This window comes from Protopterus annectens, chromosome 6.part0 (assembly GCF_019279795.1).
Source record: "Protopterus annectens isolate FY-2018-M chromosome 6.part0, PAN1.0, whole genome shotgun sequence".
In the NCBI taxonomy this organism is placed as follows: Eukaryota; Metazoa; Chordata; order Ceratodontiformes; family Protopteridae; genus Protopterus; species Protopterus annectens.
In genome coordinates this window covers 1,195,618,263-1,195,690,351 of record NC_056737.1, presented here as the reverse complement: position 1 = coordinate 1,195,690,351, position 72,089 = coordinate 1,195,618,263, and positions in this window count along the sequence as shown.

Below are 72,089 nucleotides of genomic sequence, written 5' to 3'. Positions count from 1 at the left end.
TTGAGCAAGACATTTACAATTCAAACAGCAAACATTACAAATAATACACACTAGTGATGAGGATGAAGTTAAAACTAACTTGCAGTGGAACATTGCATATACACAGAGAGGCATTACTTTTTTGGAATATACAGTTCATAGTTACAGTCTGCTTCATTGTTTACAAATTGCACATAAGCAGTGACAGTCTGATGCATTTTTTACTACTAACATATAAGTACTGGAATATAAGCATATGGAGAGATGATAGAAGGAGAAGGTTTTTGATGAGTAATAGATTGAAAGAGAAGAGAGAGAGAGAGAGATGGAATCCAAGGTGAAGGAATGAAGTGAAAAAGGAGTTTGTTATCCTTGGAATGAGGGGAACAGGAGTTTGATATCATATGTTATGTAGGGAGAGAGCAGGAGCATTCCCATTGGGATATTAGGTGTGAGTGAAGGGATTTTTTGAAAGAGTAATGGTTGGAAGTGGTACGAATGGAAGGTGGTAGGGAGTTCCAGAGACGTGCTAAGCCATAAGATAGAAGATTTTTATTTAATAAATTGCTCTCTTGCTTAGGGTTCTTAGCTATAAACCTTAGTTCATTCTGAAGTTAGCTACTTTACTCCCCCTCCAAACCTTTCTGAATGCATTATTATATAATAACTGCCTGTTGTTGCCTTCATGCTTACCCTAGAATCTCTGCTTTTCTCTTTTCTTAGTTGAACTCTACAGTTCCCTACAAAACGGTGTCTAGAGGACTGTAATCAGTTTCTCTCAACATTTAAACAGAGTAGATTGCACACAAAAAAAGCATTTTTTAATCTTTCACTTACAGTTGTTTGTAATTAAGCAGGTCGCCATATTGGTCAGCCATAGGGCTCTTTGTTTCCGCGTGAGTGGTTGCCTCCTTCCCCTGTAACTGGAGTAAACTGACTCTTACATTAAGAGCTGTAATACTTACCTTATAGCTATAGGACACCTTAGGAAACCTTGTAAACTGCACTAGCCTGACATTTGAACAAGTATCCCTTGTAAAAATTCCCAAAATTGTGTACTGTTGGTCTGTCTTTTTTGCTAAACATAAGTGAACTTACAGTGCTTAGTGCAAGTAACATTAACATTAAAGTACTGAGTGCAAATAACACAGTGCTGAGTGCAGATTTTAGGCCCTTACATTTAACTTATTTCTGGTGTGGTGTCTTGAGCCAGGAAACAGGTTAAACTGCTACAATTCAGTACAGGCATTATTTTCAAATCTAGGTGCTTAGGACCCCCCCCCCCCTTGGCTGACCTGGTGTGACTTAGTGTAAGTTTCTTCATTGTATGGATATTTTACTGTTTTTTGTATAACTGAATGACCTGCTGCTAAATTCTGATTCTGCACAGGCTGCTCTATTTTTTTCACAGGCTGTTAAGTAGCTTTTGACTTTACTGTATTTCTGTGGTAATATTTGTGTTTAAACTGAACCTTTACCTAGAGAAAGTGTATATTCAGAGCTCCTCCTTGCTGCATGTGTTTTTTAATGTTTAATTTGTACACACACTTTGAAGAAGTGCTTTTATAACTTCAATAACTTGGGCTAACTATACCTGAAGTGCTTTTACTGGCAATTTTACAGTTGTACAATAGTGAATAATTGATTTAGTTTTTCTGGTATATCTTTAAAATCTGGCAAGTGTTTATTTACTGTATTGGTCTCTTCCTTAGGTTTCATAACTATAAATCTTAGTTCATTCTGAAGTATGCTGCTTTACTCCCCCACCAAACCTTTCTTTTTTTTTTTTTTTCAAAACAGGTTTATTGTTTTAACATATAAGAGAAATATCATAACAATTTTGTACAAGTAATTAAAAATAGGTATTATTATACTATTCAACAAAACAACTAAAGTATTTACAAAGACATCCACTACAATCAGATCAATTAATTAAACTAAAATGCCATGTTATTGAAATTAAAATTTTTTTAACAAATTTTGTAAATTATCCCATACAATATAATAAGATGTTTTTCTATTTGTTCTTGTCCTAATTATGTTTATTTCCATATGGCACACTATATTCATAACATTTTTAAATTCATTGAATGAAGGAGGTGTATCTGAAATCCAATTTCTAGTTATTATTTTCCTAGCCACTGCTAGAATAGACCATAACAAGGGAAGCTTAACCTTTTTAACACTTTGAGGTACAGGTGTGTTGAATAATATAAGAGATTTAGAAATAATGAAATTATGTGTAAAAAGAGCCTGCAAAAATTCATTAATTGACTTCCAGTATTCTTTCAATTTTATACAGTCATAAAACATATGAGCCCAGTCAGCATTAATTTCTACATTACATCTCTTACATAAATTATCTCTATTATTTATTTTATTCATCATCAAAGGTGTATAAAAAGATCTATGTAAAAATGTCCATGTATAAAGTCTCCAGACAATGGAAGACATAGTTCTATAAGCAGATTCCAATATATATTGTTTATCTTGTTGATTTGGTGGGTCCCCATTAATAGAAGTGAAATAATTCCAGTATGAATCTACACTGTAAAAAGTTTCTTGTCTGATAATTGTATGTATGTATGAAAGTTTGCCTTTATCAGAAAATTTATGTTGTAAATTTAATATCAAGTAATCAATCAGTGTTGGAATAGATTCTTTAACTGTTATAGACATTAGATCTATTTTATTAATGAGATGTTGTCTAAAGGTGTGAACCTCTAACCAGCAAGTTTCTCTTAGATCAAATTCTTGTTTTAAGAAATCTAGATTTTTAACTTTATTATCAGATATCAACTGATACCAGTACTTTAGATCATTATCTATAGTTAAATGAGTTCCTTCAGAAGTAGATGACAAAAGCATACCCTGAGTATACATTATAGGGAATACAATAAAATTCCATTCCCTATACTTAGGGTGCATGAATATAAAGTTACGATAACTAATAATAATATTTAATGGGTAACAAACCATATGTTTAGGTGTAATAGGTGAAGTACAAAATTCCTTTAGTAACCATAACATGGAGTTATTTACAATCATATTTTTATGTGTTAAGGAGATTTTCATGAAGTGCATACTAATTAGCTCCCAATAATCTTTCCATTTTGTGACATATGACTGATCTATTAATAAAGTAATAACTTTTACAATAGAAGAGATAGTATATAAATTAAAGTCTGGAAAAGAAATACCCCTTGAGACCAGCTATTAGTATGTTTCTTTAATGCAATCCTAGGTCTATTAGGTGCCCATAGGAAATTTAACATTAGTGTATTCAGTTTCTTGATAATTATTTTTGTAGGTGGAAGTATTATTGATTGTATTAAGTATAAAATCTTGGGGAATATTATCATTTTAATAATTGTAAGTCTCTCCTCCATAGTAAAAACATATTATTCCAGGTATTAAAAGATTTTGTATATTAAGAAAACAGGTATTATAATTATTATATATAATAGATTTAATATCTTTAGATAGTATTATACCTAAATAAGTTATCTGACCTGAATTGGGTACATATTTAGTAAAATCACTAATGAGAATATTTTTTCGTGTATATATATAGGTAGTATTTTAGTTTTTCTTCATTGAATATTAAACCAGAAATACTTTTAAAATTCATAATTTTATCAAATAGAGACTGCATAGAAGAATTAGATCCTGCTGATGTAATTAGAACATCATCTGCAAAAAGTTGAATTTTGGATGTTGTATTTTCATCTATTTCAAAACCGTCTATGTCAGTACTGTTTCTGATCAAATTAGCCCAAGGCTCCATTACTAAATTGAATAATAGTGGAGAAAGTGGACATCCTTGTTTTGTACCTTTAAGAATGGGTATTTTTTGTGAAACATATGTTCCTACCTTAATATAAGCCAACGTTCCTTTGTATAAATGCTCAATTAGATTTACAAATGCATCTGAGAAGTTTGTGCACTTCATTAAGGTAAACAGATAGTCCCAACTTACTGAATCAAATGCTGAACTTATATCAAGACTAATAAGTGTTAAGTCTTTCTTTTTCCTATTTGCAAAATCTATTAATGTTAAGGTTCTTCTTATATTATCAAAATTATTTCTATTTACAACGAAGCCTGACTGATCTATATCTATAATGCCGGGAATGATTGTCTTCAATCTATCAGCAAAGATACTCATAAAGATTTTATAATCAACATTAAGTAATGAGATGGGCCGATATGAAGAACTTCTAGTTGGATCTTTATTAGGTTTCAAAATTGGCGAAATAAATGTATATTGCCAAGATGGGGGGGTTATTAACTCAGATTGGGCCAAAATAAAAACCTTATGTATTAATGAATATGTACTTTTAGAAAGGATTTTATATATCTCTGGTATAATACCATCATTACCCGGTGCTTTGTTTGATTTAAGCTTATTTATTTGTGTAATAACTTCTGTATATGAAATACTCTTGTCCAATAGTTTAATCTGTTGTTTATTAAGCTTTTTATTCATGTTTGAGGTTATAAACTCCTTTATTTTATCTTTAGGTTCCATGTTAATGTTATTATGGTTAATTTTGTGAAAGTGATTTCTAAATTCATCTAGTATTTCTGGTATACTAGAAACATTCTTCTTTTTCCTTAGAGAAAAGATTTCTTTGATATGGTTTTGTTTATTCAACCTGTTTGTTTTATTTTTAAGTCTATGTAAGTATTTGAGGCTTATTGAATAAGACAAAAACTTGTATTTCTCTAAAGTTATTTTAACTTTATGAGTTAAAATTTCTTTGTATTTCTCATTTGGTTTGTTTATTTCTTCAATATTGTCCATAATATTTTCTTTATTATTATGTTTATAATAGTCTAATTTACTTTGAATATCTAACAATTCCTTATCCCAAGATTTCCTTTTATTATTATACCATCTGATACTTTGTCCATATAGATATGATTTTAAGGCATCCCAAACATAAACAATGGAGACTTCAGGAGTATTATTTATGTCTAAAAAATGTTTTACTTCTGAAAGTATATATTCTTTATAGTCTTTTAGTTGAGTTAAGTATGCTGGTATCCTTTTGATCTGAACATTATGAGTATTTTTTATCATGAATTCAAAAACAATTGAATTATGATCAGATATAGGACATGAAATGATTTTGGAATTAATTAAATCTGTTACCATCTGGTTAGAAATAAAGACCCTATCTATTTTTGAATAAGTTTTGTATCTGTTAGAAAAAAAGGTAATGACTTTGAATCTATCTGATTATTAATATCATTCAAATGATAAGAATTAGCAAAATCATTTAAATGCTTTGCATTAGATGTAATTCTTCTTTTCCCTATAGTGGTAGTATCACTTTCATGTAGTATACAATTAAAGTCACCAGCTAAAATAATATCTCCTATAGAGAATGATATGATCTTATCAAGATGATGTTTCACTGTATTAATACCAATTCCAGGTATCCAATATACATTAATTAAAGTGTAAGTCTTCCCATTAATTTGTATTGTAACCATACAAAACATTCCTTTGTCATCCTGATAAGACTTAATGGTTTTGGGAATGGGCATACTTTTATTCCATAAAATAGCCACTCCTCTTTTTTCTGAGTGTGCTCTGAACTAACCAATACTGTATATTTGTTTGTGGCTAGTTTATCAATATCTTTTTCAAGAGATGGGTTTCTTGCAGGAAGACTAAGTTGGCCTTATGTAAATTAATGTATCTTATTAGGCTTGCCCTTTTACATGGATTATTCAATCCATTAATGTTTAAAGAAATTCCTTTTAAAGATGTCATTTGGCATTTTTAAAACTTAAGAATCTTATGATCAAAATAACAAATAACAAGATAAGTAATGTTACATCTCCTCCTTTAGGTGTACCTTTAAATATAGCTGTATTTATTGAATCTCTTATGGGATTTCGTATAGGATTCAATTTTGTTTGTAGTGACAATGAATGTACAAAATATATTGTGTATGTCAAAACTATATACAAATAACAATGAACAAGTGAAAATAATGTAAGGATTAAATCTTGCATCCAGCCTGGAGTTATAAACTCCAACTTAGAGTAGTATTTACCACTCAAGTTAACCCCCTACCCTAAGCAGCAGTACCTCAGCTACCCCCTTATCAATTTAATACTAATTATATTTAACTGAGGTTAACAGTTTTCAGTTCAATTATCTAGCAAGACAAGACTACACATTTGGTAAAACAGCATCATATACACTAAAATAAACCTTTTTTTAAAAATAAACTGTTCATACTACTATATACATCCATGTAATATAAAACACTTGTATTCAAATAGCATTCAAATAATCTTGATGTTAGAAATCAAGAGGAGAGAAAACATAGGTTCTAACATTCATTTAAATCAAAAACTTTGGCTAATATGATTCAGACATTACATATATTAAGATGCATCTATTTTCTGTCATGTAAATGCAATTAACAGCTTCCAAAAAAAAAACCTTGAATTGCTTGTATATGAGCATTTACTCAAACTCATTATTGTCAATAGAATAAAGTATTATATTCATAGAAATTGTTATAAATCATACTGTATAGTTATGCAGATTCTCAGAAACACTTATATATATATATATCTATATATATATATATATATATATATATATATATATATATATATATATATATACATACACACACACACACACACACACACACACACACACACACATATATATATATATATATATATATATATATATACACACACACACACACACACACACACACACACACACACATATATATATATATATATATATATATATATACACACATACACACACACACACATACACACACACACACACACATATATATATATATATATATATATATATATATATATATATATATATACATATATAAATATATATATATATATATATATATATATATATATATATACATACACACACACACACACACACACACACACATATACATATATATATATATATATATATATATATATATATATATATATATATATATATATACACACATGTATACACACACAGACACACACACACACACACACACACACACACACACACACACACACATATATATATATATATATCTAATCTCACTGAGTTATGTCCTTATTGAGCACCATCTTACTTGCTGTCCCTACAATAAATCTGTCTGCTTTATACAAAATAATGCACAGCAAACACATTTTAGTAACCAGATTTTACAACCGTGCTATACTACTGCTTTAAAATATATCACATGACAATTTCTTCCAGTATAGAGTTATAAAATTATTTATGCTTGTCAATCAGATGAATTAAATGAGTTATAGTAATGTATATGTTTGGAACATAAGTTTTTAACACAGATTATTAAGCTGCTGTTAAGTAGATTTTCAAAAACACTTGAATAAATGTTTCATTTTCTATGCCTTCTAAAATAAGACATTTACTTACTACAAGAAACTGTATCATTTAAACTCATTATAACTGACATATTTTATGAATTATAACATAGATATTTAAGTAATTATATAAAATAACTCACATTTAGATGTTAAAGAGTTAATTTTCCTTCACATAGTCGCATTTGTATCATTTCTATTTCCTGGTAGAGTGTCATTGCTGAATCTGTGATGTGTCAGTGTGATATCTAGGTCAAAGGTGAGACTAGCTGCTTTCAGCTTCTCTGTGAGAATTCTGAGAGTTGAAGCTTTTGAAGTAGATCATGGACACTGTGCATGAGACAGCCCACATCCCAGATTGTCTCTCTTAACATTTTGGCGGGAAACTTATTAAAAACTAGTGACAAACATTCATTTAGCAGTGTAAATGCATCTAAACATGACAAAACCTTTCACAATGTATTTTACAGGTTATTACAGCCTCTATGTAAGTGAAATTAAGCCCAAAATTATTAATAAGTAATAAAACTCAATAGTTTTGTCCCAACTCAATTTTTATGCAAATCTTATTATTTACTGTGTCTATATGATCAAAAGCATTTCTATATATTAATAAAGAAAAGAAAAAGAGAGTAGAAAGTAAAAGGGTGTAAGGCAGAAATAAAAAAATGTAAGAGAAAGCTATAAGAAGTATATACAATGAAATATTACTTACTGTTTATATTAATAGAGTTAAAAATAAAACATATTATTTACTATTATTTAGTTCTAATTATTATTAGTTAAAGCATGACAGATTATTTACAAACAAGCATAAGCAGTGTAATCAAGAAAGTATAATTAGGAATAGCATTTGAAGAACATATAAACTTTTTACAAGGAATAAATATGTTATTATTCTATTAATCATATTTTCATTACTCTTCTCTCTCTGCCTTCCCCCACCCTTCACCCACTACATAATCTAAATAGAATGTCATTGTTTAAACAAAGAAAAGAAGAAAAGGAGAAGAAAAAATAGAAAGATAAAGAAAAAAAATGTATCAAATTACTAACATTACTTCTCCTTTTCAGAAAGAGAAACAACTTGAATCACAACTTGCCATTAAATCTCCAGATATTTTGACTAGTTATGAAACAAAACATTTCTTTGCACACAGAGAATAACTTTGATTAAATCTTTTTCAAAATATTTGTTGCTTCTTGGAAATGCAGGAACTATATTTAAAAAGATTAATAATGAAATAAAATGATGAGAGAAAAAAAAAACCTAGAACAAATCATTTGTTTTTTAGTCTCTTCTTCTTCTCTGAAGTCTTCCACGAAGTTTCAGTTGCCAGTCTCTTTAATGAAGGACTAGCCCATTCCATTTCTTCTATTTTATCCAAAATCTTATTTTTTTTGATAAACAGTAAAGCAGAGTCTAAGTCATCAAAAATTTTAGGACCATCAGGAAGGAAGATTTTAAGCTTGGCAGGAAACAGAAGGTATGTTTTAAACTGTGCTTTTTTAAGCTCCCTTATTAGTGGCAGAAAAACTTTTCTTTTAGCTATTACCATGGAAGAATAGTCATTGTCAAAACGCACAGTTGTCTCATTAATCTTAACAGGAGCTTTAGCCCAAGCAGATTTAAGAACCATCTCTTTATCAAAAGATGATAAAAATCTAACTATAACTGATCTAGGATAGTTTTTGTTAGAGTTAGTATTAGCTATAGATCTATGTGCTCTTTCGATACCAAAAGAGAATGCTTCTGGCAAGTCTAAAGTTTTAGGGAGACATGTTGTTAAAAAAGAAGTAATATTGTTACCTTCAATATTTTCTGGCAGTCCAAAAATCATAATGTTATTGCACCTAGATCTATTTTCCAGGTCATCCAGCTTTGTTTGTAAATGTGTATTTTGTTTCAGCAGAAACTCAATGTTGATTTCCTCTTCTTGTATTCTATTTTCCATGTCATTCACAGCTTCTTCTATGCCTGTCATCTGGATCTTCTGTTGTTGCAGGTCTATATGTAACAAGTCTATTTGTTTTGTAGTTTTTTTCTATGAAGGTGTCTATTTTAGTATCCACTTTATCCATCTTAGCAGTAAGTTGCTGGATTATAACTATCAGAGACTGAAGTTCTTTCTTGATGCTGGAGTCTTGAGAATTTGTCTTACTGGAACTCATTTCAGACTGATAAACTGACAGGAAAATTTCCAAAGTGATTTCTGACAGGAATATTGTTAAGATTTCCTTTCTTTTTTAGATATAGTTCAAGAACTATATAAAACAAACATATTTAGAAAGAAAATTACTTCAAAAATTATTTTTTTAAGTAATTAATTCCTGTCAGTGTAATGAAATTGGTGGAGCTGAAGAAATCTGCTGCTATCCTGTGTTCATCCTTGGCCACCTCCCACCAAACCTTTCTGAATGCATTATTATATAATAACTGCCTGTTGCTGCCTTCATGCTTACCCAAGAATCTCTGCTTTTCTGTTTTCCTAGTTGAACTCTACAGTTCCCTACAAAACAGTGTCTACAGGACTGCAATCAGTTTCTCTCAACATTTAAACAGAGTAGGTTGCACACACAAAAAGCATTTGTTATGCTTTCACTTACAGTGCTTTATAATTACGCAGGTCACCATATTGGTCAGCCATAGGGCTCTTTGTTTCTACTTGAGTGGTTGCCTCCTTCCCCTGTAACTGAAGTAAATTGACTGTTACATTAAGAGCTGTAATCTTACCTTATAGCTTTAGGACACCTTAGGAAACCTAGTAAACTACAATAGCCTGACATTTGAACAAGTAACCCTTGTAAAAATTCCCAAAATTGTATACTGTTGGTCTGTCTTTCCTGCTAAACATAAGTGAAATTACAGTGCTGAGTGCAAGTAACATTAAAATGAAAGTACTGAGTGCAAATAACACAGTGCTGAGTGCAGGTTTTAGGCCCTTACGTTCACCTTATCTCTGGTGTGGTGTCTTGAGTCAATCAGGTATTCCCTGTAACCACTCCCACTGCATTCTCTTTTCCCCCAACCCCCCTCTTTCCTTCAACAGGTTAAACTGCTACAATTCAGTACAGGCATCATTTTCAAATCTAGGTGCTTAGGATCCACCCCCCCTCCCCTTGGCTGACCTGGTGTGACTTAGTGTAAGTTTCTTCATTGTATAGATCTTTTACTGTTTTTTGTGTAACTGAATGACCTGCTGCTAAATTCTGATTCTGCACAGGCTGCCCTATTTTTATTCAGAGGCTCTATAAGTAGCTAGTGACTTTACTGAATCTCTGTGGTAATATCTGTGTTTAAACTGAACCTGTACCTAGAGAAAGTGTTTAATCAGAGCTCCTCTTGCTGCATGTGTTTTTAATGTTTAAATTGCACACACACATTGAAAAAGTGCTTTTATAACTTGAATACCTTGGGCTAGCTATACCTGAAATTCTTTTACTGGCAATTTTCCAGTTGTACAATTATGAATAATTGATTTAGTTTTTCTGGTATATCTTTAAAATCTGGCAAGTGTTTATTTACTGCATTGCTCTGTTGCTTAGGTTTCTTAGCTATAAATCTTAGTTCGTTCTGAAGTATGCTACTTTACCCCCCAACAAACCTTTCTGAATGCATTATTATATAATAACTGCCTGTTGTTGCCTTCATGCTTACCCTAGAATCTCTGCTTTTCTCTTTTCCTAGTTGAACTCTAAAGTTCTCTACAAAACGGTGTCTACAGGACTGCAATCAGTTTCTCTCAACATTTAAAAAGAGTAGGTTGCACACACAAAAAGCATTTGTTAAGCTTTCACTTACAGTGCTTTGTAATTAAGCAGGTCACCATATTGGTCAGCCATAGGGCTCTTTGTTTCTACTTGAGTGGCTGCCTCCTTCCCCTGTAACTGAAGTAAATTGACTCTCACATTAAGAGCTGTAATACCTACCTTATAGCTTTAGAACACCTTAGGAAACCTTGTAAACTGCAATAGCCTGACATTTGAACAAGTAACTTTTGTAAAAAATTTCCAAAAGTTTATACTGTTGGTCTGTCTTTCTTGCTAAACATAAGTAAAATTACAGTGGTGAGTGGAAGTAACATTAAAATTAAAGTACTGCGTGCAAATAACACAGTGCCGAGTGCAGATTTTTAGGCCCTTACATTCAACTTATCTCTGGTCTGGTGTCTTGAGTCAATCAGGGTATTCCCTGTTACCACTCCCACTGCCTTCTCTTTTGCGCCACCCTCCTCTTTCCTCAAACAGTTTAAACTGCTACAATTCAGTACAGGCATCATTTTCAAATCTAGGTGCTTAGGATTTCCCTCTCTCTTTCCCCCTTGGCTGACCTGGTGTGACAGTGTAAGTTTCTTCATTGTATGGATCTTTTTCTGTTTTTTGTGTAACTGAATGACCTGCTGCTAAATTCTGATTCTGCACAGGCTGCTCTATTTTTTTGTCTGAGGCTTTATAAGTAGTTAGTGACTTTACTGAATTTCTGTGGTAATATTTGTGTTTAAACTGAACCTGTACTTAGAGAAAGTGTATAATCAGAGCTCCTCCTTGCTGCATGTCTTTTTTAATGTTTAAATTGCACACACACACATTGAAGAAGTGCTTTTATGACTTGAATAACTTGGGCTAGCTATACCTGAAGTGCTTTTACTGGCAATTCTCCAGTTGTACAATTGTGAATAATTGATTTAGTTTTTCTGGTATATCTTTAAATTCGGGCAAGTATTTATTTACTGCATTGCTCTCTTGCTTAGGTTTCTTAGCCATTAATCTTAGTTCATTCTGAAGTATGCTATTTTACCCTCCACCAAACCTTTCTGAAAGCATTATTATATAATAACTGCTTGTTGTTGCCTTCATGCTTACCCTAGAATCTCTGCTTTTCTCTTTTCCTAGTTGAACTCTACAGTTCCCTATAAAACAATGTCTACAGGACTGCAATCAGTTTCTCTCAACATTTAAACAGAGTACGTTGCACACACAAAAAGCATTTGTTAAGCTTTCACTTACAGTTCTTTGTAATTAAGCAGGCCACCAAATTGGTCAGCCATAGGGCTCTTTACTTCTACATGAGTGGTTGCCTCCTTCCCCTGTAACTGAAGTAAATTGACTCTTACATTAAGAGCTGTAATACTTATCTTATAACTTTAGGACACCTTAGGAAACCTTGAAAACTGCAATAGCCTGACATTTGAACAAGTAACCCTTGTAAAAATTCCCAAATTTGTATACTGTTGGTCTGTCTTTCTTGCTAAACATAAGTAAAATTACAGTGCTGAGTGCAAGTAACATTTAAAGTACTGAGTGCAAATAACACAGTGCTGAGTGCAGATTTTAGGCCCTTACATTCAACTTATCTCTGGTGTGGTGTCTTGAGTCCTACAGGTATTCCCTGTAACCACTCCCACTGCCTTCTCTTTTGCCCCACCCTCCTCTTTCCTTAAACAGGTTAAACTGCTACAATTCAGTACAGGCATCATTTTCAAATCTAGGTGCTTAGGAGTTCCCTCTCTCTTCCCCCCTTGGCTGACCTGGTGTGACTTAGTGTAAGTTTCTTCATTGTATGGATCTTTTACTGTTTTTTGTGTAGCTGAATGACTTTGCTGCTAAATTCTGATTCTGCACAGGCTGCTCTATTTTTTTCAGAGGCTCTATAAGTAGCTAGTGACTTTACTGAATTTCTGTGGTAATATTTGTGTTTAAACTGAACCTTTACCTATATAAAGTGTATAATCAGAGCTCCTCCTTGCTGCATGTGTTTTTTAATGTTTAAATTGCTGACACACATTGAAAATGTGCTTTTATAACTTGAATAACTTGGGCTAGCTATACCTGAAGTGCTTTTACTGGCAAATTTCCAGTTGTACAATTGTGAATAATTGATTTAGTTTTTCTGGTATATCTTTAAAATCTGGCAAGTGTTTATTTACTGCATTGCTCTCTTGCTTAGGTTTCTTAGCTATAAATCTTAGTTCATTCTGAAGTATGCTATTTTACCCTCCACCAAACCTTTCTGAATGCATTATTATATAATAACTGCTTGTTGTTGCCTTCATGCTTACCCTAGAAACTCTAATTTTCTCTTTTCCTAGTTGAACTCTACAGTTCCCTATAAAACGGTGTCTACAGGACTGCAATCAGTTTCTCTCAACATTTAAACATAGTAGGTTGCACATACAAAAAGCATTTTTTAATCTTTCACTTACAGTTCTTTGTAATTAAGCAGGTCACCATATTGGTCAGCCATAGGGCTCTTTGTTTCTATGTGAGTGGTTGCCTCCTTGCCTTGTAACTGAAGTAAATTGACTCTTACATTATGAGCTGTAATACTTACCTTATAGCTTTAAGACACATTAGGAAACCTTGTAAACTGCACTAGCCTGACATTTGAACAAGTAACCCTTGTAAAAATTCCCCAAATTGTGTATTGTTGGTCTGTCTTTCTTGCTAAACATAAGTGAAATTACAATGCTGAGTGGATGTAACATTAACATTAAAGTAATGAGTGCAAATAACACAGTGCTGAGTGCAGAGTTTAGGCCCTTACATTCAACCTATCTCTGGTGTGGTGTCTTGAGTCAATCAGGGTATTCCCTGTAAGCACTTCCACTGCCTTCAATTTTCCCCCAGCCCCCTCTTTCCTCAAACAGGTTAAACTGCTGCAATTCAGTACAGGCATCATTTTCAAATCTAGATGGTTAGGATTTCCCTCTCTCTTCCCCCCTTGGCTGACCTGGTGTTACTTCTTGTAAGTTTCTTCATTGCATGGATCTTTTACTGTTTTTTGTGTAACTGAATGACCTGCTGCTAAATTCTGATTCTGCACAAGCTGCTCTATTTTTTTCAGAGGCTCTATAAGTAGCTAGTGACTTTACTGAATTTCTGTGGTAATACTTGTGTGTAAACTGAACCTGTACCTAGAGAGAGTGTATAATCAGAGCTCCTCCTTGCTGCATTTGTTTTTTAATGTTTAAATTGCTGACACACATTGAAGAAGTGCTTTTATAACTTGAATAACTTGGGCTAGCTATACCTGAAGTGCTTTTACTGGCAAATTTCCAGTTGTACAATTGTGAATAATTGATTTAGTTTTTCTGGTATATCTTTAAAATCTGGCAAGTGTTTATTTACTGCATTGCTCTCTTGCTTAGGTTTCTTAGCTATAAATCTTAATTCATTCTGAAGTATGCTATTTTACCCTCCACCAAACCTTTCTGAATGCATTATTATATAATAACTGCTTGTTGTTGCCTTCATGCTTACTCTAGAATCTCTAATTTTCTCTTTTCCTAGTTGAACTCTACAGTTCCCTACAAAATGGTGTCTACAGGACTGCAATCAGTTTTTCTCAACATTTAAACAGAGTAGGTTGCACACACAAAAAGCATTTGTTAAGCTTTCACTTACAGTGCTTTGTAATTAAGCAGGTCACCATATTGGTCAGTCATAGGGCTCTTTGTTTCTACTTGAGTGGTTGCCTCCTTCCCCTGTAACTGAAGAAAGTTGACTCTTACATTAAGAGCTGTAATACTTACCTTATAGCTTTAGAACACCTTAGGAAACATTGTAAACTGCAATAGCCTGACATTTGAACAAGCAACCCTTGTAAAAAATCCCCAAATTGTATACTGTTGGTCTGTCTTTCTTATAGGTTCATAGGTTCATACTAGGCTATCTGCCCTGGGGCAATTATAAGCCTAGCCCTATTCTGTATGTCTTACGCCACCCCTTGATTTGAGTATACTGTGCCCTTTTTAAGGTTTAGTTTAGTGTGCCTCTGTCTAATAGTGGCACGGGAGTTATCTCTGGGACAAACCTATGATCCCCCATCCACCTATCGAGATTCTTTTTGAAGAGATTCAGTGAGGTGCTCTGCCTCACATGAACTGGAGTTCTATTTCAGAGCAAAGGGAGCCTCTGGGTTATGAACCTGTCCCTCCAGCAAGTTCTATTTATTTCTGCGCTGAGGTTCAAGTCCCTCGAGCATGTGGCTCTAAGGGATTTAGATTTACTGAGGTGGAGCATGTCCATTAATTCTGGATTTGACATAGCTTTGTATGTCAGGCATAGATCGCCTCGAAGTAGGAGGTATGCAACTGAGTAGAGCTGGAGTTTTTTTTAACCGAGCAGCATATTGGGGTCTTTCTAATTGCTGCAGGTGTCGGGTAAGGTACATCCCAAAAAGGGCATTGTATTCTATGATGGGCCTGATGAGGGATGAATAAAGGGGCATGATTACCTCTCTTGATCTAGATGTGAAACCCTTCATGATGTGGTGGGCTATGTAGAAGGTCTTTCTAACCACTTTGGCAATGTGGTTTTCAAAGGCGAGATTGCTATCAACTTGGGTCCCCAATTCCCTAATAACTTTATCTGTACTTAATGGGTTTCCGCCTATGTGGTAATTTTTGGGCACATTGTTTTTGCCAAAGGGTATGACTATACATTTTTTGGCATTTAGCTTTAAACCATGGCCCTGGCACCAGTTATCTGTCTCTGTGAGACCTTTTTGAAGGATGTTTGTGTCAGCTGGAGAGTCGATTATAGCTCCCAGTTTGCAGTTGTCTGCGAACTTGGTGAGCCATAGTCCTCCCACGTTTGCCTGTACCTTGGAAAAGTATATACCGAACAAGAGTGGCCCCAGGACAGAACCCTGTGGGATGCCACTTGTGACCGGTTTTGAGTCTGACATGGCTCCAGCAACTCTCACTCTGCGGGTTCTGTCTTTGAGCCAGTTTGCAACCCATCTTGTGACATATGGGTTTATGTTTAAGCTGGATAGCTTATCTATGATGCCCGAGTGGGGTATTGTGTCAAATGCCTTTGCAAGGTCCAGATAGGCTGTGTGAACTACCTTCCCTTCATCTATGGCTTTGGTGACTGTTTCAAAGAAGTCAACTAGGTTCAAAAGGCAGGATCTGCCCTTGACAAAGCCAAACTGGGTAGGATCTAGTGTCTGTAGGTCCCCAATGTCTTTGTTTTTGAGCTCCACGATGATCCTCTCCATAGCCTTGCAGACTAAGCTAGTCAGGCTTATGGGGTGATAGTTTCCAGGGTCTGTAGAGGCTTCACCTTTGTGGAGTGGGACCACTGTTGCTGTACGCCATTCTGTGGGCACATATCCTGTAGTGAGGCTGAGATTGTATAGCTGTTTTATTTGAGGGATTAGTTCCTCTTGGAGTTCATGTAGGACGCAACCTGGGACGTCATCTGGTCCCATGGAAGCAGTGTTTTTTGCTTTGGAGAGGGCAGCCTTCACCTGAGCATCAGAGATGTTTGGGTGGCAGCCCTCTGCCGGGATAGATTCTTGCTCTTTTGGGGGGGTGGGGGTGGAGAAGTTTGCACTGAACCTGTCTGCCAGGATATTGGCGATGTCTGTGGGTTCAGTGTATTTTTTGTCATTTAGAATCAACTCAGAACAAGTCTAGGAGTTGCATCCCAGGTTCCTAACATAACTGAAAAAAGCCTTATGACTGTCTTTGGTGTCCTGTGCAATTTTTCTCTCGAAGCTGGCCTTGGAGGATTTTATGAGGGATCGTAATTTTTTGCTAGTACTGATCAGAGATGCCTTCCCAATTAGGGATTTTGCTCTATCATGTAGTAGCTTCCTCCTTCTGTTGTACAGTTTATTTATGGCCGGGTTCCACCAGACTGGATGCCTGCCTTTGGATGATTGGGTCTTGGTTTTGTTTGGGATAGCATGATCCATGCATTCCTGGAGATGTACGTAGAATGCGTTTATATAGGATTCTGCAGTTTGGGCCGTAGTTTCCACTGGCCCTGGGGCCTTGAAGGATTCCACTTCAGTTTTGAGAAGTGAGAAGTTCACTTTTGAGAAGTTTTTCACTGTGGTTTTCTGGGCTGGTGGTGGGGTCGGGATGTGGACATCCAGTGACATAAATTTATGGTCTGATCTTACCAATGAGGGATATACTTCTGGTCTGGAGCATAGAGTCCCCATGTTGGTAATGATCAGGTCTAGTATGTTGTCCCCTCTTGTGGGAGTGGTGACTAGTTGTTCCATAGCATTTGAGTTTATAATTTCCAGGAACCTTTGGGCTAAGGTGCTGGGGCTTGAGTAGTGCTCCCAGTCAATGTTTGGGTTGTTGAAGTCGCCCAGTATAATGGTGTTCGGAGAGATCTTCATGTTCTCCAATGTTTTCAGGAAAGCTGAGTGGGATTCCTGACTTTGAGAGGGTGGTCTGTAGGATGCTATAAACTGAAAAGCAGTCTTGCCCACTGTTAGTTGCACATGGATGGTCTCCGATATCCGTGCAATGCCACTAACCTGGAGGTGTGGATATCCTTGATAAATATGGAAACTCCCCCTCCTTTTGTGGTTCAGTCCGGGTTTTGGGGCCGAAAAGCATGATATGAGGTATAGCCTGGTAGTGCTGGGGTGCTCTCTGGACCCTTGAACCAGGTTTCTGTCACTGCACAGATATTGATGTTCTCCATACTGAGGAGAGCTTTGAGTGCATGCATCTTGAGGTTAAGACTTCTGGCATTAAGCAGCATTACCCTTAGTTTCTTGTTCCTTGTGCTGTCTATGGGGGTGGGTTTGACTTTTGAGCCTTGCCTAAAAAAGGCACTATGGGGGTGGCAAGCGCCTTTGCCAATATCCGAAAGCCCAGTGGTGACAGGTGCAAGCCGTCCCTAGCGAAGCAATGTGGTTTGTCGAGCATGTCATCCCAGGCTGACAGACACTGGATCCCCTTTGAATGACACCAAAATTTTAGCCAATTGTTAAAATCAATCATTTTGTCTTTGTACTGTGGCATCATTCTAGGTGAGGGTAAGATGCTGCTCAAGGTCAGGGTCATACCAGCCTGGGCTACATGATCAGAGAAGATCCTCTATGTCTCTTTTCATGTAGTCCAGGGAGGTACATCTCAGGTCATTCACACCAGCATGTACAATGACTGAGTCATATTTGTATTTGCTTTGGAGTGACCTGAGTGCTTGCATTATGTGGCGGATCCTAGCACCCGACAGGCAGCTCACCTTGACCTTCTCTTTATTCAGCCTGGTGAGCGGGACATCAGTGTGTCTGACAATAGAGTCACCTATTACAAGAGTATCAGGTGTGTTATTCAGCCTTAAGGGCTGTGGCTGCTTGGCCCACTGACGTTGTGGGCTATGTGTTGTGCGTGTTTTGTTTTGAGGTAGTGTTTGCTTGGATGTCTGCTTTGGAGGTCTCTGTTGCTTAGGTAGATTTTTATTTAGAGCCTCCGAGTATGTTTTTGTGTATTTATGTGTTTGGTTCGCTGATGTGGTGGGACTATGTGATACTGGAATTGTGTTGTGTGAGGTTACCTTCTCCTCCTGACTGGTTACACCAGTTTTGAGATGAGAGAGCTCAGCCTCCAGTTTGGCTAAATAGTTGCATCTCTCACATATATTTGAACCTGTTTGGAGGAGGAGAGGGTTGTCCGTGTACATGACAGAATTGTCACAATGCCTCAAAATTCCCAGATTCACCAGCTGGACTGGAGAGGAAACCATTGACTGACCTTTGGACATGCTAGAGTAATATAGGGAAACTGAATTTAAGATGGAACAATAGAGGATAATTGTAGAGAGTATAACAGTAAGTAGTGCTTATGGTTTAATAGTGCTAACTTGTAGGATTACTTAACTGGACCAGTGAAGGGCCTTAGAATTAGAATATGGTGTTTAAATTGAGAGATAGAGCAGTTCTAAGGGAAAAAGTGAAGAGCAGAATTTGTGGAGCCAGGAATAGTTTAAACCCAATTAGACGGCGCTGCTCGCTGTTGCTCTAGGTACAAAAACGCGCAAAAGAGGGTTTTAAGAGAGAAAGATGAAGGAGTTTGGAATTGACCCAAAATGGCCAATAAAACTACAGTTTCAAGTCAGTACCCACTCCCACAGGGTCAGGCAGGCTGCTCAATGTTTCTCACTGCCACTGATCAACAGAGAGACTTCCCTTTAGCCCAAGCAAAAAATGGCCTCACAGAAACTTACAAAAAGTTCAAGAACAGCAAGCCTGTAACTGAACTTTTTTAAATCTCAGAAAAGTGGGAAAAAAGCAAGATTTTTTTTGTGTTTTTGTTTTTTTTCAGAGATAGCAGAGGTTCACAAGTATCAACAAGTTATAACAGTGCAGTAAATGACCTCACACAAGAGTGCTAGGCCAAAGACAGATAAAATGCAAGTTTTGAGAAAAAAACGATTTTAAAAATAAGTGCAAACAGGAAATTCAGTAAAAAGCTCTAGGTTGTGCTCTAAATACAGCTACTAATGCAGAAATCAAGTTTAACAAGCCAGAAAATGCTCAAAATAGGTGGCTATGCAGAAAAACTTAGCAAATAGAGGAAAAATACTTAAAATCTCAAAAGTGGCTCCTTTCTTCTCTCAGCATTTTCTCCTCTTGGTGGGTGCTTCACCAACAGCCAACAAGCCTGAAAAGACGCCAAAACCATGAGGCAACCAGGTTTTAAGAGAGGAAGATGAAGGAGTTTGGAATTGACCCAAAATGGCCAATAAAACTACAGTTTCAAGTCAGTAACCACTCCCACAGAGGCAGGCAGGCTGCTCAATGTTTTTCACTGCCAGTGATCAACAGAGAGACTTCCCTTTAGCCCAAGCAAAACATGGCCTCCAAGAAACTTACAAACAGTTCAAGAACAGCAAGCCTGTAACTGAACTTTTTTAAATCTCAGAAAAGTGGTAAAAAGCAAGATTTTTTTTGTTTTTTTCAGAGATAGCAGAGGTTCACAAGTATCAACAAGTTATAACAGTGCAGTAAATGACCCCACACAAGAGTGCTAGGCCAAAGACAGCTAAAATGCAAGTTTTGAGAAAAAAAACGATTTTAAAAATAAGTGCAAACAGGAAATTCAGTAAACAGCTCTAGTTTGTGCTCTAAATACAGTTACTAATACAGAAATCAAGTTTAAGTCCTAAGCACCATGCTAAACATAAGTAAAATTACAGTGCTGAGTGCAAGTAACATTAAAATTAAAGTACTGAGTGCAAATAACACAGTGCTGAGTGCAGATTTTAGGCCCTTACATTCAACTTATCTCTGGTGTGGTGTCTTGAGTCAATCAGGGTATTCCCTGTAACCACTCCCACTGCCTTCTCTTTTCCCCACCCCCCTCTTTAATCAAACAGGTTAAACTGCTACAATTCAGTACAGGCATCATTTTCAAATCTTGGTGCTTAGGACCCCCCCCCCTTGGCTGATCTGATGTGACTTAGTGTAAGTTTCTTCATTATATGGATCTTTTACTGTTTTTTTGTGTAACTGAATGACCTGCTGCTAAATTCTGATTCTGCACAGGCTGCTCTATTTTTTTCAGAGGCTCTAAAAGTAGCTAGTGACTTTACTGAATTTCTGTGGTAATATTTGTGTTTAAACTGAACCTGTACCTAGAGAAAGTGTATAATCAGAGTTCCTCCTTGCTGCATGTGTTTTTTAATGTTTAAATTGCATACACACATTGAAGAAGTGCTTTTATAACTTCAATAACTTGGGCTAGCTATACATGTGGTGCTTTTACTGGCAACTTTCCAGTTGTACAATTGTGAATAATTGATTTAGTTTTTCTGGTATATCTTTAAAATCTGACTTTGTGGGCTATGTGTTGTGCGTGTTTTGTTTTGAGGTAGTGTTTGCTTGGATGTCTGCTTTGGAGGTCTCTGTTGCTTAGGTAGATTTTTATTTAGAGCCTCCAAGTATGTTTTTGTGTATTTATGTGTTTGGTTCGCTGATGTGGTGGGACTATGTGATACTGGAATTGTGTTGTGTGAGGTTACCTTCTCCTCCTGACTGGTTACACCTGTTTTGAGATGAGAGAGCTTAGCCTCCAGTTTGGCTAAATAGTTGCATCTCTCACATATATTTGAACCTGTTTGGAGGAGGAGAGGGTTGTCCGTTTACATGAGACAGTTGTAACATTGCCTCAAAATTCCCAGATTCACCAGCTGGACTGGAGAGGAAACCATTGACTGACCTTTGGACATGCTAGAGTAATATAGGGAAACTAAATTTAAGACGGACCAATAGAGGACAGGGTAATCGTAGAGAGTATAAGAGTAAGTAGTGCTTATGGTTTAATAGTGCTAACTTGTAGGATTACTTAACTGGACCAGTGAAGGGCCTTAGAATGAGAATATGGTGCTTAAATTGAGAGATAGAGCAGTTCTAAGGGAAAAAGTGAAGAGCAGACTTTGTGGAGCCAGGAATAGTTTAAACCCAATTAGGCAGCGCTGCTCGCTGTTGCGCTATGCACAAAAATGTGCAAAACCGCGCAAAAGAGGGTTTTAAGAGAGAAAGATGAAGGAGTTTGGAATTGACCCAAAATGGCCAATAAAACTACAGTTTCAAGTCAGTAACCACTCCCACAGGGGCAGGCAGGCTGCTCAATGTTTTTCACTGCCACTGATCAACAGATAGACTTCCCTTTAGCCGAAGCAAAAAATGGCCTCCAAGAAACTTACAAACAGTTCAAGAACAGCAAGCCTGTAACTGAACTTTTTTAAATCTCAGAAAAGTGGGAAAAAAGCAAGATTTTTTTTTTTTTTTTTTGTTTTTTCAGAGATAGCAGAGGTTCATAAGTATCAACAAGTTATAACAGTGCAGTAAATGACCCCACACAAGAGTGCTAGGCCAAATACAGATAAAATGCAAGTTTTGAGAAAAAAAACGATTTTAAAAATAAGTGCAAATAGGAAATTCAGTAAACAGCTCTAGGTTGTGCTCTAAATACAGCTACTAATGCAGAACTCAAGTTTAACAAGCCAGAAAATGCTCAAAATAGGTGGCTATGCAGAAAAACGTAGCAAATAGAGGAAAAATACTTAAAATCTCAAAAATGGCTCCTTTCTTCTCTCAGCATTTTCCCCTCTTGGTGGGTGCTTCACCAACAGCCAACAAGCCTGAAAAGACACCAAAACCATGAGGCAACCAGGTTTTAAGAGAGGAAGATGAAGGAGTTTGGAATTGACCCAAAATGGCCAAGAAAACTACAGTTTCAAGTCAGTAACCACTCCCACAGGGGCAGGCAGGCTGCTCAATGTTTTTGACTGACACTGATCAACAGAGAGACTTCCCTTTAGCCCAAGCACAAAATGGCCTCCAAGAAACTTACAAACAGTTCAATAACAGCAAGCCTGTAACTGAACTTTTTTAAATCTCAGAAATGTGGGAAAAAAGCAAGATTTTTTTTGTTTTTTTGGTTTTTCAGAGATAGCAGAGGTTCACAAGTAACAACAAGTTATAACAGTGCAGCAAATGACCCCACACAAGAGTGCTAGGCCAAAGACAGATAAAATGCAAGTTTTTAGAATAAAACTTTTAAAAATAAGTGCAAACAGGAAATTCAGTAAACAGCTCTAGGTTGTGCTCTAAATACAGTTACTAATACAGAAATCAAGTTTAAGTCCTAAGCACCATGCTAAACATAAGTAAAATTACAGTGCTGAGTGCAAGTAACATTAAAATTAAAGTACTGAGTGTAAATAACACAGTGCTGAGTGTAGATTTTAGGCCATTACATTCAACTTATCTCTGGTGTGTCTTGAGTCAGTCAGGATATTCCCTGTAACCACTCCCACTGCCTTCTCTTTTCCCCACCTCCATCTTTAATCAAACAGGTTAAACTGCTACAATTCAGTACAGGCATCATTTTCAAATCTTGGTGCTTAGGATCCCCCCCCCCCCCGGCTGACCTAGTGTGACTTAATGTAAGTTTCTTCATTGTATGGATCTTTTACTGTTTTTTGTATAACTGAATGACCTGCTTCTAAATCCTGATTCTGCACAGGCTGCTCTATTTTTTTAGAGGCTCTATAAGTAGCTAGTGACTTTACTGAATTTCTGTGGTAATATTTGTGTTTAAACCCTAGAATCTCTGCTTTTCTCTTTTCCTAGTTGAACTCTACAGTTCCCTACAAAACGGTGTCTACAGGACTGCAATCAGTTTCTCTCAACATTTAAACAGAGTAGGTTGCACACACAAAAAGCATTTTTTAAACTTTCACTTACAGTGCTTTGTAATTAAGCAGGTCACCATATTGGTCAGCCATAGGGCTCTTTGTTTCTACGTGAGTGGTTGCCTCCTTCCCCTGTAACTGAAGTAAACTGACTCTTACATTAAGAGCTGTAATACTTACCTTATAGCTTTAGGACACCTTAGCAAACCTTGTAAACTGCACTAGCCTGACATTTGAACAAGTGACCCTTGTAAAAATACCCAAAATTGTATACTGTTGGTCTGTCTTTCCTGCTAAACATAAGTGAAATTACAGTGCTGAGTGCAAGTAACATTAAAATTAAAGTACTGAGTGCAAATAACACAGTGCTGAGTGCAGGTTTTAGGGCCTTACATTCAACGTATCTCTGGTGTGGTGTCTTGAGTCAATCAGGGTATTCCCTGTAACCACTCCCACTGCCTTCTCTTTTGCCCCACTCTTCTCTTTCCTCAAAAAGGTTAAACTGCTACAATTCAGTACAGGCATCATTTTCAAATCTAGGTGCTTAGGATCCCCCCCCCCCACTTGGCTGACCTGGTGTGACTTAGTGTTAGTTTCTTCATTGTATGGATCTTTTACTCTTTTTTGTGTAACTGAATGACCTGCTGCTAAATTCTGATTCTGCACAGGCTGCTCTATTTTTTTCAGAGGCTCTATAAGTAGCTAGTGACTTTACTGAATTTCTGTGGTAATATTTGTGTTTAAACTGAACCTGTACCTACAGAAAGTGTATAATCAGAGTTCCTTCTGGCTGCATGTGTTTTTTAATGTTTAAATTGCACACACACATTGAATTAGTGCTTTTATAACTTCAATAACTTGGGCTACCTATACCTGTAGTGCTTTTACTGGCAATTTCCAGTTGTACAATTGTGAATAATTGATTTAGTTTTTCTGGTATATCTTTAAAATATGGCAAGTGTTTACTTACTGCAATCCTCTCTTGCTTAGGTTTCTTAGCGATAAATCTTAGTTCATTCTAAAGTATGCTACTTTACACCCCCACGAAACCTTTCTGAATGCATTATTATATTATAACTGCCTGTTGTCTTCATGCTTACCCTAGAATCTCTGGTTTTCTCTTTTCCTAGTTGAACTCTACAGGTCCCTACAAAACGGTGTCTACAGGACTGCAATCAGTTTCTCTCAACATTTAAACAGAGTAGGTTGCACACACAAAAAGCATTTGTTAACCTTTCACTTACAGTGCTTTGTAATGAAGCAGGTCACCATATTGGTCAGCCATAGGGCTCTTTGTTTCTACTTGAGTGGTTGCCTCCTTCCCCTGTAACTGAAGTAAATTGACTCTTACATTAAGAGCTGTAATACTTACCTTATAGCTTTAGGACACCTTAGGAAACCTTGTAAACTGCAATAGCCTGACATTTGAACCAGTAACCCTTGTAAAAATTCCCAAAATTGTATACTGTTGGTCTGTCTTTCCTGCTAAACATAAGTAGAATTACATTTCTGAGTGCAAGTAACATTAAAATTAAAGTACTGAGTGCAAATAACACAGTGTTGAGTGCAGATTTTAGGCTCTTACATTCAACTTATCTCTGGTGTGGTGTCTTGAGTCAATCAGGGTATTTCCTGTAACCACTCCCACTGCCTTCTCTTTTCCCCACCCCCCTCTTTCCTCAAACAGGTTAAACTGCTACAATTCAGTACAGGCATCATTTTCAAACCTAGGTGCTTAGGATTTCTCTCTCTCTTCCCTCCTTGACTGACCTGGTGTGACTTTGTGTAAGTTTCTTCATTGTATGGATCTTTTACTGTTTTTTGTGTAACTGAATGACCTGCTGCTAAATTCTGATTCTGCACAGACTGCTCTATTTTTTCAGAGGCTCTATAAGTAGCTAGTGACTTTATTGAATTTCTGTGGTAATATCTGTGTTTAAACTGAACCTGTACCTACAGAAAGTGTATAATCAAAGCTCCTCCTTGCTGCATGTCTTTTTAATGTTTAAATTGCACACACACATTGAAGAAGTGCTTCTATGACTTGAATAACTTGGGCTAGCTATACCTGATGTGCTTTTACTGGCAATTTTCCAGTTGTACAATTGTGAATAATTGATTTAGTTTTTCTGGTATATCTTTAAAATCTGGCAAGTGTTTGTTTACTGCATTGCTCTCTTGCTTATGTTTCATAGCTATAAATCTTAGTTCATTCTGAAGTATGCTACTTTACCCCCACCAAACCTCTATGAATGCATTATTATATAATAACTGCCTGTTGTTGCCTTCATGCTTACCTTAGAATCTCTGGTTTTCTCTTTTCCTAGTTGAACTCTATAGTTCCCTACAAAATGGTGTCTAAAGGACTGCAATCATTTTCTCTCAACATTTAAACAGAGTATGTTGCACACATACTTTCTGAATGCATTTTTGTATAATAACTGCCTGTTGTTGCCTTCATGCTTACCCTAGAGTCTCTGGTTTTCTCTTTTCCCTGTTGAAATCTACAGTTCCCTACAAAACAATGTCTACAGGACTGCAATCAGTTTCTCTCAACATTTAAACAGAGTAGGTTGCACACACAAAAAGCATTTGTTAAGCTTTCACTTACAGTGCTTTGTAGTTAAGCAGGTCACCATATTGGTCAGCCATAGGGCTCTTTGTTTCTACCTGAGTGGTTGCCTCCTACCCCTGTAACTGAAGTAAACTGACTCTTACATTAAGAGCTGTAATACTTACCTTATAGCTTTAGGACACCTTAGGAAACCTTGGAAGCTGCAATAGCCTGACATTTGAACAAGTAACCCTTGTAAAAATACCCAAAATTGTATACTGTTGGTCTGTCTTTCCAGCTAAACATAAGTGAAATTACAGTGCTGAGTGCAAGTATCATTAAAATTAAAGTATTGAGTGCAGATTTTAGGCTCTTACATTCAACTTATCTCTTGTGTGGTGTCTTGAGTCAATCAGGGTATTTCCTGTAACCACTTCCACTGCCTTCTCTTTTCCCCACCACCCTCTTTCCTCAAACAGGTTAAACTGCTACAATTCAGTACAGGCATCATTTTCAAACCTAGGTGCTAAGGATTTCTCTCTCTCTTCCACCCTTGGCTGACCTGGTGTGACTTTGTGTAAGTTTCTTCATTGTATGGATCTTTTACTGTTTTTTGTGTAACTGAATGACCTGCTGCTAAATTCTGATTCTGCACAGACTGCTCTATTTTTTCAGAGGCTCTATAAGTAGCTAGTGACTTTATTGAATTTCTGTGGTAATATCTGTGTTTAAACTGAACCTGTACCTACAGAAAGTGTATAATCAAAGCTCCTCCTTGCTGCATGTCTTTTTAATGTTTAAATTGCACACACACATTGAAGAAGTGCTTCTATGACTTGAATAACTTGGGCTAGCTATACCTGATGTGCTTTTACTGGCAATTTTTCAGTTGTACAATTGTGAATAATTGATTTAGTTTTTCTGGTATATCTTTAAAATCTGGCAAGTGTTTATTTACTGCATTGCTCTCTTCCTTAGGTTTCATAGCTATAAATCTTAGTTCATTCTGAAGTATGCTACTTTACCCCCACCAAACCTCTATGAATGCATTATTATATAATAACTGCCTGTTGTTGCCTTCATGCTTACCCTAGAATCTCTGGTTTTCTCTTTTCCTAGTTGAACTCTACAGTTCCCTACAAAACGGTGTCTAAAGGACTGCAATCATTTTCTCTCAACATTTAAACAGAGTATGTTGCACACACAAAAAGCATTTGTTAAGCTTTCACTTACAGTGCTTTGTAATTAAGCAGGTCACCATATTTGTCAGCCATAGGGCTTTTTGTTTCTACTTGAGTGGCTGCCTCCTTCCCCTGTAACTGAAGTAAACTGACTCTTACATTAAGAGCAGTAATACTTACCTTATAGCTTTAGGACACCTTAAGACACCTTGTAAACTGCACTAGCCTTGTACAAATTCCAAAAATTGTATACTGTTAGTCTGTCTTTCTTGCTAAACATAAGTGAATATACAGTGCTGAGTGCAAGTAACATTAAAATTAAAGTACTGAGTGCAAATAACACAGTGCTGAGTGCAAATTTTCGGCCCTTACATTCAACTTATCTCCGGTGTGGTGTCTTGAGTCAATCAGGGTATTCCCTGTAACCACTCCCACTGCCTTCTCTTTCCTCCCACACCCCTCTTTCCTCAAACAGGTAAAACTGCAACAATTCAGTACAGGCATCGTTTTCAGATCTAGGTGCTTAGGATTTCCCTCTCTCTTTCCCCCTTGGCTGACCAGGTGTGACTTAGTGTAAGTTTCATCATTGTATGGATCTTTTACTGTTTTTTGTGTAACTGAATGACCTGCTGCTAAATTCTGATTCTGCACAGGCTGCTCCATTTTTTTTCAGAGGCTCTATAAGTAGCTAATGAGTTTACTGAATTTGTGTGCTAATATTTGTGTTTAAACTTAACCTGTACCTAGAGAAAGTGTATAATCAGAGTTCCTCCTTGCTGCATGTGTTTTTTAATGTTTAAATTGAACACACACACATTGAAGAACTGCTTTTATAACTTGAATAACTTGGGCTAGCTATACCTGAAGTGCTTTTACTGGCAATTTCCAGTTTTGCAACTGAATAATTGATTTAGTTTTTCTGTTATATCTTTAAAATCTGGCAAGTGTTCATTTACTGCATTGCTCTCTTACTTAGGTTTCTTAGCTATAAATCTAGTTCATTCTGAAGTATGCTACTTTACGCCACCACCAAACCTTTCTGAATGCATTATTATATAATAACTGCCTGTTGGTGTCTTCATGCTTACCCTAGAATCTCTGCTTTTCTCTTTTCCTAGTTGAACTCTACAGTTCCTTACAAAACTGTGTCTACAGAACTGCAATCAGTTTCTCTCAACATTTAAACTGATACGTTGCACACACAAAAAGCATTTGTTAAGCTTTCACTTACAGTGCTTAGTAATTCAGCAGGTCACCATATTGGTCAGCCATAGGGCTCTTTGTTTCTACTTGAGTGGTTGCCTCCTTCCCTTGTAACTGAAGTAAATTGACTCTTACATTAAGAGCTGTAATACTTACCTTATAGCTTTAGGACACCTTAGGATACTTTGTAAACTGCACTAGCCTGACATTTGAACAAGTAACCCTTGTAAAAATTCCCAAAATTGTATACTGTTGGTCTGTCTTTCTTGCTGAACATAAGTAAAATTACATTTCTGAGTGCAAGTAACATTAAAATTAAAGTACTGAGTGCAAATAACACAGTGTTGAGTGCAGATTTTAGGCCCTCACATTCAACTTATCTCTGGTGTGGTGTCTTGAGTCAGTCAGGGTATTCCCTGTAACCACTCCCACTGCCTTCTCTTTTGCCTCACCCTCCTATTTCCTCAAACAGGTTAAATTGCTACAATTCAGTACACGCATCATTTTCAAATCTAGGTGCTTAGGATTTCTCTCTCTCTCTTCCCCCCTTGGCTGACCTGGTGTGACTTAATGTAAGTTTCTTCATTGTATGGATCTTTTACTGTTTTTTGTGTAACTGAATGACCTGCTGCTAAATTCTGATTCTGCACAGGCTGCTCTATTTTTTTTCAGAGGCTCTATAAGTAGCTAGTGACTTTACTGAATTTTTGTAGTAATATTTGTGTTTAAACTGATCCTGTACCTAGAGAAATTGTATAATCAGAGTTCCTCCTTGCTGCATGTGTTTTTTAATGTTTAAATTCCGCACATAAATTGAAGAAGCACTTTTATAACTTGAATAACTTGGGCTAGCTATGCTTGAAGTGCTTTTACTGGCAATTTTCCAGTTGTACAATTGTGAATAATTAATTTAGTTTTTCTGGTATATCTTTAAAATCTGGCAAGTGTTTATTTACTGCATTGCTCTCTTGCTTAGGTTTCTTAGCTATAAATCTTAGTTTATTCTGAAGTATGCTACTTTACCCCCCACCAAATCTTCCTGAATGCATTATTATATAATAACTGCCTGTTGTTGCCTTCATGCTTACCCTAGAATCTCTGCTTTACTCTTTTCCTAGTTGAACTCTACAGTTCCCTACAAAACGGTGTCTACAGGACTGCAATCAGTTTCTCTCAACATTTAAGCAGAGTAGGTTGCACACACAAAAAGCATTTGTTAAGCTTTCACTTACAGTGCTTGGTAATTAAGCAGGTCACCATATTGGTCAGCCATAGGGCTCTTTGTTTCTACCTGAGTGGTTGCCTCCTTCCCCTGTAACTGAAGTAAACTGACTCTTACATTAAGAGCTGTAATACTTACCTTATAGCTTTAAGACACCTTAGGAAACCTTGTAAACTGCACTAGCACTGCTACGTTCGCCCTCGCTATGCTCGGGCTCTCCGCTCCACTCCCTGCCCCCAATCCCTCCCACCCCCAGTACCTCTAAATTTATAGTACTATAGCCACTCCCCCACTTTATAGATCCTATCTGCTTTCATCTGGGATAATTCCACCCACCCCCATTCTACTACCTACATTTTAATAGCACCTATTAGCTTTCATCTGGCATTCCCTCATCCCCCTTCCAGTACCTTTACCTCACCACTCTATCTTCTGGTGTTTCATCACCAGGTAAAACAGTTCCTTAACTCACTAGCTGAATCACAGATAATTATATACTCCTCTTTACTACCCCTCTTGTTCACACCATACCTCCTTACCTTGTATGAAAACCAGTTTCTCACGGTATTTCAGGTTCCAAAAGGCCATTCTATCACCCCAGCTGGAAATCCTTCCACCTTCAGCCATACTTACAGTACCAGATCCTTTCCAACATCTTGTTCAGTCTATCAACATCTCAATCCCAGGCACATTAGTTCTAGATCCAAACACTACCACAAACTAATAAACAAATTCCTGAAGTTCATCACCAAGTATAGACTCAACCTATTACTTGGTGGTGATATTCACCCCAACCCTGGTCCACTCGCTTTAGATACGCATACCCCTTTACTTGCAATCTAAGCTACAATTAATAGACCAACTAACTCTCTCCTAGTCTGTCATCTCAATATTAGAAGCATTAATAACAAGGTACATGAACTGCATGCACTTCTGGATGCCCACTCCCCTGAGATTCTCTGTTTATCTGAAACCTGGTTAAAACCTAACACTAAAGACAATGAAGTGTTACCACCTGGGTACAACATACACAGGCTGGATCGTGCTTTGAGGAAGGGGTGTGGGATAGCTGTACTCTATAAATCTGAGTTGAATGTCACCATAGATGTAATACAACCTCCTCAGACTAATAACTCAGAGATTCTTGCCACCACATTGCAACTTAATAACAATAAATGCATTGATATCATCTGTATGTACATTCCCCCAGGTAACAATATATCTACATTTGAAGATATCCTGCACTGGCTTTCATGTCATTACCCCCAAGAAACCCTACTACTTGGAGACTTTAACATAGACTGGGGCACCTGTTCCTCGGAATCCCCAACCACCCATATTAACATGCATGCATTTACACAAATCATATCCACCCCTACCAGGATAGGTAAACCCAACCAAAAAGAAAGTATACTTAACTGGGTACTCATAAACAGTCACCCCCAACTGTACACCTCTGGTGCACTCCTTAATGGCCTAAGCGATTACCTTCTCACATATGTAATTAAGCATAAAACCATTAATTCCCAACAACCCTTACTCAGAAAGGTTAGAAACAATAAGAACTTTGACCCTGCCAAATTCCAACAAGAACTAAACTCATGTAATTGGTCTGTTCTAAAACACCTCCCCTTAGAGGAAGCAGTAGCATACTTTAACAAAAAATTCCTTGTGATCCTTGATTTGCATGCACCTGTTCACTCAAAGAGAACCAAGGCAAAAACTGCACCATGGCTTTCTATAGAGTCTAAAGTCAAAATTACCCTTAGAAACAAAGCATGGGCTTTATGGCGTTCTTCTAAAGACGCTCAAGATCACAGTAAATAAAGGCAATCCCGGAACAAAACCAAAAAAATCAATTTTACAAGACAAAAAACAATACTACTGTAATTTACAGACAGTAAATCAAAATAACCCTCAGAAGTTTTGGGCAGATTTAAATAATCTACTACATCCTGGACAAACTTCAACCCCAATCCCTGCTGCTACTATTGATAAAACCCCTGAAGATGTTTCTGATAGTTTTAACCAATTCATTACTGAGACAATTCAAGCCCTAGCTAGCCAACTACCTCCTAGCTCCCCTGGCCCTGAAAGTAGCACCCCTAGAAACCTACTGGTGTTCAGCTTCCAACCAGTCACCACTTCACTTATCCGTACCTTGATCAAAAAATTAAAACCCACTACACTTTCTGCTGATCAACTCCCTGCCAAGTACCTACAAAAATCAGCTGATGCTATTGCTTACCCCATCTCAATACTAATCAATTGAATCATAGTAGAAGCTAAAATTCCCACCATCTGGAAAATATCCAATGTAATCCCACTTCACAAAGGAGGCAGTTCTATTGAATTCTCCAATTATAGGCCAATAGCTATACTCTCTCCACTTGCAAAGATTATGGAAAAATGTATTCATAAGCAACTCATGCACCACCTAATCCAAAATCGCCTTATGGCAGACACTCAGCATAGCTTCCGTCCTCATCACAGCACTACTTGCCCTCCTAGCCTTTACTAACACCATAAACAATAATTGCAACAATAATTATATATCCTCAGCCCTCTTTTTGGATCTTTCCAAGGCATTCGATATGGTTGATCACCAACTTTTAATCCACACCCTGCAAACATTCTGTCTAGATATTGGAGCCCTCCAATGGTTTCAATCCTACCTGAATGGTTGACAGCAGGCTGTCCTCTGGCAGAACAAACTCTCTAACCTTCTACCTAACACCCTTGGAGTACCACAAGGCTCTGCACTAGGGCCCTTGCTCTTCTCCATCTTCATTAACGACCTTTATACTGTCATCCCAAAAGTCAGCTGTATCCAATATGCTAATGACTTTACTCTGATTTGCTCAGCCACATCTCCAGTAGAGTTATGGTCAGCTACCCAGACCACCTTTAATACAATAGAAAACTGGCTTTCTGAACATTGTCTGATCTTAAATCCCAAAAAACTAAAATGCTGTTATTTTCACCAACACGTAGGTCTACCACTTTCACCTTTACCATAAAATCAAATGATGGCACAATAATCTCCCCTGACCCATCTAAAAACTATTAGGTGTCATCATAGACAATAATCTAAAATTTGACCTACATGTTAACCAAACTATCAAAACCATCAATAAAAAACTAGGGTCACTTTACAGAATAAAAGCCTTCCTAACCCCTCCAGCTAAAATTGCCATAGCTCACTCTCACCATCTTTCAACCCTTCTGTATGCATCACCTCTACTCTTGAATTAAAACAAGACTGTCCTTAACAAACTCTCAATTTGCTACAACCTCATTGTCAGGTTTGCCACTGGCTGCTGCGTTTTAGGACACATCATTGCATCAATCTAAATCAGCTTGGTTGTCTTGAACTACCCAGCCTAATCCAGTATAATCAACAGATTATGATCTATAAAATCCTCTATAATCCGGACAATACTCCTGCACATAAAAATATTATCACGCCCTATAACAATCCTAGACCACTTTGATCCTCTAACAAACTACTAATTCAGACCAGCAAAATTAATAACACAGCCGGTGATTCTCTCTTTTCAAACTCTGTAAGTAGATCCTGGAACTCTCTTCCAGCTGATATTACCTTACTTTCTACCTTAGGTCAATTTAAAACTAGACTCAAACAACATTTGTCACTTAACTGGCTATGTCAATGTATCAAGCCTGGCTAACTCTCTCTAGAATGTGTAAAAATCTGTTAACCAGTTTACTGTGTAATTTTATTTAATCCTGATTTGTGCTCAGGATTAACTGTAACCTGTGGAACTTGTTTAACTTGCTTACTTATGTAATCTCTGTAAATAGTCTGTTTGTAATATGTAATGCTGGTATTATGTAATGCTGTATCTGCTTACCCTTGGAGCTTTTCTCCCCGGGCCTCCGCTGAAAATGGACATGCATCCAGTCGGACTATCCCGGTCAACAAATGTAAAATAAAAAAATAAATAAATAAATGGTGCAGAGTCTGTGGGGAAAAACAGACTGAAAGTTGCTTGCACAGTTTATACTGTTGTGCTGAAGATGCTGCCTGTATTATTGGCTGGCTATAATACATTCCACCTGTTTGCTATTTTATTTATACTTGATTGCTTTTATTCTGCTGTTTCCCTTTTTTCCCATTCCCGTTTCCACCCCTTTTAAGCCCCGAGGTGTGCCACACAAACCTGGTGCCCAAATGTAAACAGTCCTTCTATTTCCAGGGGGGGGGTTGTTGTTGTTGTTTCAGACCAGGTGTATGCCATGCAAACCCATTTAACTAAAGTAAACCCTTTGTAGTAGAAATGGCTCTCCCCTGGACACAAACACGCTCTTCATTTCATGGAATTAGTAAATACAGCCTCAGACACACACCCTTGCTTGGCTGTGCTTAGCTAAGCTCAAATGGTAGCAGTGGAGCTCCAATGTGCTTACACCAAGCATGACACACCTCATTTTCATGTCTACTGCTCTTCCTGCTTACACTGTCGAATTATAGCTCCTACATGGTTAGGTGTAGTCAAAGAATGGTCTCCCATTTGTGATTCAATAAAGTTTTCCCATTTGCATACTCACAAAAGTAAAACCAACTACTTAAATCAACAAAAAAGGCAAAGAAAGAGAAAACAATCAGCATTTTAATGACAAATAAAGTAAGTGCTTTCATTAGGCATGTTACCAAACTTCTTCAGACCATTTGCATACCCCACTGCCTTAGTCTCTGGTTACACCTCTACACCATAGCCTTCCTCCTTAGCAATCAGTGTTACCTATTATTGTTTTGATTCTGCATGCCATAGACTATAATGGCAAAATGCAGATGTCACTTTTTTTTAATAATTTTTATCACAATCCTGTTTGCGTGCCACTGCCTTATGCTTAAATGGCTGAAATTGACCAAAAAAAACCTTTTATTTTCATGTTTTTGCAACATATATTTAACCATTGGCATACCTAAGGATTATAATACATGCTTTACTTTGAGCTGTCATGCCTCTGTTTTGATTTTTGCAGAAATGTATTCAGCTAGTAGCCGAATAAATTTCTGCAACGGTCACAATTCTGGCACGGATGCCTGCCTGCTTACTGAATCACTAATTTACCTCATTTGCATGGTTTTCACCAGCAAATGAGGTAATTAGCATTATTCAGTGGTGTCCATGCCAGAATAGAGCAGCCAAGCTTGTGCATACTCCCAGCCTGGTTCAGTAAATCGCATAGGCTCAGATCACCATTTTCTGGCCAAGCCACTATTCGGACATGGGATTTTAACTTACTGAATCCCAGAGTTTGCTTATGAAAATAAGCTTCTTCTAGTACCTACTAAGAATCTGGAAATAATCTACCAAGCTAATATTCACTGTTTAAACTGTGGAGACATGTTATATATGCTACCTATAAGAATAGCCACTGTTAAAACACTGGAAGCAGGTATAATGTGCCCATTCTTACAAACCAGCAAATCTTTTTAAACAAAATATAGTCAAAAAAAGCAGCAACAAGGATTACAAAGCCTAAAACTGAAAGGGTTGACTAAATGACCAGCAACATTTCTTGGTTCTGTATTGAAATATCAGCATTTCAAACTCTGAGTGCATACATCTTTAAATTTCTAGTCTCCCACCTGGACACAAGTGCTCCTTAGCAATTACATTCTGCTTGCTGAGCACACTCAAGCAAATCTGCAGTCTGCGGCTACCACTCCACCCATACAGTATAAGAAGTAATCAGTACTGCAAACTAAACAAGGATATACATTTTGAGCCTCAAGAGCAGGAGCACACTCAAGCAAATCTGCAGTCTGCGGCTACCACTCCACCCATACAGTATAAGAAGGAATCAGTACTAAAAACTAAACAAGGATATACATTTTGAGCCTCAAGAGCAGGAGCCCACTCAAGCAAATCTGCAGTCTGCGGCTACCACTCCACCAATACAGTATAAGAAGGAATCAGTACTGCAAACTAAACAAGGATATACATTTTGAGCCTCAAGAGCAGGGTCAGTCCACCCAGGCATTCTACTTGTATGTTTTATGAAAGTGAAGCTATTACATTAGCAGTATTTCTTAGTAGTTCTCAGCTTGCTATTAAAACTGACTGTTGTAGCCTTGTGTCCCCCTCCACTAGTACAGTAATCCTAACTGTCCAATAGACAGTATGCATTTAATTCACATCCCTGTGACTAAATTAACCATCAAGCAGCCCTCTCAGTGCTTTCTGCCTTAGTTTGTATCACTTGGAGGCCCACCTGTTTATTTGAATCTCTATACATTCCCCTTCATTGCTAATGTATCTCCCTACTCTAATCTGTGCACAAACTGGTTACTAATCAGCAAGTCAATGTGAAGACACACTCCCAACCTTAATAAACTTTGCTGTCTCTTCTCTCCTTCACTTTACAGGTAGTTTGAATTATTACTAACCCCCTCTGAGGCCTTCACTGATGTCCGCTGATTGCCTCTCTGGTTTCTTTGCATTCCACCTGGTGCTATCTCCCTCCCCCAATACAAAGTCTATATTAGAATCCTGCTGAGCATGGAGCCATCCTTAAATTTCTAGACTCCCACCAGGACACAAGTGCTCCTCAGCAATTACATTCTGCTTGCCGGTAAGCCATTATACCTCAGGAATTTGTTTTAAAAGTGTTCAGATTTGTAAAGTAATACTTTTTCTTTTGTCTTGTTTGGCTCTGCCTCACTCCATTCGCCATCGCTAACGCTCGGGCTCTCTCCGCTCCCCTGCCCTGCCCCCTATTCCCTCCTGCCCCCACTACCTCTACATTTATAGTAATTACAGCCATACCCACAGCTCACCCTCACATCACCTCCACCAATCACAGCTCCTCAAGTCATATCACATTATACCACACCAACTTGCTCCACACAAAATACTCCCAATCACTCTCATTCCCACTAGGCATTTTTTACATCATCCACACTACTTCCCCATCCACATATAGTGCAACCCTATAATTCCTATTCAGACCCCCCACCTAGAAACAACCTAAACTTTATAACCATGACTATCACGCAACTAAGTCTAGTCTGTCTTCTCATAATTCTTTACAACACCACAAGTTATCACTCTAGCAAGATCCCTAAATTTAGTAGCACAACACTGCATTATGCACTCTCGTATACAGACACCACACATTATAATAATATTGCCCACAGTTATTCAAGAACTATATAATGGACCAATTCAGGACTAAACACATATGCTCTCATTCCTACTCCAAAAAACACAATACTTTCTCACAATCCTCACCAAACTCCAACAGCTGTATAACCATTTTAACTCCAGGCTCACCATAAGTGGGGATATCCACCCCAACCCAGGCCCAAATCCATCCTGTCCAACTCAAACTGCTCCAACACAAATGTCAGAACATAACATCCCCACTTTCTTCATCCCTGGGAAAATCAACAACAGCAGCAAAACCAACCATCTTTTAATGCTAAATATTAATATTAGAAGTATCAAAAATAAAATACCTGAACTCCAGGCCACAATAGCACACTACTCCCCAGACATAGTTGCTTTAACAGAAACCTGGCTAAATAAAAACATAGCTAACTCAGAAGTTCTCCCTACCAGCTACAATATCATTAGACAAGACAGACCACTTCGAAAAGGGGGTGGAACTGCCTTACTGTACAAGTCAAACTTAACTGTCCATGAATTACCACACTCCTACCCCTCCCCCAATAATTGGGACATACTTATCTCACAACTTCAACTTCACCCTAAAAAGGTCATCACCACAATTGAGATCTATATTCCACCTGGTAATGCACCTGCTAGCCTTGAAGACTTCTTATCCTGGTGTTCTTCCACATACTCACAAGACACCCTTATTCTAGGGGACTTCAACCTAGATTAGTTCACCTGCATATCAGAACCACCAAGTAATCTAATAAACTTCCATGGCTACCAGCAGCTAGTCCAAATTCCAACTAGATGTGATAAAAAATCTAAAAGGGAATCCATCCTTTACTGGGTCCTAAATAACAACTCCACATTCTACCCTCACAGAGGCAGTCTCCCAGACACCTTAAGTGACCACAACATAATATACTTTATACGTAGTAGAATAACCATATCCAAAACCACTAACTATATATCCAATAGAAACACAAAAAAATATCTCCTGAGGTCCTCAACACTTTACTCTGTAACTGTGACTGGACCCCCCCTAAAAACCCTCCCACTTGACCAGGCTGTAGCATATTTCAACAAAACATTTCTACAACACCTAGACACTGTTGCTCCATTGCGCAAAATCAAGGTTAGAACCTCTACAAACCCCTGGCTCAGTAAAAAAAAACAAACAAATCCTCAAGTCCAGAGACACTGCCTGGCTTTACTATCAAAAAACAAAGAAACACAAAGCCTAACTAAGTACCAAGAACTGCGCAACCGTGCAAAAAAATGCATTAGGCTGGACAAAAAAATCCTACTACACAACATTACAAACTAAATACCAACACAACCCGCAAAAATTTGGAAAAATGTAAACCAGCTACTAAAATCCACCCAAAAGGCTACCCCAAACCAACCACCCCTGACACTAAAGTTCCCATTGAAACACAATTCAACTCCCACTTTGTGAACTCAATTCTATCCTTAGTATCACAGGACAGTTCCTTCCTCACTATCCCCCAACACAAATAACACTAATACAAGCTTTACCCTCAAAACAGTTTCCACCACTTCAATCAAAAGCATGCTCTCCAAAATAAAAACCTCATCAACAGCAGCTGACCTACTCCCCAGCTATTTCTTGTAACCTACAGCAGATGCTATTGCTATCCCAGTCTCCACTCTCATAAACAGATCAATTGTTGAAAACTATGTGCCCAAACTCTGGAAAATATCCTATGTTACACCCATACATAAAGGCGGGACCTCCACTGAACTTAATAACTACAGACCCATTGCTTTACTCTCCCCCTTGGCCAAAATCCTAGAAAAATGCATCCATACTCAGATGCTAAACTATCTCCTAGACAGCAACATCCTGTCACCTACTCAGCATGGTTTCAGACCTGCCCATAGTACCACTACAGTCCTCCTCTGCTTCACAGACACAGTAAACCATCTCAAAAATGAAGGCCTACAAGTGTCAACTCTTTTTTTTGGTATGTCCAAAGCATTTGACACAGTCTCACACCAAATCCTGCTAAACAAACTAAACCAATATCATCTATCAAATTCCACTCTTACCTGGTTCCAAAGCTACTTAACTGACAGGTACCAAGCTGTGAAATGGGAAAATTCTCACTCTCCTCAGCTGCCCATAAATATAGGAGTCCCACAGGGTTCTATCTTAAGACCACTACTATTCACAGTCTTCACAAATGACCTCCATACCTCCACACAGCATGCATCTATAATTCAGTATGCAGATGACACTACTTTAATCTGTGCTGCACAAAACATTCCCACCCTCCTGCAAACAACTCAACTAGCATTCTCTGATGTTGAAAACTACCTTACCAAAGCCCAACTTATCCTCAATCCAAAGAAAACTCAGCTTATGATTATAACCAGTTCTAACAAAAACACTAACAGTCAATTCACTATCTACTCCACTAATGCTACTCCAATTGCTCCAGTGGCACAGGCTAAGCTATTGGGAATAACCATAGACTCCCACCTAAAATTTGATGGTCATCTCAACTTAACTATTAAAAAAGTACATGCCAAACTGGGGTCACTCTACCGTATCAAACCATTTCTTACCAACAACATAAGATCAGCCATTGCTTGCTCCCAGCTTCTATCCACCCTACTCTATGCATCTCCCATTCTGACTAATCTCAACAAAACTGAACTAAGCAAAATGGAAGCCTGCTATAACAGAATTGCCCGCTTTGCTGCAAATTGCTCATATAGAACTTATCACTTCACTGCTTTGAGACAGCTCCACTGGCTTGAACTGCCTAACCTACTATCAGCTCTGCCTCTGTCATTCTATCTATTACCTCCCCAATAAGTGTCCTGCCCTCAAAAACCTAGTACAACATCACTCAGCCAAAAGGCCTCTTAGATCATCAAGCAAACTACTACTAGAAGTCACCAACAGCTACAATAGCTTTGGAGATGCACTATATAGTAGTTCAGTGGCTAAAAAATTGAACTCTGTCCCTACAAGCATTCAAAACACATCATCCAAAGCCTCCTTTAAAGACCTCATCAGGCAACATCTCAAGGAAAGTTGGCAGTGCCATGATTGCTCCCCAGGCTAGTAAAAGCGGATAACACATACATACAAAGTCTAGAGCACTTGATAATAGTTTTCAGTCTTACTCACAAACACTGGATAATCTACAGTGTATGTACTGTACCTGTGTACTATGAATGTATTCTACCTACATTCCAAATTTCAGCTGTACACCACAAATCTATTAATTAACTTTATTTTTAAAATTAATATTTTTTTTGTTCTCTCCACTGTAACTGTTTATGTGCCGCATACCACTGTAAAAACATGTCTCCTGTAATTTGTGTGTATACTGATCATGTCTAAATAAATAAATGTTTCTGTAATTTTTCTTTGTGGAGCTTTTCTCCCAGGGCCTCTGCTGAAAAAGGGCCTTTTTGGCTCAGTCAGACACCCCCGGTCAACAAATGTAAAATAAATAAATAAATAAAAATACAGAAAAAGATTCAAAATGTAGGTCAAGTGTGAATCTCAAGCATGGTTCTTCTCTTTTGAACTTCTTTTTTATATGGGGCAAATCACCCTTACACCCTGAAGTTTTATATATATATATATATATATATATATATATATATATATATATATATATATATATATATATATATATATATAAAGAGAGAGAGAGAATATCATATATACTTACTCCAAGATCTCCATACCTCATTAAAAGAGAATTTTCCAAGATGTACCCATTTTGGCCTTAATATATGCAAGTCTGTGTTTTAGGTCATTCAGGCTCTGTATTTTAGGACTAGCTCAAGTGGGTCCCAACATTTAAAACATTATATATTGCCTTGGGAAAATACCTGATCTGAGTAGTTTGTCCATAAACATTATTGAATAAAATGAATGCAAAGCTATGTATGAAGGTGTTAAAGAAAGAGGTTAAAGTGTATTGATTTTCATGGAATTTAAACAGGGATTGAACTGAAGAGGAAGACAGTAAAGCTCTTGTTTCAGCATGCATCTATCAGACTATAGGTTGATTAGTTCAGCTGTGGGACACTGCAGTAAATCAGGTTGCTTATGAAAGGCTGCAATCTAGTTCCCAGAACTTCATTCAAGGTTAACTGCATTAGTGTTACATGAGTTGCCCACCAAAGTGTACCGCTTTTGAAAAATTAAATCAGTATTACATTACAGGACACCTTGAAATCTGTTGACGTTGGGTAGCTTTGTTTACACCCTAAAGATGGGAACAGCACTATGACTACATGAATTACCCAGAGGTTATCCTTTTTATACATTATACAGCCGGGTTGCCTGTAAACTTGGTGGTTCTATAGACTAAAAACCCATGAAAATAGTTCAAGAATTTAACACACAACCTACTGTACTTTGACAAATAATTTAATCTATGCTACTCTCCAGGATTCAATAAAGTTCTGTGCAAGAATAAACTATTCTTGCATAGAATGGATCGTGTCTGTGCAGCACAGCAGTGTGCCTTGCATATTCATGAAGGTGTGCTGCTATCACACCTACAGGGATACGATCTGTGAATGAGTGCAGGGGCATGTTACAGAAGTGCCCACACATGTAACATGCTCCCTTCACTCAGAAAGTGCCATTACAGCACTGTTTAAAGTAAACAAAAAGAGTTATATGCAGACATACTGCACAACTGTGCAGATATCCGCAGAATGCATTCCATAGACATATATCTGGAGCGTGTCTCCCCGGGCCTCTGCTTAAAATAGGCTCCATCCTAGTCTGACTTTCCTGGTCAACAAATGTTAACTTTATACATTTATTTATTTATTTTTTTTATCTGTGACATGCTTGAGTTTCCAGATTTCATACACCTCAAAAAATACATGCTAACGCAAAACCCATTATCCTATGCACTTTTAAAGTGCTGAAATAATCTGTAGTTTTGTGCCCTTGTTCCCCCATTACATCTGGCTTTGTTCAGATTTCATGCTGAAAGTGGTTGCAGGTATGTGCATACCCCTAAAGTGAGAAAAAGTTAAATTCCATTTAGATTCTCTATTTTTTTTATTAACTCAAGAAAAGTTTAAGCATAGCTGAGTGGGTGTGTGTGTCATGCAGCTGTGCTTAGCATAGCTGAAATATCCGAGGTAACTGAATAGAAATATAGAAGTAAAATGAGTAAGTCAAAATAGTGTAGCAGTTAGTGCTGCCACTTTGCATGTAGGCATTCATGGTTTGAGCACCAATGAGGTATGTTCACATTTACATGTGAAAGCAGTTGTAAAAGTGATATGTTTTAATAAATGAGGTAGTAAAGGATATTTTTCACCCAGGGTAGTATAGCAGGTCCAAAAATGTGGTGTCAGTCCAGAAAAGATGTGAAACCCCCATATAAGCAGAAGTGCCCCATACAGTATAGTAACAGAAGAATAAATGTAATGAAAGCACATAGGGGGATGTCAGGGAAGGTAAACATAAAATTACAATATTTCAGTAATGATGAAAAATCCCATAAAACTGATAGTCTACAAAATAAAATTTGAGCAATGCTAAGCAGTGCACATCTATGCTTACATGGTGTAAGCATTGCTTAAATATGAAAGGTAAGCAATTAGTAGCCTAGCTAAGTGGATTTGCCCATCGGTAAGCAGTGCTCTGACCATGTACGCACTGCCAACAATAGCTAAGTGGGTTTTCTCAGTGCTTAGCTTAGCTCAGCATATTCCAAATGGTCCATTGATGGCAAAGGATGGGAAATCAGCCTTATTTAAACCCAATAGGAGGGAATTCAGCCCATAACCCATTGTAGCTCAACACTGCAGGCACCATGGCTGGATCCAGTGAAGGATTGAGCTTTTGGGCGCAGTGCAGGAGCATTCAGGAGTCCAGGGTCATGGTCAGACTCCTTGTAAAACACCATGAAGGGAGACTGCTGCAGGGCCAGGGTCTCAATACAAAGCAGAGGCCTGGGACCATCTTGCACATGATCCCACCAGTGCTACTGGCATCCCTCAGACTGGTGAGCAAGGTCAGCACCATTTTGCTGGCCTTAAGCATAGGAAGAGGGATCTCTTGGACCAGTGGATCCAAGATGCTCAGACACAGAATGTTCCAGTTCTGTGTAAGTATCAGTATCAAGTACTGTTTAACGAAGGGTCCAGCCTGTGTATGTGATGGATAGTTATGCATAAATGTTTCTCTATCCCTGTACAGCTGCAGATAAGAGGACTACAAATGTGGATGCGCATGCCAACAGGTTGTTAAGGCTGCATTGCGAGGCTGGTGAGTACAAATCTAGCTTGCAGTATTCTGGGCAAATAAATAGAAAGGAGTAGAATGTCACCTGTCATTATTTCAAAATGTGTATTGTTGGTACTGAATAAATGACAAATTAGCATATTACAACCGATCTACAGGGTATATATATCAATAAAAGTGTCAGTAGTTGTCAATAAAACTGAAAACCCCAGACTGTTGTGCTTACTTTGCTATTTGGTACTATCAATCTATAAATGTATATATTTTCTGCACAGCAACTATGGCTCTGAAAGCATTAAATAAATATGGCTCATCTGACAAAGATTGTGGAGTGTTAAAAAAGGAGAAAATCTATATGAAATGTTCCATGCACCAAGATTTGATCTCTGAATAGTAATGTGTTAACCATTGTTTCACAAAGTGTCATATGTCAAAAAGTATGAATACCCAGTATAAGACCTATTAGCAATACACAAATGTGAGAATTACATGGTCAAATTGTACAACCAAGAGAGTAGTAGGCAGAAAACAGTCAAGCATACGACAGCAGTTCCTCAATAGCTGATTGTGATGAAACACAAACATGTTATACTTTTTTGCACAAACAGGCACGGTTTGAATCCCGGGAGAGGTAGTAAGCTGTATGCATAATGTCAATGAGGACTATATGAATATGTGTATAAACAGTCAGGTATTGTTAACAGAAACTTCCTCCACAGGTCTGACAGGTAAGAAAAGGTGTATCTTATATGTAACAAGGCTGTACTTATACACTATGTATAACACCCACTGTCCAACCCCAAGTCTGCAAATGACAGCAAGAGAAGAACATACACCAAGTAGTCCCCTCCATGATATGCCCCTCAAGTGTCATGCTGTCATGCCTAGCGATCATTGCTGCCAACACCCAGGGTGACTGATAGAAACAAGGTAGAGTATGAGTGAACATATGCAACTGTGACTATGTGAGTATGGGTAGAAACAGTCAGGTAGTGTTAAAATAAACTTCCTCCATAGGTTTGTCAAGTAAGAAAAGGTATATATTAGCTGTAACAAGGTTGTACTTATACACTGTGTATAACACCCACTGCCCAACCCCAAGGCTGCAAATGACAGCGAGAGAAGTACATACACCAAGTAGTTCCCTCCAAGACATATCCTTCAAGTGTCATGCTGTCATGCCTAGTAGTTATTGCTGACAACACCCAGGGTGACCTATAGAAACAAGGCAGAGTATGAGTGAACATATATAACCATGACTATGTGAATATGGGTTGAAACAGTCAGGTACTGTTAATAGAATTTCCTCCACAGGTGAACCAGGTAAGAAAAGGTATATATGTGTTGTAAGAAGGTTGTACTTATACAGTGTGTAAAAACCCACTGCCCAACTCCAAGGCTATAGGTAGATGTAAATTGAGGTCATACCTGGAGAGTAATGAGTAGAGTAATGATCATTACAGGTGTGAGCCATTGAAGCCTATTTAGTTGTTAACTGGCATTTTTCTCTCTCCCCCACCATATCTGCACCAATAATCTATACACATAAATCAATGGGTATGTTTTTCAACAAACCTACTGTTGAGACATGTCTCCTATTGCTCAAAAAAGTCTTAAATGTTTGAAATGTATGTTCCCTGTTTAAATATTATATTGGTGGCCTGTTGCTATCAATGTAACCTGCATGCTGTTATAATGTCCACTGTGGTTCCATATATGCATGTGTTCTGTTTGCTATGCAACTGTTCCAAACTTGTTATATGGGGTCAATTGGAACACCTATGCATGCTGTTATAACTAATCATGAAATGTGTGGTTCATGACTAACCATATTAAATATTTATATATCATATTATATTTTTACATTATAACCATTCTAATATTTAATAAAACCTCAACACATCTAGGAAGGCAGATCCCAGCAGATCCACCTGTCCTACCTCATCTGGCTGTGGCACTATGCCCCAGCATGTCTGGGACCCACTACAGGACTTCCACGTCTGCTAGTCATGCACCACCTTCGGGTGGAACTGCCTCAGGGGATAGAGCTCCTCCCCTCCGGGAGTGGGCACAGACAGGACACTGTTACCCATACATAAGTCCATGGTCTAGTGTATAGGGAGCTCCAAAAGGAGTTTGGAGATCAGCTACGCCAGCTTGAGAGCTGTGCAATGCTTCTTGAGGGTCAGCCTGCCCCTCCTGCTTATCCACCAGCACAGCCACCTTTGGGGTCATGAAGGTGCAGTGGTGACTGCCTATGGGTGGGGACCTCAGTCCCACTGTAACCACTTGGGGGCTCACGTGCATCCAATCCCCAACCAGCCTCCCCGTCCAATGTGTTTACCCTCCCATATGTGTCATATACCATCCCTGTCTGCTGTCTTGTCTGTATTGCTACCCAACTTACCTCCCCAATTATACCTAGTATCCTTCTCCAACATCCCACTCTCACCTTAAAAAAAAAAAGGGCAATCTGTTCCACCCAAAAAATTATGCCCCATACATAGCTGTCCATTTTGCACACATGTCCATTGGACACATGTAATCTGGTCCAACTGACCTGACAACACATTACTGTTGTCCTCACCCCTCTCTCAGGGGTTTGAGTATCCAAATTTACCTCCAAATTTTGTAAAAGTGCACAGCTGCTGCTGTAGAAGAAATGGACAGCTATGAACCTTCCCTAATCCAGTCCTGCACATCCCAAGCTATCTTTCATTTTGTTTTTCCTTCTGTGTGCCCTTTTTTAACCACTTTCTTATCACCCCTTTTTTCTTTTCTTTTAAAGAAATTAGCACGGGGGTAAGCAGGAGTAAGCTACAGTAAGCAGCAGTAAGTGGCAGTAAGTGAGTTTGTACGATGCTAAATGATGCCTAAACAGTTTATGCAGTTTCCCATGTAACCATGTGTATGCATCGCTTACCATCATGCAATAATGTGCAAACCCACTTACAACTGCTTAAAAGTGCCTTAATCACCCTGTCTCCATTAGTCACTGTTCTGCCCAGCAACAAAATAAACAGCCTTGTCAAGTTTTGAACACAGGACCCTATACACCATAGTCAGAGCAATGGTACCACTACACCATCTGAACTATAAGCATTGCTGTTGCTGTTTTCAAATATATCATTCCGTACAGGTAGTGAATAGTAGGGAGAAAACTGTGGAATTAGTCATGTTTAGTATATATAAATATACGCAGATAGATGCGCATGGTGATAGATAAATATGAAAAAGTAAATACATCTGATATATCAAGATATACATATGAAACAAATACACAGAGAATATATACAAATATATTTTTATAGCACTATAGATGCAGATATATAAAAAGGAATTATGTACACACACCCATATATATATATATATATATATATATATATATATATATATATATATATATATATATATGGGAGCCCTTCATTTGTTTAAACTTTCAAATGTTTGAAACTCATATGGCTGACACCATATGAGTGAACATTTGAAAGGCCTACAGATGATAGCGGAGATGCCACTACAGTGCGGGACTGGGAGATTCCCCTTTCCTGCACTGTAGTGCAATCTCGGAGTGAGATTATTTAAGTAGCAGGGTGTGTGGGGGGTGCAGAGGGGCTTGCTCCACTGCATAACACAGTTTTACTGTGTTTACAGGTAGGTAAATTATGCTGTTTCAGGATGTCAGTGTTTTGGAATGTCGATCATATGGTGTCAGTCATATGAAAGTCGGCATTCTGAACGGTCGACATTCTGAAGTAGACCCATATATATTAAATATGCATATATAGAGAGAGAGATAGATATAGATATATGCTCATAACATGTAGTGCGGTCATACCTCAACACCATACCTCTCCACCTCTTACTGCAAGAATGCTGGACAAAGGCTGTCAATATGGCAGGACAATGGGTCAAGACTAGGGATGTAATGTAAGTACTGCATTTATAAATGTTGAATGTTGCTACAGTAACAGGGTTTGCATCAGCATACATGTGCAGAAGGATGTGAGTTCTGAAACTGAAATGTATGTCATCATTTACTGACAGAAATCCTCACATAATCACAGTGACATCATCACAGCGACTTACCACAGAAACGAAAATATGATTCTGTGGAACAGACCAGAAATAGGAACAATGAACCTGGACAGTCTGAAACAATCTGACTAGTTGAGAGGTATGGTCTGAACCCCTTAGTGCAACAAATCTGGACCAAGATTGACAAAGGGGGGGGGGGTCAAAGCCATGAAAGTAGAGACAATTCTTAGCTTCCAAATCCAGAGTTTTGCTTGCTCAAGCCGTTCTCCTCCCTTTTCTTCTCTATGCCTCTTCTGTCCTTACCCATCTACAGTCATCACTCTTAGCCAAACTTGAACAGGCCTACAACAGCATAGCTAGATTTGCCAGTAACCCACCTTATAAATCTCATCATCGATTTGCCCTAAACCAACTCCAATGGCTTGAATTCCCTCAAATACTACATCTCTCACAGCTAAAATTCACACACTCCCTGCCAAATAAACCCTTGCCCCCCCTCACTCTCCATTAGTGTCCCTCTACACTCCAGTTTGCCCTCTCCGTAACTCAGATCTGAACCTACTAGATATCTACAATCCTAACAAAAACATTGGCAAACTCCTATTTAAACACTCAGTCTCCCACACCTGGAACAGACTTCCCTCTTACATATGCGACATCACAAGTACCACTCATTTCAAATCCGAAACTTAAACCACCTCCTGCACTCCAAAACCTGTTCTTGCTATAATCCCCCATGAACTCAAACACCTCTACCTGTCACAAAGTCTACCAAATATATTTGTCATTTAGCCTGTCAAAATCTTAAACGATATCCTCTAAACATCTCACACTTTAACAATCAGGGAAGTTTAGTACCACAAGTCAGTCAAAATAGCTCTAAAACTCTACTATGTATATACTTTATACCCATTTTGCTACTGTCAATGTATTATCAGTCAACTGAGAATTTTAGCACAAAAATGTTGAACCAAGCTGTTAATACAACATTCCACCTATACTACATTTCTTGTCCGAACATAATACTTGAACTTAGCTGTCAAACTGTATTTTGCACATATTTGGTTTCATTTAAACACTTTATGGTATTATCTGCTAATATTATTTAATCACATCTATTGTTTTCCTTTTTTATCCTTCTTATTGTACAATGTTACATTTATATATATATATATATATATATATATATATATATATATATTAATGTATTGTAAACTTTGTATTTCTGGAGCTTTTCTCCTCAGGTCTCCACTGAAAACGGGCCATCGGCTCAGTTGGACTAACCTGGTTAACAAATGGTAAATAAATAAATATCTCAAATACTGGAGTAGATAAGCTGACACAGTTGATGCAGTAACACCCTCCTGTCTGTTTTAACATATATTGACTAGAATAGCACAAGTCCAAAACCCAATCACTTCCCACTAGTTAGTGACTTAAATCTTCACATCATCCCACTGATGTATCAGAAATGCACAACACTTATGGGACCAGGCAACAGTAGATCAGACAAATATCTGTACATAACATTATATTAGACAAACTACACTGAGCTGCTTAGCATGTCACCAAACACCGTCCACAATACAGTCAGACTGACACAATACTAACCCACATCTGCTATGGGGAACTACATATGTATTTAAACACATGTATTCTTTAAACTAGCGCTATCTCTTTAAATAGCGCTCAAAGAGCGTCTTGGTGTTCCGTTTATACCACGCTAAAACAGCATATTTAGGCTGCATTAGTTATCTCTTTAAACTATTTAACTGAAATATGAGTACAAACACTCTGTGTTTGGTACGTGGCTTGTGATTAAATAATTAAGTGTACAAAGAGCATCTTGGCGGTCCTTTTTCCATGCTAAAACTGTATACTTTGGCTGCATTTGGTTATTTCCCTAAACGTATAACTGCAGCTTGAGAAAAGCTTGTAGTAGCTTCTCTAGCGTTTAGCGCACTTGTAATGCAATTCCCTTCCTCTCTCTTAGCTGGTCAGCGTATTGCACGTGGACCTTCCTAAACCTGGTGTTACATTTATCTAGTATCATCTACTATTATGCAACCTTAATATAGAGCCCCATTTTGGATACCTTTTGCTCATTTTAGACATTTATAAGGAGGACGTTTTTTCTCCTTTCATTAGCTGTTACAACTGCGTTCTGCACGTGGTCAGACCCAGTAACAGGAGCCAGCATTTTGACTATCCACAGAAACCCTGTAGACTCTTTCCTTTAACTCATTAATCTTACTCCTGGTCCTCTAACTACTTTAATAATTATTTACAGAAGCTGCATAGGATTTTCCATTTTCTTGTGCTTTTTTGAAGTAACACTGCTAGCTTTCCAGATATTTAGGTGCTGCTTTGCAGTCCTTGCCAGCGTCATAGCCTTTGAAACCCACCTAATTTTGCTTTCCTCCTTTAATATGCCTGTTGTTAATCACTGAAAGATGGCCGCATATGTACGCTATTGTTTTTATATCAAGCTGCATACAGCAAAGTAACTTGATAATCATTCTACCTGTGCTGCTCATTATTGTTATTTTTCTGAATGTTTTTTAGTGTACTTTAATGTCTATTTTATCTTGCCTATATATTGCACTGTTTTTTAATATTGCACTCCTCACTACCTGTCTTTCCCTCTCCTAATATTATAGCTCTGAGTTCCTACTTCTACTCTGACTACCTGCTACTGCCCTGCCTTGCTCTTCCTTGGTATTCTCTGTCTCTGCAAAGTAGCTCTCCTACCAGCTCCCACTGAATAACACTCAGGAACAAAGCTCTCTGTGAAGCACACCCAGGAACTTTGTACTCAAAGTATGTTTGCTAGAGTTAACTAAAGACTGTGCTCTTTTTTGCTAGGTTAGCAGAGTCTCCTGAGTTGGTTATGACAGCAACCAACCCCCCCCCCTCCAAAGGTCTCTGTTATCCCCTCTCCCAGCCTATCCGCCACTCTATTTCTATTTCTTTTGCTACCTGTTTGCCCTACTTTTCACTGGGTCCTCTACACTCTATAACATTTTATATCCTCCTCTGCTAAACCCTTCCTCCCTCTACACTTTTCACCTACACACTTACTTGTTTCCTCTCTACCCTCTCTGCTTATCCAAATTATAATTTGGGCTCTCTGCTCTTCCCTACCTATATCCCTACCTTTTTGCCTATCTACTCTCCTTTCTGCAGTTATTTGCTCTACATTACAAAACCTGCCTGCTTTTTACTTTGATACTGTCCCTCTACTCTACATATCTATTTCTCCTAACTTTTTTCACCTTTTCTCGCTGATTGTTTCCTCTCCTTCTCTCCTCTGTGGTTTCTACCCGCTCCGTTCGCCCTGCGGGCTCACTCCGCTCCCCTCCCTACCCCCAATTCCCATCCACCCCCAGGGGTCTTAACCTTATAGCTCCGTGGACACCCCCCTATTCTGACCTTCCAATCCTTCTCCTTCCCACTCTAACTTCCTCCCACCCCCACTCATACCCCTTCACCACCATACACTCCCACTTATTCTACCTATTTCTCCTTCTAGTTTCTTCCACTTACCCCTCCCACTATAATTACCTCTTAAATTTTACTCCTTTCTCTGTTTTACTCCTATCCCCTGTTTTCTTATCCTTAATTGTTCTATACTTTTACTTAACAGTAAAATACCCCTTTCTATGTCCTCCTCTCATACTTTTCTCATCCTTCTCTAATACTCTTACTCTTACTATGGCTCCATACCTGCCTACCCAGCTTTTACTCTCAAGTCTACTTTTTTCCACCCTATGCTCAGTTTACCTCCTATCCTTCTATGAGAAATCACTTTATGTCCAACCTTTCCATCCACACAAACACACTACAACATTTCTCAATCCACTTGATTCATATCCATATACTTCTTCTACCCCTAACTATCAACTACCTAAATTCCACCAACTCTCACATCTCAACTATGTCTTGCCTTCTGATAACAAAACTAAATTACTAACCTTTCTAAAATGTAACCTCACTATGAAACCTATTAATCCTACCCTTCAAGCTGGAGATATCCACCCTAACCCTGGTCCTATTTTCCCTTCTCCCCTAGTATCCATACCCAAACTCAATAACACCTTCCTAATAGGACATCTTAATACCCAAAGCATAAACAACAAAGTACCCTACCTGCATTCCCTCCTTCACACGCATTCATTTGATATTCTCTGCCTCTCTGAGACCTGGCTAAAGTCTTTCACTAAAGACACTGAGATTACTCCCCAAGGCTACAATATAGTAAGACTTGACCGTCCCAACCGCAAAGGTGGTGGAGTTGCAATTCTTTTTAAAAATCATCTGAATATTACTACCCTTCCTGCCTCTCCAACTCAAGATAGCAAGGTAGAAGCAATCATTGCAAAACTCCAATTAAATTCCAAAAAATCCCTTTATATTATCTGTATGTACCTACCACCTGGTAACAATATACCAATCCTAGAAAATTATCTTAGTTGGGTATCTGCTACGTATCCCCAAGAAACCATTATACTAGGTGACCTGAACATAGACTGGAATAGCATTAATGCTAATAATCCTTCTTCTCATATCAACCTCCATGGTTTTACCCAAACCATTACCTCAACTACTAGGCTCAACAAACATAGTAATAGAGAAAGCATTTTAGACTGGATACTCATAAACAAAGTCAAAGATAGTTACAAAGTAGGAACCTTGCCAGATGATGTTAGTGATCACTCCTTAACATTCATATCAAGGGAAAAGGCTGATTGTGTAAACCCCTGCACTATAAGAAATATACGCACCATCAAACATTTTAATCCAGAACTGTTTCAGTCTGAACATAGTGCATGCAACTGGAACCCCTTAAAAACACTTCCTCTTGAAAATGCAACTTTTTTATCCATTCTTGACATACATGCTCCTGAACGTATCATTAGAATTAAATCTAATATAGCCCCTTGGCTCTCCCATGAAACAAAAAAACTTATTCTCACTAGAAATAAAGTCTGGGCCACATGGAGATCCCACAGAAATAACCCTGATCTTCTACACTTCAGCCAGCTTAGAAATCTAACTAAAAAGGCAATAATAGCTGACAAAAAAAATACTACTTTGAACTACAACAAACTCATCTTAATAATTCTAAACTTTTCTGGTCTTCAGTCAATAGACTCCTCTCCCCAGGAAGTTCTAAAACACCTTCCCCACTTAATGCTGATCCTGATACCCCTCAACAAACTGCAGATGCTTTCAACTCTTTCTTCACTGAAACTATACAAGCTCTTGCTAAACAACTGAATGCCAACAACTCACACCCACCATGTAACCTTACAAACTCTTCCTTTGAATTCTCTCTACATCCTATCTCTACATCTTACATATACAGACTCCTTCTCAAACTAAAACCTTGTACCCCCTCTGCTGACAAGCTCCCTTCACTTTTTCTACAAAAGGCTAACAAGGTTATCGCATATCCTATTTCTATTCTCATAAATAGGACAATCAAAGAAGGAATCATCCCAGATATCTGAAAGGTCTCTCATATTATCCCACTCCATAAAGGTGGAAACTCCATAGACTACTCCAACTATAGACCTATTGCTCTCCTCTCTCCTTTGGCCAGAATTATGGAGAAATGTATCCACCATCAGCTTGTACAACACCTCTCTCTTCACAACATTATAGCTAACTGTCAACATGGCTTCAGACCGCATCATAGTACTACTACTGCCCTGCTTTCCTTTGTAGACACTATTAATCTGAACCGTAACAATAACCTACTCTCTTCTGCCCTCTTCATTGACCTCTCCAAAGCATTTGATATGGTTAACCACTCTTTATTAATTAATACTCTTGAATCCCTATCTTTTGATATCCCAGCCATTAGATGGTTTAATTCTTATCTTACAAACAGAAAACAAGCAGTTCTTTGAAATAACCACATTTCTTCTCTTTTGCCTGTTTCTATCGGAGTTCCACAAGGCTCTATTCTTGGCCCACTTCTCTTTTCCCTCTTCATTAATGATCTTCAAACTATAATCCCTCAAGCTACCTGCATTAAATATGCCAATGATTCTGCAATCATCTGCTCAGCATCTTCCACCTCAGAACTTATCTCTCATACTCAAAAAATCTTTAATACTGTAGAAACATGGTTCTCCAGTCGATTCCTCTTATTAAATGCTAAAAAAAACTAAACTTCTCCTCTTCACCCCCACTTCTAGGACCTCCCCCTTAAACTTCACCATCTCCTCCAACAATGCCACTGTCATCTCACCCGACTCTACCACTAAACTGTTAGATATTACAATTGACAATAATATCTCTTTCAACCAACACATTAACAACTCCATAAAACTTGTCAATAGAAAAATAGGATCCTTATATCGAATTAGACCATTTCTTACACCTTCAACTAGAACTAGAATTGCTCACTCCCATCTTATTTCTACTCTTCTTTATGCTTCTCCCATCTTTACCAACCTCAAGAAAACCAACCTTACCAAATTGGCAACCTGCTACAATAACATTGCCCGCTTCGCTACAGGTAACCCCTACATAACCCATCACTGTCTTAACTTGAAACCACTAGGCTGGCTAGAGTTTCAGAACTATCTTGCAATCCAACAACTCACTATTTCCCATAAAATACTGTACCAACCAAAGAACACCCCTATACTCTCACAACTCATAATCCCCTATAACAATCTTAACTCTCTCCGCTCTTCTAGTAAACTCTTGACTAGTTCTATAAAATCAAATAACACTGCTGGTGACTCCCTTTTTACCAATTCGGTAGGTACAAAATGGAATTTATTACCTAGCAACATAACAAAGATTACAGCATTGCCTCTTTTCAAACAAAACATTAAACTACACTTCCAAAATCACTGGCTTTGTTCCTGTAGTAAACCTGATTAACTTTTCACTAATACTACTCTACTTTAAAACTACCTCCTACTTCTTACTGACTCTATCCTCCACTTGGCTTTCTTCTTCTACTCCCACTTGTCTTCCTAATACTTCTTTGCTTGTTGACTGTCTTACTTGCTCTCTTTTCCATAACTAATCCCTTCTAACTTCCCTCATTCTTAGCTCTCTTTTCTCTTACCTCCTATCCTGTATCTTTATCATACAAAGTATTTTTTATCTTTGTATAATGTTTTTTGGACTGTAACTGTGTGTGGTAGTAATTAATTCATTTAGTATCTTTATCATACAAAGTATTTTTTATCTTTGTATAAGGTTTTTTGGACTGCAACTGTGTGTGGTAGTAATTAATTCATTTAGTAACAATATTAAATTGTAGAGTTGTTAGTTTTTGTCTTTTACTAACTTTCTTACAAACACTATGATGTTTTTCTTTATGTATTCTCTGTGGAGCTTTTCTCCCCGGGCCTCTACTGAAAATGGAAATATCTCCAGCTAGACTAGCCCGGTCAACAAATGTAAAATAAAAATAAAAATAAAATTTGCAAATATATCAGGCACTACAGGGATGTAACAGCACTAAAAAACAGACACCAGTGTGAAAGTGCATACCCACAACCAATTTCACCACAGTCACAGTGACTGTAAGCCAAATGAACAGTCGAGTATAATGACTATGTGAACAAAACCATCAGCATGTTTCTCACTCACAATGTAGTGTGATGCCTGACTGTGGTATGGGACATGTCTTGGTCTGCCCCTATGAACATATACAGCTGATAGAGAACCAGAAACTGGGGCAGCATGCAAACTCAGATAGAAAAGGGCCCATAAGACATACATCTACCCCCTCCCTACACAGGCAAAATATCATATTCACAGTACACTGTTACACAATCCTGACAGTCTGTCAACAAATGCCAGAAATACATAAAGCTCCCAACTGTATAGAGTCACACAGAATGTCCAGGCTATGCCCTCATGTATAAGGCCTCTCACACATAACTTGTCTGGTAGTCTGAGACATCACTGAGACAATATAAGGAATGAAGTCACTAAATAATGATATACCATACCTATCCACCTCTTACTGCATTACATCAGGACAACGCCTGACATACTTGGGGGACGGAGGTTCAAATACAAGGGGAGTATTGACATATTGCTGTCATAAACTGAGAAAGTAGCTGGAGTAACAGGGTTTGTTGTTACATATCTGTTCTGATGGATATGAAGTCAGAAACACAAATGACTGTTGCTATTCACTGACTGCAAGCCTCAGAGCATGCTACTGATTTTCCAAAGACTAAACATGTGTAATACACCAAACATAGGTGTCCAAACTCTGGCAGCCTGTGGATAGTCCTACAGTTGTGAGTTATGTCAACCACATAAGACTATCATACTTAAACTCACACAGAAAAGCCATGTCCACACAAACCCTGTCATACTACCATTAATTCAACTTTATAATAGCAATACTTACATTCTGTCCCTATGTCTGGAAAATTCTCCCCATGTTTGCTGGACTGTCTCCACAGACTTTGTTGTGAGAGGTATTTCCAAACAACCTCTGTGATGTTGTTGTTGACCCACCTCCATGAAGTTCACTTTACAGGCAAGGTAAACGGCCAATTTCCACATGAAGTACACAATTATAGGAGTGTGCTCCCATGCTATTGGCTATAGGAATTATGCCACAGCTGCTCTGCATGCAATTAGCAAGTGAGAGACTGCAGTTGATGCACAGGCCACCAGCTGCTCATGCTGCTCATGAGCATTACCTACAAAAGGCTAGCTGCTGCCTATGCAAAACAGATGTATAACCTACATCTGGGAGAGACAGAGAGAGATAAAGATAGAGAGAGAGAGAGAGAGAGAGAGACACAGGTAGACACATTGGGATCCACATCCAGACACAGATACAGATACAGCCAGCTAGCCAGGCAGCCAGCTAGCCATCTATCAATCCACACCTTGAAAGAAAAAGGTAGGTCAAACAACTAAGCATGTAATGGAATGTCTCAACAACACTTGCTTTACTGATATATCGATGATCATAACCTATGGCCATAGCATCTGTGTCTATCTGCAGTTACATAGATTACAGCTCAAGCCTCTGAGCCATTCCAGGAAAGGATGGCTCACATATGACTACTACTGGAGTGTGTGTTGAACAATACTGACTGTGACACTGCTAGGCCAGCTATTGGTATGTCGTAGATATCCATATAGTAATTGTGAATACAAATATGATATGCATGCATGTCTCAGAAATGTGAGGGACCTATACAGGGTATTTGCACAGTGAAATACTGTTGCAGCCCTGTGTTTGAACTGCATGTGATATATTGAACTCACACCATTCAGCTGTCTAGTGTTATGCACACTGACCATATGTCACCACCATATGACCACTTTAACAAATACTTTACTGAAACCATCCAAGCCCTAGCCAATACCCAAACAACTAGCACTCATACAACATCAATAACAGCCCCCACCCTCTCCAACACAGATAATAATACACATAATTTCTCCATAGAACCAGTCAGTACTACAATTATTACCAAACTCCTCAAAAAACTGAAGACAACAACCCCAACAGTAGACAAACTACCAGCAGAATTCCTACAAATTACTGCAGAGGCCATAGCCTATCCTGTGTCCATTCTCATTAACAGATCTATAACTGAATCCAAAGTACCCAAATCATGGAAAATATCACACATAATACCATTACATAAAGGGGGACAATCCCTTGAACTTACAAACTACCACCCTATTGCAATACTATCACCCCATCAAAGATTTTAGAGAGAGTACTCCACTACAACTAATGAAATTCCTGCTTCACAACAATCTATCATCACAATCCCAGCATGGATTCAGACCTTCGTACAGTACTACCTCAGCATTACTATCCTTCTCAAACTCTATTAATACCCACAGAAACAACATCCTGTTCATATCCTTCATATTCCTAGACCTATCCAAAGCCTTTGATATGGTGAACCATAGTCTACGCCTAGAAAAACTGGCCACTTTTAACATAAATTCTTCCACCTTATCCTGGTTCAGTAGCTATTTATCTAACCAACAACAAGCTGTTCTCTGGGAAAACCAACTGCCGCCCCTACTCCCAATAACCATTGGTGTACCACAAGGGTCCATCCTTGGCCCACTATTATTCTCATTATTTACTAATGACATGGCATCATCCCTGCCCTCTGCCTCAATAGTCCAATACGCAGATGATACCACTATAATAAGTGCAGCCCACACCCTTGATAAACTCCAAATTATAACCCAAAACAACTTTACACTAGCCCAAGAATGGTTCACCAACATCAAACTACTGCTTAATCCAAATAAAACTAAACTTATTCTTTTCAGTCCAAGTAGATTCCCCCATAAACAATAATTTTGCAATAATATCCAAAGACACTACTAATATCACTCCAACACTACACACTAAGCTCCTAGGAGTAGAAATTGACAATAAACATAAATATGACATCCATATTTCTCAATCAAGAAAGTCAATAAAAAGATTGGACTCCTTTATAGAAACAACTACATGACCAGACATGCAAAAGCCACCATAGCTAGAACCCATCTGTTATCTATACTTCTTTATGCCTCCCCAATTTTTACCAACCTTCACCAAACAGAGCTCTCTAAAACTGAATCATGCTACAACAAAATTGCCAAATTTGCTAATGAAACCACTCATAGGTCCCATCACTGCCAATCCCTTAGACAACTCAGCTGGCTTGAGTTACCTCAAATCCTCCTACTCAACCAACTTACCACTGTCCATAAGCTCTACTACCTTCCTTTGAAAACCCCTGCCTTGCAACAATTAATTCAACCCTATACTCCCTCCAGAAACCTAAGATCAACACAATGAAACCACATAACTGTCACCAAGCACAAAAATGAAGCTGGCAAATCACCATGCCTGCTGCATTGCAGAAACCTGGAACCTCCTACCCCATCACCTAACCTCAACATCCTCACATTACCTCCTCAAAAAAACATCAAATCCCATTTTATACAAAACTGGCTATGTTCATGTCTTCCCCCAGGCTAGACCAAATCAACTCACTGCTATTAATACTCTCACAAATAATCACCATTGTTCTCAACCTCTAATAATTTAGTGACACAAAGCTAGAAATTAAATTAGTCTCTACTGTCTTAGCCTTTTGCTCAAATTTTAGCAGATACTCTAATAAAACTCATATCAAACTATTGTTTTTATCTGCATTCAGCTAACATACTGTACTCTGTTTGAATATCTTGTACCTTGTGAATATTACTGATGTAATGTAACTAACTGTGTAGCTGTCTGCATGAATACTGTTTTTGTATCATGCTAATGTTAAGTAATGTTTTGTATACATGGTAATGTTAACTAATGTAATGTAATATTTGTGGAGCTTTTCTCCCCGGGTCTCCACTGAAAACGGGCCTGTGTCCAGTCGGACTTTCCCGGTAAACAAATGTAAAATAAATAACTAAATAAATAAATGTGTGGCTCATATTTGTACTCAAAGAGTTGTGTTATGTCTGGCAAATAATTTGCAACCTTATAACATTGCATCTCCTACTATTTATTTTGGCTGCTCCCATCAGGGGTTCCCACAGCAGATGATCCATCTCCAAGTCTTCCTGTCCTCTGCTTTCTGCTCTGTCACACCAACCACCTGCATGTCTGCTATCACCACATCCATATACCTTATCTCAGGCCTTCCTGTTTTCCTCTTACCTGGCAGCCTCATCCTTTCACAAATATACTCAGCATAGCTACTCATCACATGTCCAAACCAACATAATCCTGCCACTCTCTGGCTTTGTCTCCAACCTGTCCGACCTGAGCTGACCCCCTAACATACATGTTCCTAATCCTGTGCACCCTTGTCACACACAGTGCAAATCTTAATGTCATTAACTCTGTTACGTCCAGCTCTGACTCCTGCCTTTTTTCAGTGACACTGTCTACAACGCATATAACATAGCTGGTCTCACTACCCTCTTGTAGACTTTCCCTCTCACTCTTAATGGTAGATGTCTGTCACAAATCATTCCTGACTCTCCTCTCCACCACCCACATCCTGCCTGTACTCTCTTCTTCACCTCTCCACCACATTCCTTATTACTCTAAACTGTTGTTCCCAAGTATTTAAACGTATCCATGTTTGCAAACTGTACTCCCTGCATCCTCACCATTCCTCTAGCCTCCCTCCCATTCACAGATATATATTCTGTCTTAGTCCTGCTGACCATCATCCCCCTCTCTAGACTATAACTTCACCTCTCCTGGGTCTCCTCAACCTGTTCCCTACTCCCACTAAAGACCACAATGTCATCTGCAAGCAGCAAAGTCAACAGGGACCCCTGTCTGATCATGTCTGTCAACCTGTCCATCACCGGTGCAAATAAGAAAGGACTCAGAGCTGATCCCTGATTTACTCCCACCTCCACATTGAATGCACCTGTCACCCCCAATGCAGAACTCACCGCTGTCACACTAACCTTTTACATATCCTGTAGCATTCGTATGGATTCCTCCACCACTCCTGACCTCCCCATACAATACCATGTCTCCTCTCTAGGCATCCTGTCATATGCTGTCTCTCAGTCCTCAAAGGCACAACACAGCTACTTCTGACCTTCTCCGTATGTCTCCATCAACACTATCAGAGCAAACATCACATCTGTACTGATCTTTCCTGGCATGTAATCCTTACCACCCTTCTTAACCTAGCTTCCACCACCGTTTACCATTACCTCATGCTGTGACTGATCAATGTTATCCCGCTGTAGTTACTACAACTCTGCACATCACCGTTATTCTCATAAGCAGTACCAAAACACATTTTCTCTACTTTTCATACATCCTCTCACTTTCCAGGATTACAGTAAACAATCCAGTTGAAAACTGGACATCCATATTCCGTCCCCACCCCTAGCCAAGGAAACCACGGTAAAGAACTTCTCAAAAGCAAACTACACACTTCTCAAAACTGAGGTGGAATCCTTCAAAGCCCCTGGGCCAGTGGAAAATACGGCCCAAAATGCAGAATCCTTTACAAAAGGATTCTATGGACACCTACAGGAATGCATGAAGCATGCTATCCCAAATAAAACCAAGACTCACTCATCCAAAGGCAGGAGACCTGTCTGGTTGACCCAGGCCATAAATAAGCTATACAACAGAAGGAGAAAGCTAGTACATGACAGAGCAAAATCCCAAAAAGGGAAGGCGTCACTGATCAGTACTAGCAAGAAACTACGATCCCTCATAAAATCATCTAAGGCCAGCTTCGAAAGAAAAATTGCACAAGACACTAAAGATAATCACAAGGCCTTCTTTAGTTATGTCAGAAACCTGGGAGGCAACTCCCAGATATGCTCTGAGTTAGTGCAAAATGACAAAAAAAAACTGAACCCACAGACATTGCCAACATCCTGGCAGAAAGGTTCAGTGCAAACTTCCCCCCCCTCCCCCCAAAAGAGCAAATGTCTATCCCAACAGAGTGTAACCTTCCTGAGATCACAGATGCACAGGTGAGAGCTGCCCTCTCCAAAGCAAAAAACACAGCATCAAAGGGACCAGACAGTGTCCCGGGCTGCATCTTACATGAGCTCCAAGAAGAACTAAACACTCATATAAAGTCACTGTTCAATCTCAGCCTTACTACAGGATATGTACCCAAGGAATGGTGTACAGCAACAGTGGTCCCACTCCACAAAGGTGGTGCCACAGCAGACCCCAGAAACTATCGCCCTACAAGCCTGACTAGCCTGGTCTGCAAAGCTATGGAGTGTATCATCATGGAAATCATAAACAAAGACATTGGGAACCTCCAGACACTGGATCCTACCCAATTCGGCTTCGGTAAGGGCAGATCTTGCTTCTTGAACCTGGTCAACTTCTTTGAAACAGTTACCAAAGCCATAGATGAAGGGAAGGTAGTCCACACAGCCTACCTGGACCTCACAAAAGCCTTCGACACAATACCCCACTCGGGCATCATAAATAAGCTCACCTGCTTAAATATCAACCCCTATGTCACAAAATGGGTTGCAAACTGGCTCAGGGATAGAACCCACATGGTCAGAATAGCAGGTTCCATGTCAGACTCTAAACCAGTTACAAGTGGTGTCCCACAAGGCTCAGTCCTAGGACCTCTCTTGTTCGGTATATATTTCTCCAAGGTACAGGCTAACATGGGTGGACTATGGCTGACCAAGTTTGCAGATGACTGCAAACTGGGTGCTATAATCGACTCTGGCTGACATAAGCATCCTCCAAAAGGATCTCACAGAGATGGATAACTGGTGCCAGAGCCATGGCCTAAAGCTAAATGCCAAAAAGTGCATAGTCATCCCCTTTGGGAAAAACAAAGTGCCCACAAATTACCACATAGGTGGTAATCCATTAAGTAAGGAAGGAGTAATTAGGGACTTCGGGACCCAAGTAGACAGCAATCTCTCCTTTGACAATCACGTTGCCAAAGTGGTTATAAAGACCTTCTATATAGCCCACCTTATCATGAAAGGGTTCACATCTAGATCAAGAGAGGTCATTGTGCCCCTCTACTCATCACTTATCAGGCCCATAATTGAGTACAGTGCCCCGTTTGGGATGTACCTTACCCGACACCTTCAGCAACTGGAAAGACCCCAAAAGTATCTCACCAAGAGGATCAAGGGGCTCAAACAGATGCCCTATGCAGTTCAGCTAAAAAACTCCAGCTCTACTCAGTTGCGTACCGCCTACTCAGAGGCGATCTGTGTCTGACGTATAAAGCCATGTCCAACTCAGAATTAATGGACATGCTTCATCTCAGGAAATCCAAATCCCTTAGCGCTACATGCTCCAGTGACATGAACCTCAGCACAGAAATGAATAGGACATGCCGGAGGGACAGATTCGTATCCCAGAGGCTCCCCTCACTCTGGAACAAAATCCCAATCCATGTTAGGCAGAGCCCCTCACTGACCCTCTTCAATAGAAATCTTGACGAGTGGATGGGAGATCGTAAGTTTACCCATGGGATCTCTTCTGTGTCCCTGCTTGACAGAGGTACAGTAAACTAACCTTAAAAGGTCTACCTTCTGTGATCTACTATACAGAGGCACAGTCAAGTAATCTAAAAGGGTGGTGAAAGCCAAACACACTCTGGCTAGGCTTATAAATGCCCTAGGGCAGATAGCCTAGTATCAAACTATGAACCTATGAACCTAAAAGACCACTGCTATTTCACTGAAACACCTCCAAGTGTTCACAGGTATGTCATCTGGACCAACAGACTTTCCATTCTTAAACCTCTTCATAGCTATCCTTACTTCCTCCTTGATAATATGTTGCACTTCGTGATTCACCATACCCACATCATCCAACCTCATCTCTCTCTCTCTCTCTCCATCAAAGTACTGTTTCCATCTGCTGTACACAATCTCCTTGCTTGTGAGTATGTTTCCCCCCATTATCCTTTATCACCCTTATTTGCTGCACATCCTTCCTAGCTATGTGCCTTTGTCTAGCCAATTGGTACAGATCCTATTCTCCATCCTTGGTGCCCAACATTACATACAACCCTTCAGATGCCCCATCCTTAGCTTTTGCCACCACTCTTTTTGCCATGCACCCCATCCTCTTATACTCCTCTCTACTTTCTTCATCTGTCTGACAGTCCCACTTCTCCTTCGACAACCTCTTTCTCTGTATACTCCCCTGTACTTACTCATTACACCAACAGGTCTCTTTGTCCTCCTTCCTCTGTCCAGATGTCACACCAATCCCTGTTCTACTCATCTCCCTTACTAGCTCAGATATATTTAACCAAATATGTGATAACTCCTCACTGCCACCCACTGCCTGTTGTAACTCTTCCCTGAACTCAACCTCACAATCACTCTTTGTCAGAACCCACCATTTGATCCGTGGTGCTGTACTCACGCTCATCCTCCTCTTCTTGATCACCAACAACATCCCACAGGCCAAGATTCCATGCTGCCTAACTACACTTTCCCCTGTCATCAGTTTACAGTTTCAAATCCCCTTCAAACAGACCCACCTAAATAGGGGATAATCCTGCTATGTGTATCATACTCCACTCTTGTATGTCACCCTATGCCCCTTGGTCTTGTAAAATATGTATTCACCACAGCAATGTCCAACCTCTTTTGCAAACTCCAACACCATCTCACCTTCTGCATTCCTTTGCTTAACACCATACCTGCCCATCACTTCTGCATCCCCTCTGTCCCCTTCATCAACTTGCCCATTGAAATCTGCTCCAGTCACCACTCTCTCACCCTTGGGTACAGTCATCAGCACTTCATCCAACCAGTCCAAAGTACATCACTCTTATCCCTCACACATTTAACTAGTGGAGCATATACACTAACAACTGTCATCATTACACCATTAATTCCCAGCTGCATAAACCTTGCTCTGCCCAACATTCTATCACTGCCAAACACACACTCTTGGCATAATGCTCCATTAGGTTAACACCTACACTATTTCCCCTCACATACACACCATGTTAGAACTATTTGCACCCGAGTATGATATACACAGACATAACCCCCTTCCATCTGGGTCTGTGGCACACACAATATATCCACCTTTCATCTGTCCATCATATCAACTAGTTAGTACCAATACCAGTCATACACGCAGCAGTAAATATTCCTACCACTCATTGCCACACTCCTAGACATTCCCCTCTCTGCCTACCATAGGAGCATTGGACATCCTTCAGGGTATGACTGTGAATGCAAAGACTACCAAACTATCAAATGATGTATGTGTGTTACAGCAATATGAAGACTGTCACTAATGTTGGCCCACAGGCCACCATGTATGTGCGGCATCCTCCAGATGTCCTGCCCTACCAGGTTAACAGGAATTACTGAGCAACAAAAGTGTTATGACAGTGTGCCATACTGACATAGAATATCATTTATTACCTGTGCAGATGTATGCATGCATGGGTAGGAGTACCTGATTGCCTCATAACACCTGACATGGGAAGCAAAACATCACGTGAATGAGCTGTACATGTTGTACACGTGTAATCTTACTGTCTCTGCATCCAACAGAGTTACACTTCTACAGCAAATGGTTGTTGCAATGCCCTGACACAGACATTGGTACTAGTATAAGCAGGAGTATCATGTAGACATTTTAGAGTTGCCCAACTCTGTTATGACCTTGTGTCCATGCCTACTACAGACAGTTATATGACCACCCACATTGTGCACCCACATAGCAGTATGGCCTCAGCAATACCTTACTTGTACAACCTGTCTCCACCAAAGTAGAGTAAACCCCCTTGCCGGACAGCAGTAATGCACAAAGTACATAATGGGATGCTATATTGGCTGTACAGGGAAAGGTAGGAGCAGACACCAACTGGCCAGCATGTCATCCTTTGTCTGAATGAGCATAGTAGGTCACAGGTGGATTAGTGTAAGGCTGACTATGAGTACAAATTGGACACATCCACTGAGAGCAACCAGAAGGCCATCTTCACATATGTCTGCAGTCTCAGAGGCAACAAGCCAACACACCCTGTAATGGAGGTCAATCACAGCACATACACACACACCGTAGCTACAGCCAACCTGCTGCAGACACATTTAGGCCAAACGTTACCTCCCTGCCTCAACATCAGTATAGGTGGATATGCACACCACATGCATCCATACCCTCATCATCATGGATCAGATACAAACTGCCTACTTAAACTGGCCCCTTGGGGCCTGATAACATTCCTGCCTGCATCCTACAAGAACCCAGACATATGCTTCCAGCTCCATTACACACTGTATGCAAGCCAAGCCTGAGCAGCATTGACATCCCATCTCCAAAGAACACAGACACTGTCACCACTCTACACAAATGTGAATGGTTGTTTATGAAATGTACTGGCCCTCAATGGGTGGATCATTATACAACAGGACCAGGAGTACAATGCATGTTCATACAGTGATGCTGGGTATGGGGTATGATGTGATTCCATGTAGTGGCTACTGATACTCATTAGTTATGTGCTGCCTCTGTAAAGAACTCTGGGCAATGTCTGTGGTCCTGTGATGTGTTTCCTTATTTTGTCTTCTATTTGTCATGCAGTGCCAGCCGCCCTTTTCGGAACAGGAGACTGCAGCCATAACTGAGGCCATCCTGCAGAACTATGACATCCTCTTCAGTCAGGGTCACCAACGTCAGTGGGAGAGGACTGCCCTATGGGATGATATAATCCAAAGAGTCAACACCTTGGGCCACCATGGATGCACATACGATCATGTCAGGCACAGAGTGACTGACCTGATTCGGGGTGCCCGGCAAAGGGCTGCTGACATATCATGGTACCATGCCGCTACCAGTAGGGGGCCATCCAGACAGGCCCTACTTACACCAACAGAGGAGCTCCTGGCCAATCTTGGGGTAGCCCTCACATGACCATCTACACAGGAAATAGTTGTGAGTCGTGGAGGTGGTTGCCACCCAGGCAACAGGCGAGGAGCATCCAGGAAAGGAAAACATGCACATCAATGTACTGAGGTAGCATTACAACTGTGCTCTGTAGAGTCTTTAGATGCATATGTCAGTGGAAAATAGAATTGTTGGTGGGGTTTAGTAATACACACAAGTGCACATCTATGGTGAAGGACAGCAAATAGTGTAATATCATAGTTTATACTGTACCTGTGCATAAATGTAGCATTAATCTTAGACCAATGCCTATTGTGAATCTGCAGATAATACCTCTCCCTCCCTACTACCTAGGTCCCTCTCATCTACATGAGTTACAGCAGCCTGAAGCCAGTGAGTATGAGATTTTACTGTTGTGGCTCACCACTACCCCAGGCATGTTAAGGTCATGCATGTGACCATGCACACAACTGTTACACTCAGCAGCCATTTGTCAATATCTGCATGATCACTTGTGGTGTGATTCACTGCATAATATCACAGTGGATATCACAGGGGCCTATTTGCATGAGAAGTCACATATCTGTAACATACCTCACAAACCTGTCATTGCAGGACATCTGGAGAACTATTGCCAAAATGTGGGGATAAAGGGAAAAGAGTGAGGACATTTTGTATACATTAGTGTTATACAGTGCATATAAAAGGTGTACACACCTGTTAGAATGCCAGGTATTTGTGATATATGACAATGTGAGCACAATACACAACACCAACGCCATCCAACCTTTTATGTGACCTATAATCTGAACAATGCAATTATGAAACAAACAAATCTGTTAGGGGAACAAGTATGTGACATGAAAATTGTCCAAGAAGCTAGATGCACATGTGTGCACAGGGTAAAGCTCATACTGTGGTGTAGCAGCATTTGATAAAGCCACAGCAGTACATCATATTGGATATGCACTTACCATCAATTATGGACCCTTGGATTAACTGCAAATAACAATCAGCTCATATACCAAGAATATCCTAACATAGACCCACAGTTGCCTGCTACAGCAAATATCATGGTTCACATACAGCTTAACATACTGCAAGGGGATCACATTTTAGAAAGGTATTAGGCTGGAGAAGGCTACAGAAACATACCCACAGCGTTACATATGCCATGGAACACAGTGCAGATAGTCATCAAAAAGTGTTCAAGATATGGTGCAACAGTCACATTGTGAAGAAGTGGACATTCCTACATGTATGTTGAGAATACAATACCAAAAATGTCCAAGGAAGCTGGCAGGAGCCATACAGCAACACTGAAGGAATTTCAGACATCTCTGGCAAGTACTGGGTGTTTACTACATAGGTTAATAGGTTCATAGGGAGGTATTAGGCTATCTGCCTGAAGGCATTTATAAGCCTAGCCAGAATGTGTTGACTTTCGCTGCCCCCTTAGATTAGTTCCCTGTGCCTCTGTTCTGCAGAGCCACTGAAGTGATCCTCGGAGTAAACTTTCTGTTTCCCATCCACTCATCAAGGTTTTTCTTGAAGAGTGTTAGCGAGGAGCTCTGCCTAATGTAGATTGGAAACTTGTTCCAGAGCATGGGAAGCCTCTGGGACAGGAATCTATCCCTCCAGCACTTCCTATTTATTGTTGTGGTGAGGTTTAGATCCCTAGAGCATGTGGCTCGAGGGGATATGGTTTTCTTTAGGTGGAGCATGTCCATCAATTCTGGGTTGGATATGGCCTTGTATGTCAGGCAGAGATCACCTCTGAGTAGACGGTATGCAACCGAGTACAGCTGGAGTTTCTTCAGTCGAGCTGCATATAGCATCTGTTTGAGGCCAGTGATCCTCTTGGTGAGGTACTTCTGTAGTCTTTCCAGCTGTTGCAGGTGTCTTGTAAGGTACATCCCAAATGGGGTGTTGTACTGTATGATGGGTCTGATGAGTGATGAGTAGAGGGGCACAATGATCTCTTTTGATCTGGTTGTAAACCCTTTTGTGATTAGGTGGGCCACATAGAAGGATTTTCTAATCATTTTGGCAATGTGATTATCAAAGGAGAAATTACTATCTACTTGGGTCCCCAGGTCCCTTATTATGTCTTCTGTATTTAGGGGACTACCACCTATTTGGTAGAATGTGGGTACTTTGTTTTTTCCAAAGGGGATGACTATGTACTTTTTGGCATTTAGCTTGAGGCCATGATTTTGACACCAGGTATCCGTCTCAGTGAGACCCTTTTGGAGGATGTCTGTGTCAGCTGGAGAGTCAGTTATAGCCCCTAGTTTGCAGTTGTCTGTGAACTTGGTTATCCATATTCCTCCTGTGCTTGCCTGTACCTCTAAGAAGTATATGCTGAACAAGAGGGGTCCTAGGACTGAGCCTTGGGGAACACCACTTGTAACCAGTTTAGAGTTGGACATCGCTCCCACAACTCCCACCATGTGGGTTCTGTCCGTGAGTCAGTTGGCAACCCATCTTATGATGTAGGGGTTTATGTTCAGGCTAGTGAGCTTGTCTATAATACCAGAATGGGGAATGGTGTTGAAGGCCTTTGCGAGGTCTAGGTAGGCTGTGTGCACCACCTTTCCCTCATCTATAGCCATGGTAACTGTCTCAAAGAAGTCCACCAGGTTTAGGAGGCATGATCTGTCCTTAACAAAGCTGAACAGGGTAGGGTCCAGTGTTTGGAGGTTCCCAATGTCTCTGTTAATGAGTTCCATGATGATGCGCTCCATAGCCTTGCAGATCAAGCTAGTCAGGCTTATAGGGCAATAGTTCCTGGGATCTGTTGTGGCTCCACATTTGTGGAGCAGAATAACCATTGCTATGCACCACTCTATGGGTACATAGCCTGTGGAGAGGCTGAGTTTGAACAGTGTGTTTAGGTGAGGGGCTAGTTTGTCTTTGAGCTCATGTAGGACACAGCCTGGGACACCATCCGGTCCCATTGATGCTGTGTTTTTGGCTTTGGAGAGGGCTGTTTTAACATAAGTGCCTGTGATTTCAGGGGCTGTACATTCTTCTGGCATGGTTATGGGCCCTTTTGGGGGTGAGAGGGGGGTGAAGTTTGCAATGAACCTGTCTGCCAGGATGTTGGCGATATCGGTAGGTTCAGTGTATTTTGTGCCATTCTGCACCAACTCCAAGCAAATCTGAGCATTGTCACTTAGATTCTTGACGTAACTAAAGAATGCCTTGTGGTTATCTTTGGAGTCCTTGGCAATTTTTCTTTCGAAGCTCGCCTTGGATGATTTTATGAGGGATCATAGTTTCTTGCTGATACTGATCAGGGATGTCTTCCCTACTTGGGATTTTACTCTTTTTTGTACTAGTCTCCTCCTTCTATTGTATAGCTTGTTTATGGCAGGGGTCCACCAGACTGGTTTCCCTTTTTTGGAGGAGTGAGTCTTGGTTTTGCTTGGGATAGCACGATCCATGCATTCTTGTAGGTGCCCATGGAATGCATTAGTAAAGGATTTTACAGCTTGGACAGCGTTATCCTTTAGCATGTGGACTTTGAAACTTTCCACCTTGGTCTTAAGTAACGTAAAGTTTGCTTTTGAAATGTTTTTCATGGTGGTTTCCTTGTCTGGGGGTGGGGGCGGAATGTGGATATCCAAAGTGATTTGTTTATTGTCAGATCTAACCAGTGAGGGGGTTGACCTCCGGTATGGAACACTAGTTGCCCATGTTGGTGATGACCAGGTCCAATATGTTGCCACCTCTGGTGGGAGCATTGACCAGTTGATCCAGGGCATTTGTGTTTATAAATTCTAGGAAATGTTGAGCAAGGGAGTTAGTACTTGAGTAGTTTTCCCAGTTAATGTTTGGGTAATTGAAATCACCCAATATTAGGGTGTTTGGTAGGGCCTTTATGTTTCCCATTGTTTCCAGAAATGTGGAATTGGGGTCCTGGGACATGGTGAGTGATCTATAGCAAGCTACAATTTGAATTGCAGTTTTGCCCGTTGTTAGTTGCACGTGGATGATCTCTGAAGAATCATGCTGTGCCACAAACCTGGAGGTGTGGGTATCCTTGATGAATAGGGATACGCCCCCGCCTTTTGTATTTTGGTCCGGGTTCTGTGGTCAAAATGCATGGTATGAGTTGTAGCCTGTAGTGCTGGGGTGCTCTGTGTTGCCTTAAACCAGGTTTCTGTTACTGCACATATATAGATTTTCTCCATACCGAGGAGTGCCTTGTGTGTGTGCATTTTGAGGTTTAGACTTTTGGCATTGAGTAGCATTATCCTCAGTTTTTTGTTACTTGTGCTATTTATGGCGGTGACAATAATCTTTTGTGGTCTCCACATGTCTTGCCTATAGGGTGCATTTGGAAGATGGCAGCTGTTCCTCACAACAAACAACATCCAGTCCTGGGTAACATCTGGGCAACAATACATCAGCTTTTCAAAAAGCATGTGTAAAAATGTACTAAGGTGTTATGAGACCAAGGTTAAACTCTCTTTGTCCACAATTCGGTCATGTTAGTATGGCCTAATAACAGCACTGCACAACACCATGCTTTGGGTTTGCTCTTCACAAGCTTGAACTGGGGCTGTAGTCAATTTGGAGTGTATTATGACCGGTTTCAAACATCGGCCCCTTGTGGTTATAATCCTTCTGGTGTCTGCCACGTATCTGTGGAGGGGGAGGAATTCCAACATTGTACACAACAATGGCCCACACCTTACATCCAACTGAACAAAAGGATGACTTTACAAGAAGACAGTCAACAGTCTGCAGTGGACAATCCTGAGTCCACACCTGAATACAATACGCAGTCTGTGCAGTTACCTGATGAGCACTATGCACAGGGTATGGCCTTGCAATCTGACAGATTTGGAGGTGATTTGCAAGGGAAAGTGTGCAAACATTTCAATGTCAAGATGTGCCATGCTGATACACATGTTCCCAAGAGGACTGAATGCTGTGATGAAATCAACAGGTGCTTTACCAAAGTATCAGTTTACGGGTGTGCACTCCCATGCAACCCAGCTATTGTACTGATATCATTTACGATATCTTACCCCTACCTGATGTGTATGTTCTTCAGTTGGAATGCACAGGTTATATGTCATATGAAATGGTGGAAATGTTATGGCAATATCACTGGTGTCTCATGTGATCTTTCACAAAATCCTTGCATGTTAAAAAGGGTTTAAAAACTTACTATACCCACTGTAAGATTGGGAAGTTTTTTGAATAACCCCCTTGTTTTCACATACATGTACTGCAGGTTATGACATCTGCAAATCACAATATGACATTAAGTAGGTTCACCAATCCACAGGTCAAACCAGTGATGTTTTCAGTGGCCAATCCTGAGTCCACACTTGAATACAATATGCAGTCTGTGTGGTTAACTGACGAGCGCTGTGCACAGGGTATGGCCTTGCACTCTGGGGAGCTGGAGGTCAACCCCTCGCTGGTTAGATCAGACCATAGACTAATCTCTCTGGATATCCACATTCCACCCCCACCCCCAATCAAGGAAACTACCATGAAAACCTTTTCAAAAGTAGACTTCACATTACTTAAGGCCGAGGTGGAAAGGTTCACAGCCCCACATGCTAAAGGACAATGCTGTCCAAGCTGCTGAATCCCTTACAAAGGCACTCTATGAACATCTGCAAGAATGCATGGATCGTGCTATCCCAAGCAAAACCAAGACTCACTCCTCCAAGAAAAGGAAACGAGTCTGGTGGACCCCTGCCATAAACAAGCTATACAATAGAAGGAGGAAACTAGTACAGAAAAGAATACAATCCCAAGAGGGAAAGACATTCCTGATCAGTATCAGCAAGAAACTACGATCTCTCATAAAATCATCCAAGGTGAGCTTCGAAAGAAAAATTGCCAAGGACTCCAAAGATAGCCACAAAGTATTCTTTAGCTATGTAAAGAACCTAAGTGGAAACTATCAGATCTGCTTTGAGTTAGTGCAGAATGCACAAAATACACTGAACTGACTGATATTGCCAACATTCTGGCAGACAGAATAAGTGCAAACTTCACCCCCCTCTCAACCCATAAAGGGCCCATAACCATACTAGAAGAATGTAGAGGCCCAGCAATCACTGACACACAGGTTAAAACGTCCTATCCAAAGCCAAAAGCACAGCTTCAATGGGACCGAATGTAGTCCCAGGCTGTGTCTTACAAGAACTCCAAAATTAACTAACCCCTCACCTAAACACACTGTTCAAACTCAGCCTCTCTACAGGCTATATACTCATAGAGTGGTGCACAGCAACAGTTATCCCACTCCACAAAGGTGGAGCCACAATGGACCCCGGGAACTTTCACCCTATTAGCCTGACTAGCAAGGTCTGCTAGGCTATGGAGTGCATCATCATGGAACTCATTAAGAGAGACATTGGGAACCTCCAAACATTGGACCCTACCCAGTTTGGTTTTGTTAAGGGCAGATCATGCCTCCCAAACCTGGTGGACATCTTTGAGACAGTTACCAAGGCTTTAGATGAGAGAAAGAGGTCCACACAGCCTACCAAGACCTCTCAAAGGCTTTCAACACCATTCCCCATTCTGGTATTATAGACAAGTTCACCAACCTGAACATAACCCCCTACATCATGAGATGGGTTGCCAACTGGCTCATAGACAGAACTCACACGGTGAGAGTTGCAGGCTCTAGGTCCGACTCTAAAATAGTTACAAGTGGTGTCCCCCAGGGCTCAGTCCTGGGACCCTTCCTGTTCAGTATATACTTCTCAGAGGTACAGGCAA